This window comes from Ammodytes marinus, assembly GCF_949987685.1.
Source record: "Ammodytes marinus genome assembly, chromosome: 2".
NCBI lineage: Eukaryota > Metazoa > Chordata > Actinopteri > Uranoscopiformes > Ammodytidae > Ammodytes > Ammodytes marinus.
In genome coordinates, this window is record NC_137231.1 from 27172759 (window position 1) to 27228102 (window position 55344).

The window sequence follows — 55344 nt, forward strand, 5'->3', positions numbered from 1 at the left end:
GTGTAGCCTTATATTTGATTAAGAGCACTCAACCAATTTAGCATTACACTAATAAACATTGAATTAGCAAACCATAGATATCGTCAGATGATGAGGTGTAAAATCAGCATAATTCTCATTTAACAGACAGACATGAGAGTGGTGTAAATATTCTTTCTAACAGTCCACAAATAAACAAACAGTCGTATTTCCCAAAATGTCAATCTATTCCTTGAACAATAATAAGTCTTAAGTCTTAAGTTAAGAAATTTGATTAGGCTGAGGATCTCTGACCTGCTCGGCATGTTGGTGCAAGTTCATTCTTCTGGACCACTGAATAGAAGGTGACAGTGATGAAGATGAAGGCCAAAGACACACCCACTCCCACTACAATGGGGATGTCATGTTTCTCTAGAACTGGCAGCCATGACGGAGACTGCTGCGTTTCTCTGGAGTATAACAAACACAAACTGAAGTTAAGTCTTACTGCATTGCTACAGTATTAATCGCTTCACTATGTTTTTGTATTTTTCCTACCTTGGATCATTGCTGGTCATAGGTGATTGGGAAGTGTTCCTCTTCAGCAACTCTGTAAGTTCTGTGTCATTGGCTGGTTTAGCCGGTTGAAATGGGTGGCTTTTCTGGGTAGCATTAAGTTTTACCTGATCGGAACTGTTGACCTGATTGACCAAAGGAATCACAGTGTCCAACGTTGAAGGATCGGAGGTCTGATCAGGAGGATGGATGGTTGAGATGGAAGGCTGGATGGTAAGAAGGTTTTTGTGTTTGAGTGGAGAAGTTTCTCTTTGTGGTAGAGGAGCTTGTGAGTGTAGCAGTGGATGTTGTGTTACAGATGATTGAGGAAGTGCAGATATGGTTGGTTTAGGCAGTGTGGGCGATTTGGCGATTTGGGTTTGTTGAGGCTTTGTGACTGCTGGCGAAGGTTCTGCGGAAGGTTGATAATCCTGGATTGTTGGTAGCTCAAGATGGAACTTCGGAACAAGTCTTTGAGTGAGTGATTGTTGAGGACCAGACTGAGATATTTGTGAGAAGGTTGGCGAGGGCTGCTGATTTGTTTGCTGGTGTAGAGTTTGACCTTGTTGCTCAAGGCTAGTTTGAGAAATCTGGGTCGGGGTTAGATCATGGAAGGATGGGTAAAATGTACCTTTCGTAACCAGCTGGTTAGGTTGAGTTTGAAGTTGATGCAATTCAGCTTGTGAAGCAAAAGGCTTAGTGACTGATCCAGAGTATCTTGTCTTAGTTTGGCTTACAGGACTCTGCGTCGGACTCAGCGAATGCGAATCCAACTTGAGAAAGCCGAAGGATCCAACCACGGGAAGCGACTCAGTAGGGATGTTTGAGCGTTGAGGATCAGCCTTTATAGACAATGTGTCACTTACTGGATACTTTAATTGTGTACGTGATGTTGTTAAAGTCAAATGGGATTGACTTTCAGGGACTGTATATTGAAGGGTTGTACCCAAAACTTCACTTGTGACTGCTGAAGTCTGGCTGTGCGTTCTTGGTGGTTTACTATAACTTAAAAGGGAATCACTAGTTGCTGGCAGTTGGTTGTAGAGATGTGCTGACTGGAAGTTTGGACGCGGAGGAGGTGGTAACATAGGAGGCTGCATCTGGGTCACTAACTGCTTGGTTGGACTGGTTGTCGGCTGATTAAGTTGTTGCTGTAAAAGACGGACAAGTCCACGTGGTGGCATCCTAAGCTCAGCCACTGCTCCCCTTGATAATATGTTAGCTTTTTTTGTTGTAGCTTCACAGTTTGATGAGGAGCCTGGAAGTAGTAAAAAAAAGAAAAAGATTAAGTATTTACAAAATGTGTTGATTACAACTTGGGTTTCAAACCGTAATTGCATACTTCTGCAACTATGGAATTGAGAACCAAAGGCAACTATCACAACACAACTGCCATGAAAAATATTAAAGACATACGTTCTGTTGGTAAATTAACGAGCTAAAAGGTCATTCCTGCTCCATTCACCTTTGTTTTCACTTTGAAATACTTTTAAATTGTTCACTGTTTCTGCAGTACTAAGTTATCATGGACTTTTTTTGAGGGATACATACATGTAGCCTCTTCATGATGTGCCTGTAAATGTGGTGGATGTGTTGTCTCAAGGTGTGGCTCGGCCATAGAGTCATTCAGTTGGGAAACTGGAAACTCCTTGCTAGTGTTGGTGCTCTAGAAAATATGAAAACAAAGACTTAGTTTCATGACAGACACACCTTTTGACACATTCAGAGTTGGGCTTAACTACATTAGAGTGATAAGAAGGTAATACGCCACAAATATCAGAGCAGTGATGTCACCCATATAAAGTTGTAAAAAGCACAAAAAATAAGTTATAATTCAAAGCTGCTGGACAGAGACCACACATAAAACCCCAAATACACACTCTGCACACTGATTTTGGAGCCAAACAGTGTCACCACACAAGCCACAGCAGATATTTTCACAACGTCATTACTCACAGCAGACAAAACCAATCTTGTCTGCTTGCCTCTATCAGTTGGACGAAGTTCAGCTTAGGATAGAAGACAGTATAAAAGACAATCAGCAAGAAAAAGAAACTTGTGCAAATGCAGTCAAGAAAGCATCTTGCATGTGTGTCTTCAATTTGGACCGCAAGGCTTCATGAGTGGGCTATTTTCCAAATTTGAATCTTAAAGTACATAAAATTAAATAAAATTCCCCATGTTATCTCGGTCCCCATACACACGCATACACGCACACACACAATCACACTGAATATTTTGTGATAATAAGATTATACGTTTTTGGTTATATGATTACTCTGCCATTAAGGAAGAATTAATAGTTTTAGAAATACCTGAAACAGTGAGGATGGTACGTCTTTGTTGTTGTCCTGCTCGGTTCTCAGCGGTGCAGTACAATTCCCCTGCATCGGAGTGCTGCACACTGGAAATGTGCAGAGCTCCATCTTCTATATAAAGCACAAGATAACGCCTTAAATCACGGAGAGTTGAAATTAATCAACAGCGTTTTTAAGTATTGGAAGATCAAAGTGTTCATGTTCGTTTCCACCTAGTCAAAGGATCCTATTCTTGTTAAACAGCTTTTTTTAATGAGGACTTGGTGAACAACTTTAAGGAAATAAACTCAAGATGGCACCAATTAAAAATTGGACTCACCATCAACGTATCCGGGATCGATGGGAGATAGTGTTTCTGTTCTGCCCCTGGTCCAGGTATACGTGATGGGTAGAATCCCTACAGCCCTGCAGGGCAGCACAGCTCTAGCCCCGATCGTGCAGCTCACCTGACCTACAAAGGTCACTATGATTGGACTCACTGGGGTGAGGAAAGGTGAAAAGGGAGTCATAATCTGCAAAATGTAGGATATTTGACTTAGGTTGCTCCCTCAAAGACTGTCAAACAATAGTTGACTGAATATCTATGAAATGCTCCAGAACATTTCTTAACACTTACAAAATAATAACTTCCACAATCCTAGTTTTAACATCAAACTTATTGGTAAATATACTGTATGTAATATTTGTAATATTGATTATTGGAAGTACAATCCTGAATCGGTGCACAGCATTTCTCTGCCCACAACATATGAAGGTTACGTCATTTTGTCTGCATCACAACTGAAGCCAGTGTATATACATGTGCATATTTTGTATTTGAATACAGTCTTTACTGAGAAATAATAAACTCTAAACATACATTGTGCCTTAACCATTAGTGTAACAATTACCAGCAACTCTCAGCATCGCTGTGTTGTGGCTTTTGCCCAGTGTGTTGGAGGCCTGGCACACATATACTCCCTCATCATAGATCCTAGCTGACTGGAAGAAGAGAGTGGCATTTCTCAACCTGTGTGAAAAATAAGTAAATGGTTAAATAATATAATTATTATATTGTATAATATTATCATTGAACTTCATGTTGGTTACAAGACAGAAAATATGGTAAACTCTTGTTTTTCCCACACATGTAAAACACATGAACTCACCCCAGAGCGATCTTGCCTCCAGTCTGTTTGGTGTTGCCTCTCTTCACCCAGCTGATGGAGGGTGGAGGGTGACCGGACACCTGGCACTCCAGGGCCACTCGCGCACCCACGGGTACAGTCAACACCTGGGGCTGCACTGTCACTAATGGAGGGGCTACCAGGGAAAATGGACAGGAATCAGAACGAGCTTGAACATCCGATGACACAGTATGGCAGGTCTATTATCTTTCTATAATATCATACCCAGAACAGTCAGGGCTGCTCTTCTTGAGGTGAGAAATCTTTGAAGGTGGATGTTGGAGGCCCTGCAGAAGTAGCTCCCACTGTCTTTCTCCTGGACACTGCAGATAATTATGTCAAGATACGTTTATAGAAAACCTTGAAAGCCTGACATTTTTTTGAAGGTTCATAAAACAATGATAATCGAATCGAGTTGAGGTAAGTTAAAATACACTCTTAGTTATAGGAATTCATATATGCACGTTTATCTTATTTCTCTATAGAAAATTGTGAATTTATCTATCCATATCATACATTTTCAACATCTTTAAAAACAGAAGAAGATGTATAAAACAACATACAAACACATAGACCCACACTTGGGAATATCACTTTTTACACACAGAACACCTGGTATATTTTTACACACACACACACACACACACACACACACCTTTGGAACAAAAGGTCGCCGCTTGGCAGCACAGTGACTTTAGCTGTGGGAGTGAGAAGTTGGTTGTCTTTGAACCAGGACACCTGGGCAGCTGGTCTGCTGTACGGAGGCCTGCAGGTGATGGTTACATTTTCTCCTCTCTTTACCGTCCTGTTTGTGGGCTGCTGGACGAAACTCCAGTCCATCTCTGCAAACACAGCGTGTGCGTAACTTAAATGTACGTGTGTTGTTCTAGTGTTTTGCTTCTCACAGTATCCCATTTAGCAGCAAGATTCATGTTGTGTGAGTAAAAGTAAAATAACTTATATAATTGTATCTCTGAAGCTACAGTATTTTGACATTTAAAAGTCTCCTAACCTGTCTCATTCATTAATGTACTATCTCGGATTAAGTTAGTTTCTTTCCTTGCTATTATGGAGACACATGAGCCAAGTAATGTTGTTGAGCTGTTATTTGATATTCAACTGGACAAAACACACAGTATTGAATTACAATTATTAAAGGGATATATTACAAAATAAATACAACAAACTATCTACTATTCTACTAATTCTTAAAAATTCTTATTTTTCTTAAAAAGCCTCCTGTGGACAGGTGTAAACTAGCATTTATGCTAACACACTGTAAACAATGCATCTGGTTCGTCCAATGACATTGTCATGTCCATGTCCAAATAAAATCTACTATACTATACTATAATTCTACCATACTTTTTGTATTATTTAGGCCATGCATGTTTATTGAGCCTTTATGGATTGGGCCATTGTCTTATTAGTTCCAACACAGTACCGGCTGGAAGCAGGAAGGCTGGATGTGACTTGATCCAGTCTTTCTGGTTTGATGCTTCACAGTGATACGAGCCCTCATCCTCTCTGGTCAAATTCCTGAAAACAAATAAAGAAACTTAAATAGAACTTTTGCAGCATCATACAGTGCGGATGACAACTTGTTACAACCTATGTTTCAAACATATTCCTGACCAAACACAATAAGGATAATTCCTATGGCGCATACTAGTTCTTGGTATAGCATAACAATGTGGTAAAAAAACAAAACATTAAAGAATTAATATTCCTCTTGTCCCATGCGGTGCCGGACCTGAATGTGAGCAGCTGTCCATTGTTGTGGAGGTTGAACGAGGTGGAGCAGTTCGTGAGGAGGCAGCCGTCTTTGAACCAGTGCACCATGGGAACAGGGAAGCCGTCAACAGCACAGTGCATGGATACCTCTGTTCCTATAGCAACTGTGATGTTGTCAGGGCCCTGGATGATCTGCAGTCTTCGAAGGACCCCTGCTAAGTAGTAATAGATGAACCCCATTACAAAAAAAAATTATGTAAATAAGCCATTTAATTTAGAACTAGGTCTGTGTGTAAGAGTAAAACTCACCCTGAACAGTTAGTTTAGCTGGCTTGCTCTCTTTGCTGATGTTCAATAAAGTATTGTGTGTGACACAAAAATATGTCCCATCTTCCTCTAATGTTACGTTGAAGAGGTGCAGAGTGCCTGAGGTCTTCTTCTGCTGACCACCACCGTACGCACCCTGGACATGAAAGCTCAGCTTGATGCATAGAGTGTAATACATCGGGGTCTAACTAAAGAACAAAAATATTTTAACCTGTACTTACCATATTTAAGGTCTAGCAATCATTAAATGTGAGCAGAATACCGCTTTAAAGGTTCAAATCCACCACAAGAAACCGTCTGAAGCTCAATCGTTGCTCACCTGAATCTGACTACCTCTTATGACCAGCGACCCATCTTTGAGCCAGGTGATGTTTGCAGGAGGGGTACTGTCCCCCGACACACACTGGAGGAAAACTCCCTCTCCTTCTCTGACTGTCTGATCCTGGGGACTGAAGAAAACATCCTCCAAACCTGGAACACAGCATACATGAATTATAAAAATATATTTAAATAGGATTTAACTGCATTCTCAACTAGTGACACACAATGCATGTTGTTTAGGGAAAGTTTACATGCGTATTAAATCACAATATAAGTTACATGGACTCACCCAGCTGTGATGAGACTGCCAAGCTGGACAGGATGAGAAGGCAGAGGTGAGAAGTCATATGTGGGGACGTCCAGACGGAGACATAGACATGCATCCTACGGCAGAGGAAACCACCATACAGCTTCATCCATGGTGTCAGCTGGGAAAGTGTGCACACATAATAGACAGGTCTTTGGAAATGTAGTCAATGTCACCGTTAGCTGGTATTTCAGTTTGCTTCGCCAACGGCATACAGAGCCCTGACACTTTGGTTCGAGGACAACTAACTCACTAATGTCAAAATATCCGCCCTCAAACGTACAACTTTAGGGTTGTGAAAAAAAACCGCACATCACCAGGACCAACAGGCCATACAACTCTAGGAGCTAATATCAATTGTTGGTTAATTTTAGTTTGGGTTAATAACCAAACACCAAAAATAACACTAAAGCTGGTTCAAAACCATCTTCTCTCTTGAGTTTTTTTTTTGGGCTTTGGGGTATATACTAGTGACCCGGTGACTTCACGTGTTTCGTATGTTGCAATAAAACATATGATAATCTCCTGTGATAAAATATCACTTCATCTTAAACTGAACCATAACCACATCCTACTGTCAGCTATCATTTCATCACAACACACACATTTGAACCTGCCGTTGGCATAGATTCCCTTTTTATCAGTTTCTAGTAAATGTATTCAGCAGATGAAATTAACATCACTCTTCGCTCTCATTTTGTCTCTCTCTTGTGCTCTTCACACCCTCCCCTCTCTTCTCCCTTTGCTTCGTTCCTATTTTGGTTATGAGTCTGTGGCAGCGCAGCGAGCTCAGCTTTGTCCTTGAATGGGCCCAGCCACTTTACAGAGCTGGCACTGTGGCCCTCAATGAAAGTGACATGAAAAGAAGCTGCGGAGCTTTGTACTATGAAGATCAGTTATTGGTTCTGTGCAAGGAAAGCTGCCCGTCTGATCACATATGCTTTCATGATCCTCAGTGTGGCCATGTAGGGGTAGAACTGCTCAGGCAATGCTGGATTTGCACGGGTGAATATTATGGGATATTGATAGTTTTGATCTCGGGAGCTTCATATTTTGATTAAACAGAATGTGTAAAGAAAAAATAACCAAAGAAAATGCAAATGAATGTGCATTTCCAACCCCAACATTAAGTATTGGGCACATTGAGATAAATGCCTGTTTGTCAAAAGAGCGCCAGCCTCAAAAAACATTTTGTGATTTAATCTGAGGAACATTACTTTCTCCTTATCCGTGTACAGAGATCTGTTTTGCTTTTTCAAATTTTTCTTGCAATATTTGGAGATTCTTCCTGAAATTTCCAGCATTCCTTCAGTGTTCAAAAAAGTAGCTGGAGTAAACGCATTCTTCCTGTGTGAATGTGTGAAGTTTGTTGACATATGCTTTTAGAAGATCAAAAGACTTAAATAAATGGAAATGGTGACCGAAAAAAACACCCGTCTGTGATTACATGCTTGAGCCAATGAAAAATAACTTGATTTCAGACATTAATACATTAGTCATCCTTGTTGAACTAAATGCACCAATGAATTTCTTCATTGGTTCAGCACGGCTCGTGGATGGTTACTCACAAAATGCTAAGAGCCTGTGGGTGTGTATTTGTTTGACTCAGATCATTTACACTGCTTAGCATGTCATTAAAATGTGTTAAGCCCACACACACTGACTTGTCTGCGTCCTTTCACTAAATATTGTCAAGGGCTTTTCTATTTACTCTACATCAAATAAAACAGTGAGCGCAGAAGCTGAATGTAAGCCACCATGAAAAGCAATCCAGCGTATTATATTGCACTGTGTTGTACTACTGTAAACATGTGACACAACTCTGTGTTTAGCAAATTGTTACATTTCTCCAAATGTTGTTGCAGTCTTTCAAACGATGCAGAAACCCACTAAATGAATGAAAATGTCCCTGTTCAGTCGATCACAGTCGCTGGCAGGTAAACAAGACTATGGTTGAAGCTTCATGGCGGTCAGTAATGAAGGCCTATGTTTTAAAACCTGAACCACAAGTCTTACTACATTAATGTAACATACAGAATGCCAATATGGGCCACTGTGCATTATGAGTTCTTTTGGCATATTTACTGGTATGTGTTTGTTCATTTTGATGCGTATTATTTTGACCAATAGGGAAAATGCAGGACTTTTAATTGTAACTTTAGCATTTATAATGTACATCTAATACTACTTCTAACACTGTTAACTGGTAGTTTATTAATATTATTATTAGGCTATTATTATTATTATTATTATTATTATTATTATTATTATTATTATTATTATTATTATTATTATTATTATGTCTGTTATTTGTACGTGTAAATAGTAAATTAGCTACATTTTGAATTACTATAGGTCTTTTTCATATCCACCTCATCTGGTGATTCTTTTTCTTTGTGTTATTGCCAAAAAGTCCTCAGGAAAAAGAAAAACATTTGGAAACAATTAAGTATGTGCTGGTTTGCAGGCACTGTCTCCTTCTGACGAAAATCCACACTACTACTACTACTACCATTAGCAGGCCCAATAATGAACTCAGTACAATGCTTACATGCATTCAACAGATATGACAAACACAAATTCAGTGCTGGTTTCTATTGCAACATGTTGCACAACAATACATTTCAGAAATTTGATAAGGTCTGCATTTGCATACAAATAAACACAGCACATTACACTGAATAATCAAATGCACACCATCAACTAAACATAAGACAACATGGATGCTACTTACAAAAGATGTTCAAGATGCAACACATTTCTATCCATTCCAGTGCCACTGAAAGACCATTGAGTGGATTGATACTAAATCTGAACGTGTCCAGTGTTTGTTTCTGTGTTGGTTTGCAATAAGCCCATTCGTCTTCATTCGAAAGGTCTAGTCTGTGCACATCCTCTGTTCTCCTGATGCATTTGCCGAGCTTCCAGCTGCAGAACAGTGAGCAACCGTGGCACACATGTACTAGACACGCTCCATCCCCCTTCTCACACACACACACACCCACACACCCGCCCACCCACACACACACACACACACACACACACACACACACACACACACACACACACACACACACACACACACACACACACACACACACACACACACACACATCACCACAACATTTAGTGAACATTAACACAAAATGCTGACAGCTGTAATGAAGCACACAAACCTTAATTGTGTGCCCATTATTTGCAGAGTAAAGAGATGCAAAATTGATAAAACACTGCACTCTCCTCACAAAACAATAAATTAAAATGTGAAGCCTAGTGTCCAATGTGAGTAGCGAGTGAGAAAAGTAGGATGTTAGAAGACGTGTGAAGGTTTTCAAGGACTTAACATCACTTGGTTGTCCACCAGTGTTTGTATACAGCAATATACATTATGCTCCACATCTGATTGTTAAACATCTCATTCTAAAAAGGTGGGGATTACGTAATCTGCTGCTATTACAGCCTCCAGTGTTCTGTGAAGGTTTTCAAACAGCATCAGTGAGGTCCAAAGTCAAAGTTCCAGTTCATTACAAAGGTGTTGGATGGATCGAGACAATATTATTGATTTGTCAATGTAATGTGTAAGTGGTTGAACTTTTGAATGTAGGTTAATGGGGGGTAGCCTAATGTTGACTGCTGCACAGACACTCAATCAATCTATGAAGCGCATTTTAGGACGAGCGTGTAGGAAGCAAAACTGTGAAGATTTCCCTGTAAAAGATACAGGTCCGTACTGTTTACTCAAAATTGTCACTTTCTTACATAGAGTTAATAAGAAATATGCCAGTAGGTTTGTTTATTTCATCCAGCATTACCACAACGTTTACAATTATGTTTTTGAGTGAAATGTCTCAACAACTATTGGATGGATCACATTGAAATTTGGTTCAGACATTTGTGATGTTAGCATTGAGCTGTACCTGAGTGCAGCCTCAAAGATCTCCTTTTATGTTCAAAGAGGAGGAGAGTACATAGAAAACAGAGCTGTGCATGCAGTGGCTTGTGTCTCACTCACTCACATGCAATGCTGCAGCTAACATACTGCAGTCTTCTTGCCACATGTCTACTGGGGGCCCAGATGAAGTCCTTGCAAATGTAAATTGACCGTCCATTCAGCATAATCAAATGGAAATGAAACTACAAATGCACCGATTTATAATCTATGCAGGAGGGGTCACTTTAATTAAGCAGACAAAGACTGGTTTAGCAGGCGAAATGTAACAATGTTGGATTCAGGACGACATCAAACACCTTCATCCACCAAAGGAGGTGTAGTGTCCCAGCTTTGCCAAATAATGTGTGTGAGAGCAAAGTTGAATCTAGGTCTGGAAATAAAGGTCTGTCTTAAACATCCATTTACTTTAAGACCCATACAGAAGTAACTGTTGATACACTGAGAGATAAAGAATATACAAAAATTGTCATTTATACTTGAATTCAAATTGATAAATATTAAGTTGAGGCAAAAGCTGTATGTGCATCAAATATCGGGCGAAAAACCTTCAAGCAAAAAGCCAGTCAGTTACAGAAGTCAAATGTACTACTAATTCTTGGTTTGAGTTCCGTTTTAGTAGATTGTTTAGCTTTTAAAGTCAGAGTTATCTTTGATTCTGCAGATGTATGCAGATCATTGAATAGGACTTTAAAGTCAAACGTCATAGAAGACCTCATCGTGTTGGGACAATTACTTCCAGACATGAAGAAATTCAGTGACATGTTACCCCCCAGAAACATGTGTTAAAATCATAGATAGTATAATACACTCAACAAAAATATAAACGCAACACTTTTGTTTTTGCTCCCATTTTTCATGAGATGGACTTAAAGATCTAAAATTCATTCCAGATACACAATTGTACCATTTCTCTCAAACATTGTTCACAAATCTGTCTAAATGTGTGATAGTGAGCACTTCTGCTTTGCTGAGATAATCCATCCCACCTCACAGGTGTGCCACATCAAGATGCTGATCTGACATCATGATTAGTGCACAGGTGTGCCTTAGACTGTCCACAATAAAAGGCCACCCTGAAATGTGCAGTTTTGTCTCACAGCAAAATGCCACAGATGCCACAAGCATTGAGGGAGCGTGCAATTGGCATGCTGACAGCAGGAATGTCAACCAGATCTGTTGCTCGTGCATTGAATGTTCATTTCTCCACCATAAGCCGTCTCCAGCAACTTCGCACAGCCATTGAAGAGGAGTGGACCAACATTCCACAGGCCACAATTGACAATCTGATAAACTCTATGCAAAGAAGATGTGTTGCACTGCATGAGGCAAATGGTGGTCACACCAGATACTGACTGGTTCTGAGTCCCCAGACCCCCAATAAAGCAAAAAAATGCACATTTCAGAGTGGCCTTTTATTGTGGATAGTCTAAGGCACACCTGTGCACCAATCATGATGTCAGATCAGCATCTTGATGTGGCACACCTGTGAGGTGGGATGGATTATCTCAGCAAAGCAGAAGTGCTCACTATCACACATTTAGACAGATTTGTGAACAATGTTTGAGAGAAATGGTACAATTGTGTATCTGGAATGAATTTTAGATCTTTAAGTCCATCTCATGAAAAATGGGAGCAAAAACAAAAGTGTTGCGTTTATATTTTTGTTGAGTGTAAAATTAAAATGTTAAAATGTGAAGAAAATGTCTAGCAATTTCTCACTGGCCCGCTCAAATTGTACTCATTTATAGTCAGATATTGAGATAAATAACCTTTGCCATGCTCTGTCAGCAGAAGTTTCAAATCTCGGAGAGCGTGGATGAGGTTCTTCAGTCAAAGTTGAAGGTGGAGGTGTTCTCCCCTCAGAATGTGGATGGTGTCCTGGAGCTCATAGGCCGAGCTGATGCTGATGTTATTCAAGTTGGACTATTTCTGTGTCAACATTGATTCAGTAATGAGCTACGCTTAATGCATTTAACCCTCAGGGATCAATTGTTCTGTTTTTGGTGAACAGAACCAGAATTCAAGATTTGTTTCTGGAATCTTTGCATGCAGCTTTCAGTGAGCACATTACTTGGTCAAGATTCTGAACCATTGTTGTTTTTGAGTTATGTGCGTAAGAAAAGAAAAGAAAAGAAAAGAAAAGAAAAGAAGAAAAACAGTGTTGGTGCTGCTTATCATAGGCTGGTACAGGGAGATTTTGCTTCATGGAAGATGGAAACAAGAACTTTTTTTAAAGAATAAATACAATTAAGTAATTAGAGTCAACTAAGAGTAGGCGTACTGTGAAGTATAGTCTGTATATTGTTAATTTGGATTCATGATATTTTCCAAATATCACAAGGTTAACAACTCTTCTCTAGGCATGTCTTAGTAATCAAAACCTATGCAATCCTCCAAGTCTGTCCAAAGCTTTATGGAACATAGCATAGCAGCCATAAAAAAGTGTAGGCTACTGTTTTGGTTTCAAAGGCTACCACAAAAAGTATGACACCAAAAAAAGTGAGTGCGCGTGCGTGCGTTTGGCGGAAGTGCGTCACCGAACTTTCATCATCATCCGGGTCGTCGTTAGTGGTCACAGAAGGATCCAAGATGGCGACTCACATGTCGAGGTGTAGAGGCTGGAGTCGCGTTCAAAGGTAGTTACACTCTTTTTTTTAAATACACCCTGTTAAAATTGACACTACATTCGGTTTGCATGGCGATAACATGACACCACCAGTATGTTCAGTGTCCTCAACGCCGCTGTCGCTGCGTGACAGCTGCAGCCCGCTAACTTCTCTACGTCCTCCTCAGCCAAGATTAGCTTCCTCAGTTAGCATCATGCTAAACAAGCTGTCAGGTTGGCTAATGTTACACCATGAAGAAATGGCGTATTAAAATGAGCGGACAGGCATTGGGATGTTGATAAGGGCTTTCCAGTTAAGTGTTTGGCTGTAGAGAATATGCAGTTATATTTACAAGTGGTATGATTTTTAAACATCAAGGTACTTATTCAATTATGTAACTGTATAAATCACTTACTGCAATATGACATTGCTGTTCTTTTTGATGCATAATGTATAAGCTGTTATTTCTAGTGCTCATATTTTGTAAATATTGTAGTATACTGCACCTATAATTATGCTTCATTATGCTATAATTGTATATGCTCTATATTGTAGTAAGACACATACTTTGTATTTGACATACTTCTTTCTACTTTTTTCTATTCTCTTTATATCTTTCTAGTCTAAAATAAAAAAATGCATTAAATTCACTAATCTAAAAATAAACAATAAATTGGTAACTCAGTGTTGTGGCTATATGTTTTTTTCTTTTAATGTATACATATAATTGTTTGCCTGAATGCAATGTGTTACATAGCAATGCATACGAATGTAGGAAGTACAGAGAGGAATAACTGAATATTTTGAATATGAAAACGATGTTTATGATACCGTATGATAAGTTGTTTGTTGATGGGGTCCAGCCAACTAAACCTACCGATTTCCTGGGGAAGCCCTGGTATACTTTAAGCTCCTCAACACAACTGTCCTGAGAAGATGTTAAACAAACATTGCTTTTGTTGTTCTCCAAGATACGGGATCGCAGCTTACAGAAAGTACAGCAGCGGAGGCAGATACCCGAACATCTCCCTGTCCTCACCACTGCCTGGGATCCCCAAGCCAGTGTTTGCATCTGTGGATGGTCACGAGAAATACGAGACCAAGATCACCACTCTAGAAAATGGCCTCAAGGTTGCCTCCCAAGACAAGTTTGGACAATTCTGCACAGTTGGAGGTAAGTTACAGTAGAGAGGATGCAAATCATTGAAACGACTTGTCTTCATGATGTATGTGAATGAGATAAAAGTGTTTTTTCTTTCTTTCTTTTTTTAGTTTTAGTCAATTCAGGATCCAGACATGAAGCAAAGTATCCGAGTGGAATAGCACACTTTGTAGAGAAACTCGCTTTTTCTGTAAGTAAATATAAAATTTGTTGTTGGTTGACAAAATTTCAGGTCAAGCTATTTGAGCTGTGACGTAATGTTGACAGCGGCTGTTTTTCTCTTTAGTCCACAGCTCAGTACGGGAGTAGAGATGAAATTCTCCTCACGTTGGAAAAACATGGGGGGATATGTGACTGCCAAACATCAAGGTATGCAGTATTTCAGCCCAATGCTCGTCTCGGTTTTATAAAACTAAATGTTTGTGTATTACAACATTTTACATGTCAACTAGGCCATTCTGCTTTTGAAAGCCTGTGAATCAATACAGCTGTTGTATGTGATGCATCATTTATTTTCCTGTGTAGGGATACCACCATGTACGCAGTCTCTGCTGAAGTAAAAGGTCTGGACACGGTGGTCAGTCTTCTCTCTGATGCTGTTCTCCATCCACGCCTCCTGGGTACGTCCTTTTTTTTCAAATGACAAATCAATCATTAGTGTCTTGTCTCCACTGCATGTCTGAGATTTGTTCATGTTTGTTTACATGCAGATGAAGAGATGGAGATGACCAGAATGGCGGTACGCTTCGAGTTAGAAGATCTGAACATGAGGCCAGACCCCGAACCCTTACTCACTGAGATGATCCACGCTGTGAGTCACATTAAATGTTTACATGTGTAGAGAAGTAGTGTAATTCATCCATAACCTTTAAGCATCAAGGCAGTTTTTATTATGTAGGGTCAGTGTAGCTGAGCATTTAAATGAAAACTACATTTTTAGTGGTTTAATCTTTTATTATTATTAGTATAATGACAATAGTAATACAAAATTACCAGAAACCCATTATTGATATTAACTACAGTACCTTTTATCTATAGATCAGATTACATAATATACTAAGAAAGACAAATCAATTCTTTAAGATCCTACCAGCCACATATTTTTGTAGCTAATGTAATTGTATGACTGAAGAGCATGAAAGTTGAATATGAAAACGGCATCCTGAGATAAAAATAATTGTTACACCAGAATACCAGACTATTGTAGCTTTGTTTTTCCTTTTAACATGGTTCACTGTCTGTTTCCAGGCCGCATATCGAGGCAACACAGTCGGACTGCCTCGATTCTGTCCCGTAGACAATGTGGACAGGATCGACCGGTCGGTGCTTCACAGCTACCTGCGTAACTACTACTGTCCTGAGCGCATGGTGTTGGCTGGAGTGGGCATCGAGCACGAGCAGCTGGTGGACTGTGCCCGGAAATACCTGCTGGACGTGAAGCCAGTGTGGGGGACGAGCACAGGGGCCAACGTGGACCTCTCAGTAGCACAGTACACCGGGGGAATCGTCAAGGTCATTCAATTGTTTAATTGTTTGAAAGTCACTGGTGTGCAAGATTTGGCCCCAAAACATTTCTTCGGGTCGCTTTAATCTGTCAGAATTTCCTATTTTAAAATAGGGAACAAGACATTGTTGCTGTTTCAAAATAACCAAATTATGCAGCACACGTAAACTGCCATAAATATATTTTTAAAGCATTTATCCATTTAACCAAAATCCCATTTTAGAACAAACTAGTGCAGTGCCTGTTTGAAACATGCATGTACAGTTGCTTTGATTTGGAAGTATGTCTATTTGTGCAGCAGTCACTCTTGGAAGAAAGGCTAACAACATCTTATTTCAATCCGATAGATGGAGAAGGATATGTCCGACGTGAGCCTTGGCCCCACCCCGATCCCAGAGCTCACCCACATCATGATCGGCCTGGAGAGCTGTTCCTTCCTGGTGGGTGTTTGCAGTGGCCGGCTGTATATGAGACAGCAGTCAGGTGCCTGATACATGTTAGCCACAGCTCCCAATTAGACAAAGTGTTTTACCTTTCACAGGAGGACGACTTCATCCCATTTGCGGTGCTCAACATGATGATGGGCGGAGGTGGCTCCTTTTCTGCAGGAGGACCTGGGAAAGGCATGTTCACCCGCCTGTACCTGAATGTGCTCAACAGGTAAATAAAACTTCATTCAGATTGATTTCAGATCATAAAACAGCACTATGTTATTATAAAAATATAATACTATATAATTAATATAACAGAATCCAAAATTACTTATTGTCTTCTGGTTTTCCTTGTCTGTTGAAGGCATCATTGGATGTACAATGCCACCGCCTACCATCACAGCTATGAGGACAGTGGTCTGCTGTGTATCCATGCCAGTGCAGACCCCAGACAGGTTTGTACAGGCTCAAATGTCTTATTGTGCCTTAACATCAAAACATTTATTTCTTATCAATCAATATTCTTTTGATTAAATGCATTCATCTCCAGGTGCGGGAAATGGTGGAGATAATAACCAGGGAGTTCATTCAGATGGCCGGGACTGCAGGAGAGGTAATGGCTGTGTTTCACCATCAGGGCAATTCACCACAACTTTAGCAATATTGATTATTGTTAAAGAAACAAAGCTAATGCACCATTTTCCTCGTATGTGTCCCTCTATGTCCAGATGGAGCTGGAGAGGGCCAAGACTCAACTCAAGTCCATGCTGATGATGAACCTTGAGTCGCGGCCGGTTATTTTTGAAGACGTCGGTCGCCAGGTTCTCTCCACAGGAAAGAGAAAGCTGCCACATGAACTGTGCGATCTAATTAGTGAGTATTGAACAACATTTTGTTTGTGTCGCTTGGTGATTCATCCTAACTCATGGCCTTAAAATCATCATTAAAAAAATGCAAGGAAAGAGGAAAAATATAAACCATATTGTCTTGCTTATTTATTTAATTACTTTTCAACAAATCATTTCCAGGCAACGTTACATCCAGCGACATTAAGAGGGTAACCACCAAGATGCTGCGCAGTAAGCCGGCAGTAGCAGCTCTGGGAGACCTGACGGAGATGCCCTCCTACGAACACATCCAGGCCGCCCTGTCCAGCAAGGACGGACGTCTGCCCCGCATGTACCGCCTCTTCCGATAGACCCCGCCCCCTTCCCCTCGCCACCATTGAGCCGGTCATCACTGGCAAAGCACCACTGTAAATAAACTGGACTGGAAGATTTCAGCTATCGTTCCCTCCCGCCACAGACCCGGACACAGCTCACTCTGGGAGGGGACTAGAGCCCGGGCTCTCCACTGAAAGCAGGAATTTTTAAAAGCAAGGTTACATTTTAGTCTACAGTAAACTTAGTCTTCATACAGTTGGAGTATCTGTATTTATTGTTTGTCGGCAGAAAGCCATAATTCATTATGTACTGGGATGGTTTGCAGGTGCTTAGTTTTAAAGGGACAATCCACCCAAAAAAAGCCCAAATTAAAATTTGATTTCGTTTATTTCCCATTTAAAAAAGCCTAATACCAACCTGCGATGTTTTTGAATGAATGTTACACATTGTGAAAATATATTGGAAGTTAAGTAGCTTACATCCCCAGCATTGTATACACGTCTCTTTTTCAAAAGTGGATTGATAAAAAAAAATTTGAAAATATTACTATTTATATCACAGCACTTAATCTCCCTTTACTGGCACAGGAGACAAAATACAGAGATAGTAAAATGATTAATTAAAGAATATTTGGTAATGTTTTTGGATAAATGTGACAAGGCTCACGTCAAACTGTATCCAATTTTTCCTAAAGAGTGAGATCATGGTTTATGTCATCGTGTCTGATACACTGTAAAGAAATTGAAATCCAAGTGAAACCTGCTTTATTATTTTTGTTTGAGGTTGTTCGGACACCCCGTGGAAAAGACCCCAATATTGAATGGGATAATAGAAAGGAAATGTTTGACCTTGGGAAATCCATCTTTGCTTTTTCTGCTGGAGAATTGACGTTTTAAAACTTTGTTTTTTGTACAGATAAAACGTATAAGCTTCAACAAGTTAAAAAAATGCTAGTAGTCAGGTTTTGGTACCGTAGTGTTGAACCTCTCATCTATAAATAACTGTCCACCTGCTATGTAGTCTGTCGCACTATTCCTTTCAAGAGTCTCTGTGTTGGAGTGAATTTACTGGCTGACATTTGCAAGATTAAATATTTAGAATTGTATTTTTCTGAACACTCAAATACACCTATGTGTTTTTATTCTGCTTGTATTTCAACGGCTTCTCACTACAGCAAATATGTCAAACTTATCCGTAACCAACTCTGGCAAATAAATGTTATTAATTCCCTCAATAAATTTATATTTTAAGGGTTGTTGCATTGCAGTGAAATGGACAAACTTTAGCCGACAAACATTAAAACATTTTATTATGGGATGAAGATAAAGAGGTCCTGAAGAAATGAAAACAAGACCAACAGGCACTTTTTCCTCGGAGCAGAAATCTCTTCATGCTGGGAATGTAAGTTCATTAATGTGGTACTTACAGTACATGGACAGTATATAGTATATGTAAAGTTACAGATGAGCGGTAAGGCATTAAGTTACAGTCTGTTGCACAGTATCACTTGGCCCATAAAGTGGAAAAGTTGTGACAGGTGTTAACAGTATAAATAAAATGCCCCATCTATTTTATAGGAAGTACATTCCTTAAAAAAATACAGTTGATCTCCCTGAAATTCAAGAATAGCATGTAATAGGCATTTACAACCTCCTGACTGTAGCATTCAACAATGTCATGCTCATATTTGATCTCAAGCTCCCCTCAGTCGCATTGTATCTCCTGCAACACATTCAACATAAAACAAAACAAATTCAAGTTAAAATCCACTAATGGCAACAAATGGAATTGTTAGGTTAGCTGTTTTATGAAAAATGAACAAGGCATTTAAACACCGATGTAGCATTCAGAAAAAACTTAAAGGTTGTGGTTCATGATGTTTTTTTTGTTTTTTTTAACGCATACAAAATATATTAGAAAGCGGGATGCGGTTACAGAGGCCTTTGAGGTTAAATCAGTTCACATTGGATCATGTGACTGAAGGGTAAGCCACGACGTCAGCCTCTCATCTACCTCAGTCATGTTTGAGTAGAGAGGGCTGAATAAATAGAGGCCACACTGCTGTCTGCAAAACCTCTCCCTGTCTGTCTGGCCTCAAGGTCCCTGCCCTCAAGTACAGCCACTTCTCTTGACCAGGACTTACAGACACACATGCACACTAGTAACAATGCCCAACAGAGGGCGCACTATGGTCACTGGGCTCCGTGTAGTTAAGACAACTGTGGTTTCCTTTTGGTCCTTTTTCAGCCCGTCAGGCTTTTTACTACCCAGGTCTGGCACGGTTGGATCCAGTCTAGGCTGGTCCGGTCTGGTATTGGAGAGAGAGTTTGTTTCAAGGGCTTTAGGAGATGGTGCAGATGGTGCTGCTACTGTTGTTCTTCATAGCCTCCCTCCTCTTCAGTTCTCTGGTGATCCTCCTCCTGATGCCCTCCAAGTACAAGCCTCGGTCAAACTGTCCCGCGCCCAGGGGAATACTACAAACACGCAGACAGACAAATACAACACAGCAGAGTTAAAATAAGTCCAAATAAAGGAAAGATTACTTAAATTCATATATTCGCACAGATTTACACATGCTGCTATTGATAAAACTCCTCTAACTGTACTAGAAACCGAGTGCATTTTAAATTGTGTACAGTACTACAGGAAACGGGCCCTGAAATATATTTAAAGGCAACTTGTAAAAGGTACAGTGTGTAATAGCGGAGTGTTAAGCGGCATCTAGTGGTGTCTATTCCCTTTACACACTGCACCTATAGATAAACTTGTATTAAGCATTGTTATATATCACAACCCTTAAAAAGCTGGTTTACTGTAAAACTACCAGCTGTTGAGAGAAATCCATACATTTTCCATACAATTCATACATGCATCCTTATTTTACATAATGTTTTTGCATTGCAATGAGACTCACTTGTCTCTGCCGGGCCTGAGTTTGACCTGGAAGACCCCGATGACGGGCCGATGGTCGGAGGTCTTGATGCCGGAGCAGCTGGTGTACTTGAGCACTTTAATGTCATCCGTCTGCCTGTTCCTGAACAAGATCCTGTCCTGTGAACACAGAGAGAGAGAGAGAGAGAGAGAGATGTAAGATGTCATATTAACAATTAACAGAGCAGTTGATTATGTTTTTCTCTTTTTTTTTCCTCACTGTGTATGATGGCGTTCTCTGTTTAGAAGTAGTGTCGTAGGTATCACTGCCGGAGTTAAACTTGTATGTGGGGAAGAAGTGTATTGGTGCTTCTTGGAACCCTTTAAAGATTGAACCTATAGGGAGAGAATAAGTACATTTGCAGGGTGAGAATCAATCAAGCACAATAATGTACTTCTATGAAAACTCACATAGATTTAGCCTCCTAAGTGCATGCGTACCATCCTTAATTTCCTTGGAGAGCTGGTCATGTTCTAACAGAGGGCCCATTTCACCGCCTACTGTACGTTTCAGGATGCTCTCCACGAACACACGGGGCTTACTCAGCCGAAAGTTAAAATCTCCAAACCAAAAGACCTGGTCGAATCTTGTGGTGACATCAGCTACAATGAAAAAAGACTCATTACCAAAAGATTGCAAAATTCTGAAAATACATAAAATAATATTTATCCCATTCATTGCCTGAATATGACATGTTTGAGAAACATGATACTGTAACACACAATGTAAAACTAACTACAACAGAGTTTGAACATGTTTTTCAAGGGTCTTACATGATGTGGAGCGGTAAGGGTTGGTGTCTGGAAGGCCTTTCGGTAGTGCAAGAGCCTCCACGATCTTGTTGTAATCTAGTATTCTCTCGTAAACTTTGGCATCTCCAGCTGGAAGAAGAACAGAATAACATGTTAAGGGAATGCGTAAAAACAGGGAATGGAATAACTCATAAATTACCTCTTAGACAATGTATGGACAGTATTTAATATTCACAAGAAGCTTGCCAATATGCTGAAAAATTTAAATAATACCATTACTTTTTCCTAGACGTGGAAGAGACACATTTCCCACTGTTGACACTCTTTCACTATGTTGCCACATCCTTCCTAAACTTAAGTACAAATCTCCGACCAGGCCTAGCTACAGCTCTCCTGATAAGAGCCTCTGGCTGTAATAAATCACTGCCTCAGCCCTGCAGCCTGCCTGACTTTGGGGAAATCCCCTCACTACTCACAGGTGAAATGTGATGTGATGAAGAGGAAGGAAGTGCCAAAAAAGGTAAAGGCGATTCCCACAGCCCCTTTGGTCTTGATCTGAGAGATGATCCTGGTGGTGACCGTGGCATGTTCCACCTCTGCATGGGTCGACAGGACAAATGTTGTAGGGAGTGGCAGAGACATAATAGTGTAATCAGTACAATACAAACAAACACACACACACACATTTTTCACAAAAAACGTGTATGCAGTGCACATAACAAAAACGACATTGTCACCACATTAAAATACTTTTGCCTAAAAATGATGAAGCATCTGGACTTATTTAAAGCGAGGCATGGCAGGTAAATACATAATTTGTTCTCATTCAACTGGTACATCTAGAGATTTTTGACTATTTAGCTTCTATCACATGCCTTCTTTCACACTAGTATACATAATAGGTCCAAAATGTACATTTAGGCGATTATTTTACTAAACCTTGTCTGCTTGCATCTTTAATGGCCATTAGTTTAAAAAGAAAATCTAAATTCTCTGAACCACAAATCTCAACTTCTAAAGCGCGTATATCAACTAAGCTTTCCATAATCATTCCTTTTCCTGTATTATATGAATTGGGACTGACCTGAGCAGAACCAGATGAGGTCTCTTCTGACAAATACGGTGAGATACAAAACACCATGCGACGCCGCGTAAAGCATAACGTAGTAAGGTCCCAGAGTCTCCTGAAGACGGGTCTCCCACTCCCTCCTGCACACACACAGTCACATACACAGTAGTCACACACACAGCCCTGATAACTCATCTTTATTTCGTAATCACGATCAAATGAAACACAATGTACCTGTCAGGACAGCCCTCCTGGACCCCAATAATATAAAAGTCTTGTGCAAATTCAGAGTCTGTGGGAAGAAGGAGATCATCTAAGTTGCCAGGGAGTCCCTAGGAAATGATGGAAACTTGGTTAGAAGTTTGAAGTTCTTGGACTGTCAGAAGCTTCAGAATCATGATTCCCACCCTACCTTCTCTCCCTGCATGTTCCATGTGGCTACGTAGACGCCCAACTTCCTCTCGGGGAAATAGCGGTCCAGCTCCTCGGCCCCGAGCAGGGCTCCGCTCCCCAGCACGCTGCCCTCCAGAAAGCTCCTAGAGAATACACACGGGAGAGGAAACATTAGCACTTCTACTGGCAGCCAAGTCGCATGGCAGGAGGCAGTGGAGGAAAAAGCAGGAAGCAAGTTTCTCTCAGATGTTCCAGGAATAATTAAAAAGTTAAAAATAGACTTTTGTGTGTCACTGGTGAGTCGGAGAAGGGTAAACCTAATAACAGTGAAAGGAATTCTTATTTTCTGACACTTTTATTTTTTTTGTATATAAGAAAAGCAACGATTCTGCTTTCACAGATCTTCATAATCTTCACTGTAACATTGCTTTTCTTAGAATAAATACGTCAGCAGAAAACGAGACAGTGTGCGAGAGTTCCTTTCATTGTCAGGTTGTCACTTGCCTACATCTAAATGAGAAGAATTTAACTCCAGGTGTCCGTGAAAGAGAGCTTCTAATAGCCTTCTGACACCTTAAAGAGTGAGCCTTAACATGCAGCTTAAAGAGGGACTCCGGGTCCATTATCTACATGGTCTACAATCCCTTCCACTGTACCTGTTCCTGACATCCTGTGGTCTGATGGGGCTGAGCACGCTGCAGGTGGACCTCATGGAGTTGACAGAGGCGCTGTCCGACCCAATGTTGTCCAGAAGCCGGCTGTCGCTCAGGTTCCTGTGGAGTCTGCTGTCCGTGGATTTGCCTCTGGCCAACACGCCATAATCCAAACAGTCCCTGTTAATCCTATTAGCCTCCAAAGAGGTTGACCCAAGGCTCTTGTCCAGCGGGGGCAGTGGCCCTGTGGCCTGCACCGGAGCCAGGCGCACCTTGGCAGACTTCACCCTCCGGTCGGTGGGGTCGCTCTGCTGGCTGGACGGACGGCTGCTTTCATTATCAGACAGACTTCTCCCTCTGGCCCTCAACGCTGGGGATCCTGTGGTGTTTCAAAATAAAACACATGAATAAGATCCAATACAACGATTATTTTAACTATGAATTGTTGCCTTTGCCAACAAAAAAATTATGAAAAATAACTTTAAATGTATGACACTGCCATGACTCATTAACATGAAAAAAAAGAAAAATAATGAAAACTGACTTCCACATGTGTATTTCTGAGAATCCTGTTGCATTTAATCAGTCATGTGTCTTAAAAACATAAGCAATGACATCATCCAAAACACGCAGACTTCTCATGTGATCTCATCTAAATGGGTTAATGTTAAAATTCTATCTTATTTGTTCCCATTCAAACCACATCCTGAGCTAAATAAAAGTCAAACGTTAATAGTGATTCTTAAGAAGAGATTGAAAAAGAGGATACTGACTGTGCCTGCCTGAGGTCTCCAGACCAGGAGTTCCACCACTCTCAAGCCCAATATGTAAAGGCTTGGTCACTTTGGAGTCGCTCCTGACGGTGGCAGAACCTTCCAGAACCAACCCATCTGGAGTGGCAGGTGTCCTTTCCTCTTTGAGCGAGTCTGTGGATGAACCAATCCCAGCCGGGTCGCTCAAACTATCCTGGCTATTCTTCCTCAGCCTCCATGTTTTTCTTTTAGCCCCCTCCGCCGAGACACTTTTGCTGGTCTTTGAATGCCTGGGAAGCAACGGAGGCCGAGGCTGGTATGGACTGACCTCTCCCTGTTTGTTCTTAGCAGCAGCAGTGAGTTTGAGGACGTCATTGTTCTCCTCCTTGCAGGCCTTGGCGTCGACTAGAGAGGGCTTGAGTGGCCTGCTGTCGTTGACAAGTGAATCTCCTTTCTCAGGAGCCTCTCGGGACCGATGGAGGGGATTTTCCTCTCCATCCTCAGTCATCCTCTCCTCATGTCCGACACCAGCTGTGGTCGGCTGGATGGAGCGTTCTCATCGCTCACTGACACACACCTGAACACACAGGAGCAGACAAAATTATACATTGAGTTATTATTTTAGTTAGTTAACTTGCCACAGGAGACATGGTGTAGAATAAACTATTACATATATCCGGTTATACATGTACATATGTTTATTGCTTAAATCTAGGGACATCTTCATTGTTTACCACACAGTAAAGCCAGAAACTTTTATTACTTAAATTTTTAAATTGAATTTACTTTATTACTACTTTAGTTATATGATTATAACTATAGCTATGGGATTTTACATGTATTAATATGTTTATATTTGGCAATATTGTGTTATTACATTTATGCAGCTAATAAAGCTTGTTAAATTGAAATTGAGTATTAGCCACGTTAACAGCATTAGCGAAGTGTGTTAATAAGTTATGTTTCTTCAGGTTATAGTTAGGAAGCTTTATTTTTAACACTTGCAATTAAATACACTTTTAGCGTAGCAAATGATCATATAGCATACAATTCAAGTTTACACATAAAACGCTAACATTAGCGAGCTCATAATAATTAGCTAAATACAGCTAAATATTAGCGATGTAAAGGCTAGCCGAGCTAACGTTTGACTGTATTAATACATAGGTAATGTTGGTATTCTCCGTCAGCTTATGCAGTGATTTCACTGTTTTCAAGATGTAGTAAAGTTACCTCTCGTTTACTTTCAGAGTGGCTAATATATGTAGGTAAAGTAGCCTTAGCTTGATGACTTCCTTAGCAACGTTTGACAACAGATTTTGTAACCAAGACAAGACAGTCAGAAGAGAGAGCAGAGCGCGTGCCACAGCGCCACGCGGTGCTGAGGAGGTGGAAGCACATGCAACACAAACCAGCTGTGTTTATCACCTGTCTGGTGATTATCTACCACTTACCACCTACGATTGAATACATAAGCCAGGAAAATATAGCATGAAAAAAATTATTGCTCAATGTGAATACCTCCAAACAAGCAAAAGGTATTCCTCATATTTATTTTCTCATTTAATGTCAGTTGAACACTTTGACTGGCAATGTGTGATGGATAAAACACATTTCTATTTTAATCAGTAAAATGTATGACGATAAACTGAAAATACACACAAAAATGATCAAGTTATTTCAAATGATTTAAGAAGAAGTAAAAAATATTTAATTTTTTTAAATGACATTTTCAAATGTATTCCCATTTCCCTTACATCTATTAAAACCACCTGCCCTAATAAATGTATTTTAATTCATGTTTCTACATATTTAAATGTATTCAAAGGACACCTTGCTACTTTTTTAATCCAAACATTACTGGGTGTTATCCTATTTGTGTACACAAAATCACATATTTCATTTGCATGTTTCGCTACAATATTATTATATTGTTTTAACCATGTTAAGCTTTCAAGAAAGTATTATTATTACTGTGCTTTTGGATTTACATGTCACTGGGTGTTTTCACGTAACCTATACAAGTTAACACGTTCAAAAAATGTCCACACACTACTGAAGTCAAATATTTAAAACACACTCTTTGTCAAGAACAAAAAAACAAAAACAAAAAAACAACAACAACAGAAACAGTTGTTGCTAGCAAAACAGTGACTGAATACCCCATGTCAAGTGTGTTACCCCTCTAACCATGTCGGTGGCCCCTGGAATCATGGACAATCCTTCCATATATTCTGTGCCTTTCTATGACGTTGTTGCTGGCTCAGGGGGTTTAGACAAAAGGGCCTGTCGGTGGGCCAGGTATAAAAGCAAAGGGTTAAACCAGGTAGAGTACAGTTTAGTGCAAGAGCAGCAGCATAGCAGCAGCAACCCACTGACCAGCAACATGACTTCCTCTGGCATGAACATGATGAGCAAGGTCAGTCTTATGCATTTTTTATTTCAGTAATATTTTAATACTTCTATGATGTGCAACATACATCTCTACAACATGGCTCCTGTGCTTGACATATAACCAAAGCCTTTTCCCTTCTCTCTCTCTCTCCCTCAGATTATCTTCTACGAGGAGAGGAACTTCCAGGGTCGTTCTTATGAGTGCATGAGCGACTGCCCCGACATGTCCTCCTACCTGAGCAGGTGCCAGTCCTGCAGGGTGGAGAGAGGCTGCTTCATGGTGTACGAGCGCCCCAACTTCATGGGCAACCAGTACTTCATGAGGAGGGGCGAGTATGCCGACTACATGAGCATGATGGGAATGACCGAGGGCATCAGGTCCTGCCGTATGATCCCCATGGTAAGATCTCACACCTGGCTAGATTTACTGTAGACCACATCTCCACACTCCACACAATATCTCTAATATTATCATTTGCAAAATTGGCATTAATTTTTTTCCACACCAGATAAAGGGGATAAAACACCCTGTAGATTGTCTTCTTGACTTGGCCTAAGAATGTAATATAATGCGACTTGGTCTACCATTCACGCACTGCCAGGATGATATGTATATCACAATAGGTGATGTATCATGATTTATTGAAGAAACCAAGCAATGCCATGTTGAATCAGACTTTAAACATGCTATATAGCCGTTATAGAATGATCCTTGCTTCAAAACCACATTTTGTGACACTGGACTGTGGGATTGGCAGTCAAATCGGGCTCCTTCCATCATAATTGTCGAATAGTCGACTATTCAGAGTCACCCCCCTAGATTCATATAGCAAGCTTTGTAGAGCCCATGCTAAAAAAAAAAACATTGAATCAATCGTATTAACCCCACTCCTCTTGTGCCCCCCCCCCCCCCCCCCAACAGTACAGGGGAAACTACAGGATGAAGATCTACGAGAGGGAGAACTTCGGCGGTCAGATGCACGAGCTGATGGACGACTGTGACAACGTGATGGACCGTTACCGCATGTCCAACTGCATGTCCTGCAACGTGATGGACGGCCACTGGCTGATGTACGAGCAGCCCCAGTACAGAGGCAGGATGATGTACATGAGGCCCGGAGAGTACAGGAACTTCATGAACATGGGCGGCAGCGGCATGAGGTTCATGAGCATGAAGCGCATCACCGACTCCTGCTATTAGAAAACACTCTATGCACTGAATAAATCTGTCACAACCTGAAACCGCTCATGTGTTCATGTCATAGTTTTTTATTCTGTATCTAAAGTCTTTCCTCTTAGTCACACAGTTAACACCACAAACACTGCCATTGCTGGATGTTGGTTTTTAGACAAAGCTGAGAAGGTTTCTCATTCATATTAGCTTATAACTCTGATTTCCCATCCACATTTTCACAACAACTTTATAATCTCAAGTTTGCCATTTAGTTTTCAGTCATTTACAGAAATGTATAATAACAACAACAACAACAACAACAACAACAACAACAACAACAACAATAATAACAATAATAATAATAACAATAACAATAATAATAATAACAATAACAATAACAATAACAATAATAATAATAATAATAATAATAATAATAATAATAATAATAATAATAATAATAATAATAATAATAATAATGCAATCTTATAGATAATATATAATATTTATGAAGTTTATACTGGGAATATGTAGAAAATATGTCAAAAAGGTCCTGAGTTGATTTTCATACCCTTACTTCACTGGGTTTAACGCAATCAACCTCACATACGGTATGATGTATACCATAGATTAGATTTGCATGTCAGAAACCATATTTAAAGCATATAGCCATCTATATACTTTATATGTGGGCAATATGGGCAACATATTAGGCAATATAATACGAGATCACAAACTGTTACCTTAACATTTTTGTACAAAGATGGTTTGAGACACACACAGACAAGTTTATGTCTCAGACCTTGCACTCAGAAAACTGAATATTCAATGTTGAAGTGTTAGATTTCCTTGTGTTCTGTGCAATAGGCCTGGTTACCATCTGTGAAGCCTTCTGATTGAGAAGCAGTGATCCGTATACTGCAGCCATCCTGCTCTAAAATAAGCTCTTTGTCAGATATAACATTTGCACAGACTTAGAGGAAGTTTAGTCTAATTCTGAGTGGAATTCAAACCGTTGTGTCTAGAGTCTTGCATAGTAAACTTGGACATTGTCACATAAATACGGGGATAGCTCAGATTCTCTGAATGTATTAACACAGCTCTAATTGTCCTGAGATGTAAATATTGTCTTTGGAGCGCCTGGGTTTATTTCTGCTTGACTGTGTGTTTCCTGCAGCCCTGGTTTAATTAGAAAGACAATAATATTGCATGGCAAACACCAAACCTGCTTAACTTTTGCACATTGGCAATGCCATTGTTAGAATGCTTCTATTAGCATTTAGCTAAAAGCGTGTTGCTCTTCCTCCAGTTGTGTACAGCTGATTATAAATACATAATAATACATATACAGTATTTTTTACTAAATGTTTTGAACTTCCATTTTCCCATTTTGGCCTCATTGACCCGAGCGCATACAACTAGTTATTGAATAAAATAGAGGCAAAATGTTTTTGGACCTTAACAAATACTCAGTTGAAACGTGACATGCTACTTATCACAATCTACATTGTGTCAAAGTTACAGTCACAAAGCCATTAAACATTAATCTGTGCAATAATTGTCTTCAGGATCGTTTGCTGTTCGGTGCATATACTGTATGTATAAATCACTGCCTCTCTCCAACAAGATACCTCCATATACATATAGGTTTTTGTTGCATGCCTCAGAGGAGGATTAGAGAAGCACATGTCTCTGTATCTTTCCTTTCTCTTTCCTCTTTCTCTCGTCTCCTTCCTCCAGAGAAATGGCCCATTCAGCGAGTGAGTGAGCGGGGAATCGATGCCCTGATACCAGATTCAGCCTAATGAGGATCAGAAACATCTTAATAAAGACCCATAATCCACCACTTAATCCCTCATTACAGAATCATCTGCATTCACTCGGTCTTGCTCCGTGCCGCCGCAGTGATGGCTCATTCAGGTCCATTGTTCTGCCTGGCCTCATCTCACACCCAGGGCTACGTTTCCCTTTGTCTCCCCTTTGGTGTCAGTTATATTTGATCCGCTCTCATTAGACTTTCAGACGAGATGGGCCTGAAAATAGTGCTTTTGTGTGCACTTCTACGCTATCTCCTGTCTGAAATGGAAAATGGGACATATGCTTAATGAGGTGGGGATGGACTGGGACCTGCTGCCGCCCGACAGACAGAGATAGGGAGCGTATTGTGTGGAGAGAAGGCTGTGTGACCGATACTGTTAAAGGACACACTTTCAAGGCCACATCCGTGTCAGTGATTATGACTTCTGAGAGTGTGGAAATTACCCTGAAGTGGGACAGATGGATTAAAGTTTCATGCTGAGCCCTTTAGAGATTCTGAGTCCGTGATTTACTTTAGTGCAGCATTAACACAAAAGTTAGGGAAGTTTCCCCAAGTTTTACTACACAGAGTATACCAATTATCACATAGACTAAATGCACAGCTTAACAAGTTACTACCATGCTATTGCAGCATACATTGCTCTTTCTCTCATTCTTTTTTTTATATTACTTTCAGGTAGTATTGGTCTAGACCGAGATCATGTCGTGACCAAGACCAAGACTAGACCAGTGTGAGTCGCACACTGATTTGAAATGTATTTATTTGAAAGGGACAATGCACATTAATTAACACTAGCACCACAGTCCATCATGTCAATGTACCAGATTTAGCAAAACAGGAAAATTTTCAATTGCAGTCCCTCATCCGCACGACACACTTAATGAAAAACTGTGAAACATTCAAACTATAGGCTCCTCTCAAATTGATCGGAAACATCCACATTCCCATAAAAACCCTCACAAAAAAACTAATCCAGATTCATTCATTCACCTCTTTGACATACTGTATACTGTATGTGTGTGTATATATTCAGTTATGCTAATGCAGTTGTGGTCTTGAAATAAAATCCAAGTTGTCTTCGTCTGAGACCGAGACAAGACAAGGCCTTCAGTACTACCACACTTCCTTCGGGGCGCCAATGAGAATGTTCAAATACACATAGGCGATTTAAAGGTCCTGCACACCCACCCACACACACACGTGTTTTCATTTGCACCAACTAATTAGACCTCCACTCAGACTGAAGTTGGGTGGGACAATGCTGGGAATCACAAGATATCACCAAACACTATGCACTGATAACAATGATAACAGTGTAAACTGTCCAACCCCGGTCCGACAGCTATAGTGACAGAGCTTTCAATATAAATCACAGTCTGTACCTAATTCTTAATGTATTAAAAATTGAGGATTATTATTATAATTTTTTTTTAATATCAGTCAGTACAGCAGCATGCTGTCATGAGTACTGTGGATGGCAATGGTTATGAACAAAATGCCAAGTAAAATAAACCCCATCCAGTGTTAATAGAGGAAGATAAATCTGTCTTTCTTTAGGTGAAGCAGTGAGATGATCCTCGTGAGGGTTGGATAATTAGCCCCATGTAGGTGTGGAGGAAAAGCCTGATTCTTAACTAACTACCCCTCCCTCTTCATTACTGTGTACTGAGGTGAATAGGGGGCGGAGGGGGATAAACAAAACAAATAAAACTCATTAATGGTACCCATGTGGCTACAAATCCCCCATCTGCACTATACTAACGCACCACAGACATCATTAGCCCCAGTCAAAGGAGCTATCGTTATTCCTCCGGATATGAACGCAGATCAAAGCCTGCTACAGTTCATTGTCTTTTAACCTGAGGCAGAATGCTGAAATCAGAGCTCCTTTTCTGGCAGGTATTCATGTGTTCCTCCCTGATCTCTGCCAGGGGAGACCTAGAAAATCACTTAACATAGTAAAAGCAAATCTTGAGAAGAAAACATTCATAATGATTTCTCCAATGGTGCACCCATGGCATTTTCTTGATCTGGAGAATTGATTTTGTTTTTGATGCTGCAAAACAGATTATTTTGTAGTTCTGTAAAAAAAAGTTTGCTAAATTCTACATGAAAGTTGTTTTCTCATACGATATGATTTTCCAATAGGTTATTTTGCTCCAATCCAATTTGTATTTGGTTACCAAGTGTTTGCATGCTAACAAGCTAAACTATCAAGGTGAACATAGTAAACATTATAGTTACTGCTTAACACCGACATAACTTATTATCATTGTGACATTGTTTATTTATCCATCTATCTATCTATCTATCTATCTATCTATCTATCTATCTATCTATCTATCTATCTATCTATCTATCTATCTATCTATCTATCTATCTATCTATCTATCTATCTATCTATCTATCTATCTATCTATCTATCTATCTATCTATCTATCTATCTATCTATCTATCTATCTATCTATCTATCTATCTATCTATCTATCTATCTATCTATCTATCTATCTATCTATCTATCTATCTATCTATCTATCTATCGTATATGTTTATCTTTTCATCAAGCACTCAAAATTTAAACTTGTAGTTTGATAACTAAATACCTGCAGTGAGCAGTTGATCAGTTTAACACTGCGTCACAATCAATCAATCCTCCCCAGAGGTCATGTTTTGCCGAAACATGCTGAGTTACAGTTTTTCTCAGTTGCTTTGGTGCTTTTCTCAGATCACAATGAAAATTCTCATAACTATTAGTTCAACCTCCGCAACATTTAGTCATTTGAGCACATCATAGTAGCAATTTCTCCTTCCTCTGAACAAATTGCAAATGCTTTTGGACATGTATCAGTTGCTTTGCAATGAATTTGCCTCCTTCTTTACTGAGAAAATTCACAAAATTAGACAAGCTGTCACTGCATCAATACCAAGTTCAACATATGTGTTCCCTCATAAAATCAATTCAAATGCAATGACAGAATTTTATCTTATAAACCACAAAAACCTGGAGGACATTATACAACACCTGAACTCCTCATCCTGTTGCCTTGACATTCTGCCCACAGGCTTCTTTAAAACTGTTTTTAGCTGTATGGCCTCAGATGTTCTACAAATTGTCAACACGTCCCTTCAGACAGGTGTATTCCCACAGGCCCTGAAAACAGCAGTCATCAAGCCACTACTAAAAAAGACCAATCTAGATACATCACTCATGAAAAATTATAGGCCCATATCTAACCTACCATTCTTAAGTAAAATCATTGAAAAAGCTGTTTATCAACAGTTAAATAACTACTTAGCAATGAATAACTGCTTTGATGTCTTCCAGTCGGGATTTCGACAACACCACAGTACTGAGACTGCTCTGGTTAAGGTCCTCAATGACATCCACTTAAACACAGACAGTGGCAAAAGTTCTGTCTTAGTTTTACTGGACCTCAGTGCCGCTTTTGACACAGTTGACCACAGCATATTGCTAGATCGACTAGCAAACTGGGTTGGACTTTCTGGAACTGTACTAAGCTGGTTTGAATCCTACTTAAAGGATAGAGACTACTATGTGTCAATAGGCAATTTCACATCTGAGCGGACAAATATTGAATGCGGGGTCCCCCAAGGTTCCATTCTTGGCCCTCTTCTATTTAACATCTATATGCTCCCACTAGCTCAGATTATGAATAAGAACAAATTATGCTACCATAATTATGCAGACGACACACAAATTTACATAACCATATCACCAGGAGACTACAGTCCGATACAGGCACTGAGTAAGTGCATTGAACAAATCAATGATTGGATGTGCCAAAATTTCCTTCAATTAAACAACGATAAAACTGAAGTAATTGTCTTTGGTGCCAAAGATGAACAATTAAAAGTCAGCGCACAGCTTACATCCGTTATGTTAGAAGCCACACCCCAAGCCAGAAATCTTGGTGTTGTTGTAGACTCCGACTTGAATTTCAAGAAACACATAAAATCAATTAATAAATCAGCCTACTACCACCTAAAAAACATATCAAGAATTAAAGGGCTTATGTCTCAGCAAGACTTAGAAAAACTTGTCCATGCATTTATCTTTAGTAGACTTGACTACTGTAACAGTGTCCTTGCTGGCCTTCCAAAAAAATCTATCAGACAGCTTCAGCTAATTCAGAACGCTGCTGCTCGAGTCCTCACTAGGACCAAAAAAGTGGATCACATTACCCCAGTTCTGAGGTCTTTACACTGGCTTCCAGTCACTCAAAGAATTGATTTCAAAATACTGATGTTGGTTTATAAAGCACTAAATGGTTTAGGGCCAAAATACATTACTGATATGCTGATAAGTTATGAACCGTCCAGAGCCCTTAGGTCGTCTGGGACAGGTCTACTTACAGTCCCTAGAGTTAGGACTAAACGAGGAGAAGCAGCTTTTAGTTTTTATGCACCAACAATCTGGAACAAACTCCCAGAGAACTTGAGGTGTGCTGCAACTCTCAGTTCTTTTAAATCGAGTCTGAAGACTTTTTTGTTTCCATTTTAACCTGCAATTTTCATTCTATTTGCTTCTTTTATTAAATCCAGTTTTCATGTTTTTATTTTATTTATTTTTTTTATTTGCTTCTTTTAATCGCTTTTAAATGTTTTATAATGTGTTTTATGTATTCTAATCTTGCCCCTGTAAAGCACTTTGAGTGGCCTTGTGTCTGAATTGTGCTATATAAATAAACTTGCCTTGCCTTGCCTTGCCTTGCCTTTCATACAATTCTCTGCTGTTTTATAACATTGTCATTTGCTTATGTCATGTCGGTCAAAATGAACTATACTTATGGATGCTGAATAGTCGTTCCCAATAAAACTAATAGTCTTCATTTCATTGCTTGAGTCATTGCATACAAAATTGTTGAACTAGTTATCAAATTCTTTCAAGCAAATTGTATACCTTTTCTTTATCATAGATACTTTCCTTGCTACATTGCAAGGGATAATATCCGTTGTGATGCAGATGAAAATATGTGGCCAGACAGACAGGAACGTCTGGATGTGCCAGAAGGATTTACCTGTATATTTTCAGTTACAATATGTCCTGTTATATTGTTCACAGTTGTGCACAGCTCTACCAAAAGGTAGGTTTTTTATGTTTGTTCTAAATAAGTGACTGAAGTGTATTTTTCTTTTGCACAATGCTGTAGAATTGCAAAGAGCATATTCAGTGTCTTGTACTCACTTACTCCCCTAACTACAGCAATGTGTAACTTTACTGTAGTTTTCAAATGGCTGTACAAGTAGTGTATAGTGCTGTCTTGAGCATTTTCAGGTAGTGTCACCGAGTTCTGACCTTTTTTTTGCATTGGAAAACACTGAGAGAATAAACTGTCATAATGAAAACATGACGAAGCCATTTGACTATCTTGTTCATAAACGATGGTGTCAAAACTTCTCATTTTGATGACACTGGCAGTTTCATTGACATGAATACTTGCTTTTGAGGAATAGTCTATCCATTTTGAGCAAGTGAGGTTTTGCAGTTTGCACTAATTGTTTTGAGAAATGCACTAACTGCTGTACAAATGTTAATAGTGATGTGAGAAAAGCACCAAAGCGACTGAGAAAAACTGTAAATCCTTACCAATCCACTGGCTCATTTCACACACATTTGCATCTCTGATCCTCTGTGTCCCAAACCCCACAACCCCAATGACTACATGTCTGACAAGGGCAGCGTAATGACTGCTCAAGTACGATGGGCCTCAACACACACTGACAACTTGATCTCATCACCCATTTACATGCCACATTTCCCTCCTGCTCACACACACACACACACACGCACACACACACACACACACACACACACACACACACACACACACACACACACACACACACACACACACACACACACACACACACACACACACACACACAGATGCTGTGTTACCTGTTTGCATTTGGCAGAAACAGAGGCAGGTGCAGCGGTTTTCTCCTCGGGGCAGCTTACAACTGTGACGGCTGTAACTGCTAGCTGAACATGTGCCAACTTACACGCTGTTCTAATCACACATGATAGCAGCCAACAGACAGCAGACACACATTACAGGCCTCGGGCACTCAAGCAGTGGGGCTGCAGCCAGCCGTGACCACATCAGGCACACACTAACACACACACACACATACACACACACACACACACACACACACAAACACACACACACACACACACACACAGTGCAAGATAGAAACAAAAAACGAGAGTAAAACATAACCCTGTCCACTGCTTAGATTAAGGTGGCCCCATTTTCTATCAAGAAGAGATAACAGTCTACACAACAATGGAAGTACTCAATGTGCTCCCTGATCCAAATTCTTTATGATGTTTTTCATCTTATTTTTGCTATTTTAGTCTGTTCGGTACAACAGAACAGCTAGTGCATGCCTGTCCCTCCTCTGTAGCTCTTCTGAAGATGCCTTCCATATTTTTCCAATCAAAGGTTTTAGTGTGGAGTTTTTCTATATTCGAATCGAGGGTGTTAGGATAGAGTGATGTTTGCTGTACAGACTGTGCAGCAAACATCTCTAGCTAAAGAGATAAATCCTTTGACAAAAAAAAGCTGATAACTGGACTTTTAGTTAAAGTTTAACTTTATTGTCACCAAAAGGGGATTTGTCCACAACATTTGGGCCATTTACTCTTCTTTGTAAAATCTTAATTTGCAATAAACACAACAATAGCTGAATACATTTAGGCTGCAACAAGTGCTGTTATTTTTTTTTTTTTTTTTTTAAATACTGGAGTTGCCACCTGTCACTGTAGTTTGGATCCTTTTATGTTCTTTTGTCAGATTTAATATGCGTCTGCCGCCCAAAGTATCTTTAGTTTTTGCCCTTACATCGAAAACACAAAACGAAGAGTCTTCTCCCTCCTCTTGTGCTTCACTTAACCCCTAGCTCTCCTCCTCTTCTTCCAGCGATCACTGATAAAAAACCTTTTTAAACCTCTGCTCTGTAGGAGGAATGTGAAGGCTCTGGCGCTGTGTCTTTGTCTCTCCTCTCCTGTTTGTTGCAGTTGGACGCCTTGGGAAACACTGGAATTCAGTCCGCTCGTAACACCACATACCCAGGAAGTGGTGGTCGGGGAGTGGATGTAGCAGTAATGGGAGAGAGTTTGGGCCTATTGTGTCCCATTGTTTGCACACATCCATATCCCTACAGTCACCCTGCTCTGGTCAGCAGTAGTGGGGTGAGAGAGACGCTGCCCTCTGGCCTCTGACCTTGTAATGGAGTGGCAGGTCGAGTGTGGTTATCAGCATTAACATGGATAGCATAACACAACCCACTATGGAAACATATTAGAAATGTTCCTAAAGACAGGGATGAGGGGTGGATTTCTCCTGGATGGAATGGGTTCTTTGTTTAGTTTTAGTTTTTTTTCCACACTAGCAGCTCCAGGGTCAGTGGGTCCACCACTTTGGTCTGGACTAAAATATAGATCTAGGCAAGTAGCCACTATTGTTTGCATTTCTCTGAAATGTTGTATAAACATTCAACAACAGTTGATTTGATGGACTTGTTAGCTTTCTAAAGCACACTTTCAGCAGATGCAGAGGAGAATTAACCAAGTTAAACTGTTGAGTTCTGCTGCAAGTGAACCCTCTCACATTAAATGTATTATTTTGATCCATTGTTAATGAGAAAATACCTTAGATAGTAAATAATAGGAAAATACAGATTTCAGCAGCTTTAGATATTAGAATGCTTCATTTCTGACCCTGCTGCTTATCAAAACATTTGAAAAGGTGAGGAAAGACCCTGCATAACACTCATGATGAATTGTTTTCTTCCTTCTTTTTTTTTCTTTACTTTTGAAATATCTATTGTTCTGTCTGTTATCTTTTCTAGCCCATGCAGGACCTATAAATGTTCTCTGCAAAGCTCAAAGGAGGAAGTGAAGTAGTCGATGTAACTCTTTATGACCTGTGAGTCTGCCTCATTGGATTAACCTCTGGCCTTTGTCACATTATCCACTTACCAAGTCGATGAGGTAAAAACAAACAACTCCAGTAGCTGAGTTTATTCGCTGTGTCTTTGCTTTAAAGACATTTGTCCACATTTGAACCAGAATTTGTTTTAATGGTCTAATAATACTGCACATTTCCTACAATACTGAGCTTAAATTAAGAGTCATATGTTTCAGTATCTTGCTATTCCCTTTGAGAATTCAGCAATAACCACTGAAGTTGCACATTAGTAATACATCAATTGGGCTTTTGACTTGATCAACTTTAACTAATATATAATCAACAGGTGAGCTCTGTGTTAGATGCTACCAATTTAACCTCAGGCAGTTGTGGTGTGAGGGCGCTGATGAGGCCCTGTTGACCCACAGTGACCTATGACCTCTCTCCTTAGCCCAGACCTTTTAATATAACCTCAGTAGATCAACTCCATATGGCGATTCAGAGGGGAAAGCCTGGCAGAGGCCACTCTAGAGTAACTTAATTATAACTCCCCCTACGCCTGGATCAGTGGAACATACCAAACCTTATGAAGATGACAATGATCAAAGGATGTATTAACTTCTAACAATAAATTATACAGTGTGTGTGTAAAATTGGTAATAAGGCATACAGTAATAACATATTTTCTCCCTTTGAAGCCTGGTTTCAGAGCACTTGTGTTAACGCACAGCAGTGATGTGGGATGGGAGGTTCGAATTGTGGCCTTTTAAATACCGCAAATGTGAGGCTACTAGTCGGGTTAGGTAGTCATAGTCTGTGCCCATTAAAATATTGCTATCCGCTTTATCTCTGCCCTGTTATACACAAACAGATTATCAGTATCTAGAGCTTGTGGCGTGGCCTGTGCATGTTGACACAGCTGCAGTCTGGGTGTAAACTGTTCAGGATGCACCTCTCTGCTGCCGGCCAGCCCAGCAGCTTCACCAAAACACAAAGGCTGGAAGGAGTTTCTTCCACCCAATGTGTGAAACCAGTCTGAGAACATGTTACTTTTGACCTGAACAAGGAAAGTGTCTTTGTGGGAAAGAGGAAAGTGTCTTTGTGATGGGTAAAAATGACATTTTGTTGGATCCGAAAAACACTTTCTTACTTATTTGATATCATAGTTTTCAACAACACAGTGGTGGAACTTTTGGACTTTTTACTTCATTACATTTATCTGACTGCTATAGTTAGAGAATAAAAATTACTCATGAAAACTGACCCAGTGAAGGGCAATCTTTTGCCAACGCAATAATAGGTTAACTTTGCACCCACACTGTAAAAATGCCTATATTCGAACCAACTAATGATCTTTTGTTAAGATAACTTATCATTCATCAGTAATGTAACTTCAAGTTTTGAGTTCTATTTACTGAAACTTCCAAAAAGTAAAACTTGTGCCAACTCATTATTTTAAAAATAAGTATGAAAGTAACATTTTCCTTACATATGAATGATAGGTTGCTTTGAAAGTTTGAGTTCTAAAGTGCACAGGTTGAATAACTGTTTACTTTTACCTCACTTTTATTTGTGTTGGAGTGTTTTTGCATTGTCTTATTACTTTAACCTAGTAAAGTATCTTTACTAGAGTACTTCCTCCAACACTGCCACAGCTGATGCATCTACTGATGCATAAAAAAATACATGGTATAAAGGCAGCAGGGTGATACATTACCTTTCATCGCCAGAAGGGGGCAGTGGTGCTATTACCCTCACTTGTATCTCAGTTGCTGTTGAACCAAAATGGGATTCTCCAATTCTACAGCGCATCACATAAACCAGATATCTTCAACAAAGCCAAACATCTGAAACAGAAACTTGACAGGGAAGCTGAACTCTTTCCCTTTGTCGACACCAGATCTAAGACGGCGCAGAGATCTTTGCAATCAGAGTTTCAGTATCAGGATGAGGGGAAGACACTGTGGTGCAGAAAACTGCCCTTTGTCTAGCCCCTTACCTTGTCCTCAAACTGTGCTCAAAGATTTAGCTTTGTGTGACTATGGGTGTTAATGTATCCAGTGGACAATGGTTTCAGATGGACACTCCACAGGGACAAGTGTTCTGAGATCTATATTTAAAACTGTATATCCCTGTGTTTTGTTCCTGCTCCGGGCTGCGTATAGGTTTTCTGTATTGTTGTGTGTAGGTAGGGGGCTGATGGGACAGAGGACATCCTCTTTGTAAAGTGTAACAGGTGCTGCAGGGGGGGTGGGGATTCCCCAGGGACCAATGGGGAAGAGAACTGTCTGCGAATAGAACATCTGAAAGGCAATACAAGGTGATGCAGCAGCAAAAATAGGTAATCGTTTGGTTTTTCTGTGTTTATTTTTTTTACGAAACGTTGGGTTGATGGATTAGTCCACTGGTAAGAAATGAACTGCCTGCAATTTTTATAATCATTATTCTATCAAGCAGGTGCACACCTTAAGTTGTGTGGAATTAGAAACTTTACTTTGATTTGTTTAAGGACCAAAACCATCAAAACATGAGTGCAAGTAATGAAGTGTGCGGGATCCCTTTGGTCATTCACTTCTCAAGTTATGTGTCGATGTGCTTTTCTCCTTTTTATATGATTTCAAAATGACAACGTTTGGGTTGTTTTCGACTGGTTGGACACATCATTTCAAGAAATCACATTGGGTCCATAGCTGAAACACTGAGCTGTAGTTCACTTTGGAGACGACCGAACAGCCTCCAAATAATGTCTGATGAAACTTAACGGGGAAACATCTGCCAGGGAGAAAGAACTGTCCAATTTGCCAGTAAGACATTTCCGATTGCAGTATTAATTGAGATAGAAAAAACATCCCCAGAATTCTTTATCTTATTTTCTTTGACTGAACAGTCTACACTCAAGGTCCATTTACTCTCTTATGTCAGGGGTTTTAAAAGGTATCACAGTCCACATAAGTCTCCATTATAGTGAGCACTTGTCCATGATGGCAAACCTTTATACACAGTCAACAAGTTGAGCTTGACCTATCCTATCCTGATGAAGATTTGATGATGTGATCAATACAACAAGAGAATAAAAACTGCTCCAAGGAGTGAACTGTCAAGCTATATCCTCCAACTCTATTAATGCAGCTGTAATGATAGTTGACATAATTTCAGAAATACCTGAGAAAAAAAACTATAACTACTCAAGTCCTCGCCCTTTACTAAGAAGAATAGCATGGACACTCATTTAAATATTTCTGAGTCTTGTTGCCATGTAATCTAACAAACAAGCAATCGCCAGCCAAGATTCTGAGATTAAAGAGGAGGGTTAAAAATGTCTTCTTTATTCCATTCTTAGCTGGGACTACAATACATCGCAGGAGGACGTCTATCCAGACCTGGACGTATCCGATTTACAGCAACCCCCCTTTGGCATTTTTCACAGAGGATCTGAGGTCATTTCCTGTTTGTTATCCCCGACGCTATCATCCTGAATGGCCCCAGCAGCTGTTTTCCAAGCATCCCGGAAGTCCTTTCTTAATTTGTTATGCCTCAATCACCTCCTCTCCTTCTTTTTCTTCTAATTCCCAAAGAGAACCCGGCACAAAGCGAGAGGGCGCTTATCAGTCACGGACTTTAAAGATGTTTATTTACAGATCATCAGGGAGCTTGGGAAGGGGCCTTTAAAGAAAGCCGCCCGCTGGTCCTCAAACCCAGAGATTTGGGTCCCTCGGTGCGGCGTCAGAGGCCACGCTCTCGTTGCCAAGTTCCAATGGTGTCGACAGCCGCTCGCAGGGGGCTTCAAAGAGTGTAACGTGGCTGCTGCAGATGTGTGACTGCTTACAGGCTCCTAATCTGTTCAGAGGGGGGGAGGATCCAATCCGGATCTTTTTCATCCCGCCGCGCAGAGACAGGGCTTTTTCCAAGAGGCCTGCTGTAATACAGTGCATTAGTGAGATAAAGGCCTCTCCTCACGGCTGTCTCATGCTGACAGACTCTTGGAAAAAAGTGTCTCGGGGTGGATCTGGGGAGGATCCTTTCCGTCTCTGCCGCTGTATCTCTTCCACAGGTTTCTTTCTTTGCAGCCTCACACCTCCCCTCAAACCCCTTGATCCTAGCCTCCTTTTTTTTTAGCCACAAATCTCTTTTATCGTTGTCTCCGTTCATAACACTGTGTGCACTTCACAGCCCCAGCCATTTTTCCAATTTTTCTCAGACACACGAATAACTAAACATGGTGAAACCTCACCTTTCCTTCAAACATGTCCGTATTTACGTTGGAAGGTTTTGAACAGGTTTTTTTTCACCACAATCATTCCTCCTGTTTATACTGGACATCGAAGAAATCTGCTCTTAATGCAGTTTCAATGTAAGCGATAGGGGACAGAATCCACAGACCTCGTTCCATGCAAATATACATTGCACATGGTCAGGGTCAAAAGAAAAGGGATTCATTCTTGTATAGACACAGAATAGAAAAATGAAAATGAATAAGACTGCTTGAACTATTTTGCAGGATCAATTTTCTCAGGGGACAAAATCTTGGTTTAGTTTATTTCACTCATTTTCCAACTTATAGACAATATAGACTTAGTTATGACTTAGATACACATTAAAACAAATAAAATTCAGCTCCCTTTTAATTTTACAGAGCAATGCAGGAAGGTCACAGAAACTAAGTAGGCTATATACATGCCTTTTTTTCGTCTACCCAAAAATCTAAAACACATTTCATTTAGCACTCTATTTGTTAATCATCTTCTGTTTACATATTTAAAGAAAACAAAATATTGTCTGTATTACACATTTTGAACCATTCCACAAAATTCCTCCATATACTGAAACACATCTTTGTTGTGAATTTGTTCAGCTCTCTCTTTGTGAGAAAAGTTCCCCTCTCAGTTCATACTGACATTTTCTTACTTAAACAACCTCTGGATACAGACTGGTAACATACCAGATCTCTTTTTCATTGGACAAAATCCTGAGGTTAAAAAGTTGAGTTTATCCAATGAGAATCAGTGTTGGGTCTGTTGTGTTTGTATTCATAGAGTGAGGAAGGCAGAGTGATGGATTAGACAGGCAGCAGAAGCAGTCAGGACCCACAGTGGACAGCAGACCAGGGAGGAAGGGAAGTAGTGGTAGATGAAGGGAGGGAGGCCGGGTCCCAGACGTCACATCTGCCACCACTACTCCCCAGGGGCCTCAGGGGCATGGGAACCTCCATGGTCTCCACCCAACCCCCCCTCTCCTCCTCCATGCTGCGGCCAGTCCCTCCACTGGCCTGGGACCTGCTCTGCCTGGCTCTTCTCCCACTCGTTTCTCTGACTCTGTCACACGACTGTCGTTTATATGCTTTGTCTCGTAATCTTTGTCTTTTCCTTCCTTTCTTTCTCTCTGTTTGTCTCTACGTATCTGTACAAGCTCCGCCCTCAACACTGATGATGATGATTCCAACTCAGTGTCATCTGTGTAGAGGTGTGTTTTCATGTCTATATGCACATTCTCATACACAGCTTTGATATTTGCATATCTATGAAAATAAGGTGCAGTCAATAACTGGTAGAACAGTTTTGATCTGGCTTTGTACTCCAGTGTGCTGGAATTAAAATGAAACAATGAGAAAGAATTTGAAGTATCTGACTTCCAGCTTTAATTTTTCATACATTTTCATGTACTGTCTATGAAGTGTTGATGGACAAAACATTTAATTAGCAACTGTTTTGATCATTGTTCAAATGTATTAAGTAATTTGTTAAAGGCAAACATACCATACATTCTTAGTTTCTGGTTTAAAAAATTTGAAACATTTGCTTGTTTTCTCTGCACTTTATGACTATACTGTATAATGGGAATATAATCCCTTTGAACTTTTACTCACACCGTAAACACATTTAAGGCGTTGCCTTCAGTTCTTTTTATTATATTATTTCTGGACATTTCATATTCTAAAGGCTTAATGGAGAAAATAATTGTTAGTTGCAGCCCTGAACTCAAGGTCCACTGGCTGAAGCATTTTTCCACTCTCTCTAATAGCAAATAACAACCTGCCTCAGTGGATCATATTAAAGTGCTGACTTTCAGCTTTAATTTGAGGGTGTTTACATCCACATCTGATGGACTGTTTATAAATTGTAGCCCTTCACTCTCAAGGGTGCAGCTCCATCCGCAGTGAGAGATGAGATGCGGTTGAGAGCTCTGGAAAAAGGATGACTATTAAGCAGAACTTGATTTGTGGTGTCCTGGTGGACTACAGGTTTAAGAAGTTGACCATGTAATGAATCACAATGTTCCCAGGTCAAGTCTCTCTCTCTCTTTTCATTCTTTGTCATGTCTCTACTGCACACCGTCTTGTAAATGCCTCAAAATGGAGCTGAGTTTTGTCATATAAAGGATATCAAGGCCATCAATTAACATGTACAGTTACACCCCACACTGGTTTCTTGGTCCAAACCACAGTTGAAAAGCACCTTTGGTAAGCTGCCGTGCTGGAAGGCGAAAGATGACAGTGTAAGAGGGCTGGAAAAGTTGGTGTAAATGTCCCTATGTAGACTCCATGTAGACTAAATTCCCTCCTCTTCGTACAAAACGAAACAAAACGTGGAGGAACAATTTAACATCATATATTTAAGTGTCTCACTTTGTCTATTGGTAAGATAGAAATTCCATGTTTGCCTCGGTTTCATTTTGCTATGCATTGTTTTTGTTTTTTATTAAGTTATTTGTAACTGCTACTAGTAAATGATGCCTGTATTGTGCAATTGTCTGTAGACACATGAGAAAGATTGTAGTCGGTAGTCTCACATTTTCCCCAAAGTTCAAATGGCTTCAGTCCAAATCAAAATGTAAAACGTGATCATAATAAATGCTCTTTGTCTTTTACACACAGCCACAAACAGGCTTTGTGTGAATGTGCTCCAACCCTCCTTCACAGTTAAACAGGGGATTACGCGGTTAGACAAGATTTATATATATCAGTTGCAAACAAAACAGCTATTTGTGTCACATTGTTGCATCTGCATCCCAGTTATGACAGTCAAGGTTACCATGCCACATAATCCCCCCCATCCCTCTGCGTGTCTGGAGTAATACAGCAGTAAAAAATCACTGCCAGCTGTTAACAATGGCATGCTGTGTGTGTGTAAAGACCTCTATGAAGGCTGCGTGTGAGCGTGTGCGCACATGCATGTGCCGCAGCTGTCGGCAGCATGTACCTCTTCCAGCCAGTGGCCACAACACAGGAGACGGCTGCTCCCAAAGCTCAGAGCAGCGCACCCGCCCCTTAATGCGTTTAAGGCCAACTGCTGCCATTCTTTCAGACCGTGTAAATATTATTATAACAATACACGTTCCAGACTTCACACTTCGGACAAAAATATCTCAGAATATAATAGAGGCTGGATTTTCTGCATTTCAACCAGAGTCTTTTATCTTTCATGAGTGGGTTCATAATGAAAAAGAAAAACAGAAGGGGTATATTAAAGTTGTGAGAAAGAAAATATCTAGACATGATCGGCTTTCTGTGCGGGGGTTAAATCTTTGTATCAAATAACACACCGACAACCCTGTGTCAAAATCCATGAGTACAAGACTAAGAGCCATGCTAGCGGCATGAGTTTGTATAGCAATGACAGTGCTTAACATTAGGCACGTACAATGTTTACCATGTGCATCTCCTTAGTTTTGTTCAGCAGAGGATAATGGGAACATCATTAGATATGCAGGCATTGTAAGCGGACATTGGTCTCCTAGACATTTTGATTGATAGATGAAATGTTAATGGATCACCAAATGTATTCACAATTCTTTCTAATGGCTACATGAAAGTCCGAACCACCTTTGTTTGCCAATCCATTCAATAGTTATCGAAGAATTTCACTAAAATGTGAACCTTGCAATTCACTGGATAATCAAAGTTTTCAGGATTCATCATCTTAATGTCTATACAAAATATCAGGTCAATCTTTACAATCAGATAATTATGTCGGGACCAAAGTAAGTAGTGGAACGAACCAACTGAACAACAATGATACATGGCACTGTTCTAGCTAAAAAAAACAGACAACCATGCTCCCAGAAATCATTTAAAAAATAGTAATTGCTGATATATATAGAAAAAAAAAGCTGCTTTGAAAATATTCCAAAGCCCAAATGAGTTGTCGGTTGAATGAGCTACATTCAACCCCCACTCCCCACCCCCTGCACTGTTAGCTTAGCAACAACAGCTGATATTTCATAAAAGTATAATGTTACCTCTTGGACCCACAACAAATTTACATCAAACAGAAACTGCATACTTATCGATGCTCAGGTTTCAGAAAGCAGTTCTGTGTCACATTCAAGGGGATAAACAAGCAGTGCTTCACATGCCAAAGTGTGGTTTGTCACAGTCACTCAACACGTGGCAGAGTGTGTTACTGACTTCCTATCAAACTTAAATCACATGCAAATAAAGCTTAGTTGTGCCTAGCTTCTTGGTTTATATCTGCAGACTGCCAAAGTAGGATACATTTTCTTGACTTTCCTGTTTTGTCTGAAAATATTGGAGCAAGTCAACTTGTCCGAGCCATTTGGCCGATAAGTTGGATAAGTTTAATTAGGGAGCCTGTCCCACAAAGAAAGTTTAGAAATTGTCTGGATAACTGCTACGTAAAACACCCCAAAATGTCAGTTTTACAGCATGGATTTTGTGTATTTTTGGAACTGAACAAGGCCCATTACCAAATGTAAATTCATCATCTCACTATTTTTAACAAGCACTCAAAAAACAATACTTCTGCACGTTATCCCTTTAAGTTTAGGAAAAATTAAGATAGGCTCTATCTTAGTTGAAAAAAAAAAAAAAATCACAGAAGAGAAGTTTTGCTCCTTTACTACAAATCCTGATCTTAATATCAAAAGTGAACTGATTTATCTAAAATGTTGAGGAGAGAACAGGACACTTGTGTCAGCCTCTCCTCAACAGTGGATGGACATGTGGCGTCTGGATCCCTTTAATGTCTGACATGGCAGCCATTCCTGGTATTCAGCCTGAGACAGACAGATGATGTGTTGAGAGAGATATTACGCCCAGTCTTAGCGCTCCTGACAGATCTGACACATCTGACCTGACATCACTTATCAAGGCTTGGTGTTTGGCAAACTATAGCACCATTGTACGTATAGTAGATCTAGGGCTGCAGCCATACCAAACACTCACATATTTCTGGCAAGTACTTTTGTGTGACAAATTAATCTTGAGAGTGTCTATTTGATCTCATTTGTTGATTTTAGTATTCTTGAAATAACTGCTGCATTTATCAAAATAAAAGCAGAAAACTTAACTGACAGCTGAAAAATGAAAGTGAATCCAAGTCGTTAGAACATATTAGAGAGATTCTTCAGGGTTTGCCACGACATTTACTCAGTATGTTTTCAAAACCAGGCCTATGGCTCTGTGTACATCTTCATATATTATGTAATCCATTTAATTCCCTTACTTATGGATAACAAATCTCAACCACTCTTCATAACTTCAATAAAAGCATGCACCTAATGCAGACAACTTCAACTGTACAGCAACTCTTCCTCCTCAGTGTTATTCCTTTGCCGTTCCTCGTCTTGCCATGAAATAAACTTTAACTTCCTCCTGACAGGCGGGAACTGAATGGCGGGAATACACTATAGGCTTTCCGGAGATTCTTACTCTTATACACAGTTAGTACAAGTTAGAATTACGCCTTATCACCACAGGAACAATGTCCTCATTCAGGCCCCCGACATATGAAGAACTGGTCCAGCAACATCAAGCAGGCACACACACCAAACGCGGTTTTATTGTACTGACTTATATTAATTCCTTGGAGCCTTAACTTAACCTTAATGACCTCAACCGCATTAACATAGTTCCCAGTAGCCCAGTGCTCCAAGTGTAATCCCAAAACCATAAGCCATCATGTCATCCAAAATGTTTTCATTAAACTGTGGACCTTGCAGTGACCTTACTTTTGGTCCCTGTAAGGCACATAGGTCCCCACTTGTCATGTTGTGAACAGTGTTTGGGCAAAGTTTTGTAATGAGTATGTATGATGCCTACACCAACACACACACACTGGTCAAGAGGTCTAAAACTCTAACAAATTTGGTCACTATCATGGTAGTACTGGGACCTTCAGTGAAATATCATGATGTTATGGTTCTTTACTTTTTAGCCATATCACTAATGACTTTCTTTCTAGCTCAAAAAGGTTGTCTAAGGATGTGCCCAACATGCATGACCATGTGTCCTAAGAATTAATATGATATGGTTGTGTATGAATAATAAGGACGCAACACAAACTTGATTGAAACTTGTTTACATGAGATAATTAGATTAGATCAGATTGACTGGATGCTTTGACAAATCCAACATAAATCATAGCAGAACGACTAATCCATCCATACATTATAGTATACCCGTTTATTACAGTTCTACCCGCAAATGCAAAACAAACCTTCAAGAAGTGAGTTTCCTTTCAGCTAACGGCTCGTCTTACTCGTTAAAAAGCCTCCTTACCCACTGTTTCTCCTCATCTGTCACCGGCCGTCCTCTGGGGGGGATCTGTGGCTTTTATTAACGCCCCATAAACAGTCGTTAACCTATCATTTGTCATAAAATGTGTCCGACACTTTCCTGAGTTTTCATAGGAGAAATGGCAGCTGAGCAACATTTCCCATGCGGTGCGATCAAACCTGCTATGAATCAATCACAATCACGGGGAGAGGAATATTGACTGAATGCCCCTTTAACTATGCAGCCCGGTTAATTGGCACAATGCCGTGGATTGGCTTCATGTTGCTATCGGTGATGACTGTTTCAGGCGATTGGTGTTGATCTCAGTCACGTGCAACCTCCTGATCTTTGCCCAGGAAGGGCGATGCTAATTGATAAAAAGGGATGAAAAAACACAACAGGGGGCATCAAAGGCTGGAAGAATCGAAATATTTACTCAAAGAATCAGATAAAAAAGAGATTGCGAGGAAAAATAGAAGCTGGTGCAAAGACCATAGACAACTATGGTGGTGAATAATAGAAAATACCCTCATATTACTAATTGTAGAAGACTGTGTGAAAAATAATTGATGCTCCTTGTCCTTGTGTAAGACTCTGAATAGATAGATAGATAGATAGATAGATAGATAGATAGATAGATAGATAGATAGATAGATAGATAGATAGATAGATAGATAGATAGATAGATAGATAGATAGACAGATAGACAGATAGACAGATAGACAGATAGACAGATAGACAGATAGACAGATAGATAGATAGATAGATAGATAGATAGATAGATAGATAGATAGATAGATAGATAGATAGATAGATAGATAGATAGATAGATAGATAGATAGGCTTGTGGAAAGAGTGAACCACAGTGCTGCACATTCTCTGTTTTCGGCCTCCTCAGTAATCCCTGTGTTGAGCAGAGGCAGCTGCAAGATTGGCAGCGGTTCAATCCCTAATGAGTGACCATCTCCCTGACCCTGCTCCGTCCCTCTCCTCCTACTCCTCAGTCCCAAACCCTCCTGCCTCTCCCCGCATCACTCCAGCCAGCTCCCCGCAATTAGGACCGGGGCCCAAACATAATTGCGATTGAAAGGACTGTGGACAGTGTGGCCCGCGTCGCCGTCGGCTAGACTGTGTCAGAGCCAGACGCCATGATGTTCTCAGCGTTTGTCCATCCGCCCACAGTGAGAGCCTTTGTTCCCCAAAGGAGAGACCACATAGAGAGGAGAAGGCCGCTCCACACAGATCAAGAGGCCGCCGACAGTACAGAAGTCTGCAAAGTTATTAAACATGGGGTCATCGGGGAGCGTGGCTGGCTGTGGTCCGCCGTACAACAAAATAATTGGTACATTCTTAGCGCTGAAATGTAAACGTTCAGGACCCAGAACTAAACTACTTTGTTAGATGCAATAATTAAGAATTCAGGTAGCTCCAGGTAGCTAATGCTAAATTCAACATGCCATATGAAGTTTTTTTTATGCACCTGTGTTGAAAAAGGTTGAAATGCTGAGAAAAAACACAGCGGGGAAAGACATGCAGAACAACAAAATCATGCAGGGTAATCTGGCAAAAGAAATTCAACTGGACCTATCTATTGCTGAACCTCAATGAGATCAATCCTACAGCAAGGAGTTGTGGTGGCAGTGCCCATTCCTAATCTGTCTCAAAATACCTTAGCGAACTTCATCAGTGCAGCCCCTTGCTTTATTTGAAATCCGAGCCTCTTTTGTTTTGTCCGGTTGGAACGCCTGCTATTGTGTATATACTGCTATATGTCCTGTCAAAGGGTCAGCCCTGATGTGAACTATTAGGCCAGGCAAAGTAAGGCATTTTGGGGCCAAAAATAGAATAAATTGTAAAAGAATTTTTTTCAGCTCAGATAATTTCTATGAGGTGTCCAGAACAACATACTAAAAGTCCTAAGAAATCCTAGTTGGGGAAATATGTTTAATTCTCATCAATCCGAGATGTGTGCCAATAAGGCGAGACACCAATAAATCCCAATGGGGCAATTTTTTTCCTTTACTCCTATCAAAATGAAACTTTACACAATGAAAGTATCCATGACAATTTAAATGTTTTGTATTACAAGTTTCTTTGGAAATTTATTTTAATATGCAAATGAGCTATACACTAATCGTACACGCCCAAAATAAACCCAAATAGGCTTAATTTTTTCCTTTACTCCTACCACAATAAAACTTTACATAGTAAAAGTATACTTGAAAAGTAAAACATTTTGTATTACAAGTTTCTTTTTAAATGAATTTGAATATGCACATGAGCTCCACACTTATTGAATATCCAATCATCGTACTGCCAATGGGTGATGGCAATGCTGCTTTTAGACTGGCCTCTAACCTGAAAAACTGCCTGGCTTACCTGCCAGGGGTATAACAGGTGCCTCTCATGAATTAGATTTGTCTCTTCAAATACCACTGCACGCAATTTGATGGCACTACATCCAATCAGAGCAATGAACAATGTGACGTATTAAGCCCCGTTCGTTTAGCGAACAGCGGGGTTAACTGTTAAATCGAACTTTTGCCGCGGTCGGTCAGCAAAACAGAACATTCCACTTACTTGCTAATGAAAGATTTGCGTGCCGTCTTCCAAATTGTAAAGGGTCGAGGCCCCAGAGCACCATACATAGGGCTCTGGCCCGCCCATATCAGATAGAACCAATTAAAACGCAGCTCAGGATTTCTTGACATATTTAATGAGCTTCAATGGAGAGTGCCCAGACCAACAGGCGCAGCACATTTAATTTGCCTGCGCCTAGTGGCAGGTCTGGAGTTCCAGGCTAGCGCCATTCCCTTTCCTATGCCAAATAGACGAGATGTAGAATCACAGCCTGAAATGGCGAAAAGAAGGAGAAAGAGGAGATTGTCACACACCTTGGGACCAAGTAACTCCTTTGTCTACTTTATGCACCATATCCGTCTTGTTTTTGTTGCTTTCTTTGGTTCTGGTGCCAGAAACAGCTTGTGTGCATTCAGATCAGCATGATGCAACAAGAGTACTAACAAGTCTGTGTCATCACCTACTGAGACTGTGTCTTTTGTTCTGGCAGAGGCAATGGCAGTTTGGACAATGAGCACATCTTCATCGTGCTTTGCATGGTTTGTTATACACCATTTTTATCTTACAAGTTTCTTTGAAAATGAATTTTAATATGCAAATGAGATATACTCTAATCAAATATAGGCTACCCAAAATATATCCGCATAGGCTTCATTTTTTCCTTTAAAGATCCAAGTGACTGCTGCAGATATTGCTACGGTTGGTTGCATACACATTCAGTACTTTATGATTCCTCCTATACGTGAACCTATTGTGTATCAGCCACTGGCTCTGTTGCCAGCAGATAACAAAACATCACAGCTGGATGTTTTGTGGAAGACATCCCTACTCCTTCACTCTCAAAGGCCATCATGGTCTGGTATGATGCAGATCCTGCATCTTCTAGATGAACACCCTGGGAGAGCTTCAGTAACATTACTTCCAATGATTGATCTTGATCCCAGTGATGAATCCTGCATATACTCAACATTGAGGTTTGTGGCAACTCAAGCTCTGCAGTATGATGTGACCCCTGTTCTGACGTTCGACCAACCCCTTCTGGAAAGCCTTGACCATTATAAGTTAACTTCTAATACAAATGTTTTACTTTTCATGTAGACTTTCATTGTGTAAAGTTTTAATGTGGTAGGAGTAAAGGTAAAAATGAAGCCTATGCAGATATATTTTGGGTAGCCTATATTTGATTAGTGCATAGCTCATTTGCATATTAAAATTAATTTTCAAAGAAACTTGTAAGACAAAAAATGGTGTATCACAAACCATGCAAAGCACGATGCAGATGTGCTCATTGTCCAAACTGCCATTGCCTGTGCCAGAACAAAAGACACAGTCTCAGTAGGTGATGACACAGACTTGTTAGTACTCTTGTTGCATCATACTGATCTGAATGCACACAAGCTGTTTATGGCACAAGAACCAAATAAATTAATGTATAGCTGTCCCCAGACAAATGTGCAACATCACATCTCTCTTCCTGAGATCCTCTGAGATTGTCTTTCCCTTTTGGCATGTCTAATCTGTATGGGTTCACTTTGGTGGGCCTACACTGACCTGGTTTAATCTCTGTTTTATCTGGTGCCGCCCAATTACTTCCCTAAAGATCTCTCATTACATTGGTCCATTTCATCACTCAATTTGGCCCACCTGATTGTGTTTACCTGCTCCATTTAAGCAATGCAGCTCAGGGTTCACAAACTTTTGCACATACAAAAGTTGTCAAATAATTAATTTTTTATCAGTTTTAACAATTGATTTCCGGTAAAGAAAAATGTGGAATTGATAAACAAAAATCTGTTATTTAATATAAAAAATACTGGTATTGATAAAAATTAATTAATGATAGTCAAAATAAATAAAATTCCAAAAGGCGAGTTAATTGGTCCCAAGGTGTGTGACAATCTCCTCTTTCTCCATGCCATTTCAGGCTGTGATTCTACGTCTCGTCTATTTGGCATTGGAAAGGGAATGGCACTGAAAAAAGTAAAAAATGACACTAGCTGGGGGGGGGGGGGGGATCTAATTCATGAGAGGCACCTGTTATAAGTAAGCCAGGCAGTTTTTCAGGTTAGAGGCCAGTCTAAAAGCAGCATCGCCATCACCCATTGGCAGTACGATGATTGGATATTCAATAAGTGTGGAGCTCATGTGCATATTCCAATTCATTTAAAAAGAAACTTGTAATACAAAATATTTTACTTTTCAAGTATACTTTTACTATGTAAAGTTTTATTGTGGTAGGAGTAAAGGAAAAAAATTAAGCCTATTTGGGTTTATTTTGGGCGTGTACGATTAGTGTATAGCTCATTTGCATATTAAAATACATTTTCAAAGAAACTTGTAATACAAAACATTTAAATTGTCATGGATACTTTCATTGTGTAAAGTTTCATTTTGATAGGACTAAAGGAAAAAAATAGCCCCATTGGGATTTATTGGTGTCTCGCCTTATTGGCACACATCTCGGATTGATGAGAATTAAACATATTTCCCCAACTAGGATTTCTTAGGACTTTTAGTATGTTGTTCTGGACACCTCATAGAAATTATCTGAGCTGAAAAAAATTCTTTTACAATTTATTCTATGAAAAACGCTATTTTGCCTGGACTATATGTGTAATTTGATCAACAGTAATATAAAGAACATGCCAAATCCCCATGTGCAATTTTCACAACATTTATGAGTTATCTTAACTTGCATCAAATAACATCGGAAAAGTAACAGGCACTATACTGAATGCATCTTTAAAGCAGCCTGTGTAAATTCTGAATGAAAGTCAAGAACACAGATAAGTTTTTTTGTGAGTGTTAAATTAATGTTGCATGAACATGAGGGTGTAAATACGGGATGATTTGAAAAGTCTGAAATCTTAACAATAATGTATAAAGTGACTTTCATATGAAAACCAATCGCTGAAGATGTAGAAATAATGCATACTAATGTCTTAAACACAGTGGTTAAGAGTATAAAAGGGCTGAGGTCAAGTGTATGCGATTAGCAGTACAACTGCATGTTTTAGCACATTGGTTAGTATGATCAGTGTTGTTTTTCGGCTATAATCTGGAAGTTAAAATGACATGATGCTCCAAATATTGGCTCTTGGCAGGTGAAATACATAAATATCAGTACTGGTGTCAGCCTTTAACAGCCCATTGAGCCCCTTGGGAGGATCTGTCCCTGTTGGACATTCCAGCCCCAGCTCAGTGACTCTGAATGGACAGACATAGTAGGACATTGCGCGGCTGCAGTGCACTAAGTAAAAATAGCTGTCTTTGTTTATGACTGTTTGCCTGACTGAATGTGACAGGTAGAGATATATGGAAAACATGTGGGACTGATATTTTTTCCCCTTTGTTGCTACACAAACACACAACACTGAAAACATTTACATACAGTAGCTGCACAATTGTATAAAAGTCCGTTATGCAAAGTGTCTCTATTAATCATGTAGATTAAAGGATTAACAGGTTTATGCGGTTTCTTGATCAGAACGTCAACAGTCGCTTTTTTCTTGCCGCTTTCAAATACAGACATTAATTTACCTTGATATGATCAGTGATACTGATACTGACTGTTTGTTGTCATACATAATATGAAAAGGCAAATGTTTTTCTGTAGGAGCTGTTTGATTCAAAGCCTGTAGCCTGCTCTTTTTTTATGGTAGCAGGGAACCTACTGTGTGAAGTCAAACATAAATAACATTTCCTCAACTTTCTCCCAGGCTCCAAAGGAATTTTGTTCCTGCCTGAAAAAAACAAACAAACAAAAAAAAATCTCACCAATGACTGTGTGCAGGGAGAAAGAAAAAAAAAGGTACGGGTTCGGAGGGTAAACAATAGCCAATAACCCCCAGGCTTTTTCCCATTGTGCTCTAGAGTAGAGAGGGGGGGTAACAAACGGTTGACAGAGATGAAATAGGATGACAGGTGTCAGATGAATGAAACAGGATTCTGATGGTCTCAGAGATACTGGAGTGGATAGGAATGAGAATTACTGCTCTCATGAAACACCACTATACAACGTCAGCATTTAAAACACAAACACAAACCGAGAGGGAGCGTCATGTGCAGCCGACGCAGTGTGGGAAACAGATGAAAAGACTGATAAGACTCTGTGAGGGTTGCCGTATGGGTGTGAATCTCACCATTGCCTTTACCTGGACAGTTTTTGAAGATGGCACAGGTTCAAAGAAGCGGTGGGGCACATGTGAGAAAAAAACGGCTAAAATGTAAAGGCCTGACTCATCTGAGTGATAAACATTACATTATTAATTGTTACAAGTAATTATAAATGAATGCCAAATAAACACTGTTATTTGACATGTGTCATTTCAAATAGCCTAGAAGTCCAGACATGAAGCCCCTATCCTTCCTACATAGGAAGGATAGGGGCCAGTGGCTACCCAACTCCCTCTCACCCTGCAGGGCCTGGGCCAACCCAACCCACCACTCTGGGCCCGCATCTGGCATTCCCACGATCAGCTCTGAATAAAGAGTAAAAAACAGTAATAATTAGCCTTTAACATCGGATGACCCCCTCTCAGTACTGCTGTATTGTGCGGGCCAAACCACAGTTCGGTGCTGGGAATAACAGGCTATTTCCTGACGGGCATCCCACTCCAGACTTCCACCTCCATCCTCCTGCAGATGTTGGACAACGATGGGAACTGAAACCATGCCAACATGATTTGATCCACTTAATGAAAACCAGCGAGTGGGTGATTGTTCAGAGATTATTCTCACCGGGAAAATATGTCAATAGTCGTTTGATTTTGTTTACGGTGAGCTTGATAGCGATGCAGGAATGGCTAAACTATAATACCATTCTGTTGATTTTTTTTTGCCAGCATCCAGTACAAACTGAAAGAGATTGAGGGT

At 40.1% G+C, this 55344-nt stretch overlaps 3 protein-coding genes across 3 annotated transcripts; 2 read left to right on the plus strand and 1 right to left on the minus strand.

The window, feature by feature from the left end:
- Positions 1–13214: 13214 nt before the first annotated feature.
- Positions 13215–18730, plus strand: pmpca (peptidase, mitochondrial processing subunit alpha). Its single transcript, XM_080051726.1, has 13 exons — positions 13215–13274; positions 14216–14418; positions 14517–14596; positions 14693–14775; positions 14932–15026; positions 15117–15217; positions 15655–15918; positions 16258–16350; positions 16452–16570; positions 16706–16796; positions 16892–16954; positions 17070–17214; positions 17370–18730. The coding sequence occupies exons 1-13, from the start codon at positions 13228–13230 to the stop codon at positions 17537–17539; spliced, it is 1554 nt and encodes a 517-aa protein (XP_079907852.1). The 5' UTR covers positions 13215–13227; the 3' UTR covers positions 17540–18730.
- A 66-nt stretch (positions 18731–18796) lies between these two features.
- inpp5e (inositol polyphosphate-5-phosphatase E) lies at positions 18797–25371 on the minus strand. The gene is made up of 12 exons (XM_080041779.1): positions 25289–25371; positions 24077–24632; positions 23307–23682; positions 22670–22793; positions 22492–22589; positions 22273–22397; positions 21665–21784; positions 21210–21317; positions 20877–21038; positions 20656–20771; positions 20419–20555; positions 18797–19978 (listed from the first exon to the last, which is right to left on the minus strand). The coding sequence occupies exons 2-12, from the start codon at positions 24561–24563 to the stop codon at positions 19846–19848; spliced, it is 1986 nt and encodes a 661-aa protein (XP_079897905.1). The 5' UTR covers positions 24564–24632; positions 25289–25371; the 3' UTR covers positions 18797–19845.
- A 1070-nt stretch (positions 25372–26441) lies between these two features.
- On the plus strand, positions 26442–27650 carry LOC307263921 (gamma-crystallin M3-like; the record flags this gene model as incomplete). The annotated part of the gene is made up of 3 exons (XM_080045219.1): positions 26442–26474; positions 26607–26849; positions 27372–27650. 3 exons carry the CDS (start codon positions 26442–26444, stop codon positions 27648–27650), a joined length of 555 nt encoding a protein of 184 aa, XP_079901345.1.
- Between the last annotated feature and the right edge of the window lie 27694 nt (positions 27651–55344).

Excerpts from the sequence above, each read along its gene's own strand:
- pmpca (XM_080051726.1), top strand. The coding sequence starts at position 13,228 with ATGGCGACTCACATGTCGAGGTGTAGAGGCTGGAGTCGCGTTCAAAG. Across the intron at positions 14,597-14,692 it reads TAGAGAAACTCGCTTTTTCT|TCCACAGCTCAGTACGGGAG; the intron begins GTAAGTAAATAT and ends TTTTCTCTTTAG. Across the intron at positions 15,218-15,654 it reads TCACTGAGATGATCCACGCT|GCCGCATATCGAGGCAACAC; the intron begins GTGAGTCACATT and ends GTCTGTTTCCAG.
- inpp5e (XM_080041779.1), bottom strand. The coding sequence starts at position 24,563 with ATGACTGAGGATGGAGAGGAAAATCCCCTCCATCGGTCCCGAGAGGCT. Across the intron at positions 21,785-22,272 it reads CCTCATCTGGTTCTGCTCAG|AGGTGGAACATGCCACGGTC; the intron begins GTCAGTCCCAAT and ends CGACCCATGCAG. Across the intron at positions 20,772-20,876 it reads CTCCAAGGAAATTAAGGATG|GTTCAATCTTTAAAGGGTTC; the intron begins GTACGCATGCAC and ends CTCTCCCTATAG.